This window comes from Wasmannia auropunctata, unplaced genomic scaffold (assembly GCF_000956235.1).
Source record: "Wasmannia auropunctata unplaced genomic scaffold, wasmannia.A_1.0 LD336050.1, whole genome shotgun sequence".
NCBI lineage: Eukaryota > Metazoa > Arthropoda > Insecta > Hymenoptera > Formicidae > Wasmannia > Wasmannia auropunctata.
This window is the reverse complement of record NW_012026840.1, coordinates 422,651-494,739: the sequence shown is the minus strand read 5'-3', so window position 1 is coordinate 494,739 and position 72,089 is coordinate 422,651.

The following is a 72,089-nucleotide window of genomic DNA, read 5'->3' as shown; positions in this document are numbered from 1 at the left end:
TGTCTCGTGCAATTTTGTGCCGATCGTCCCCGCGCGGATTACAGGCCGCGCTCGAGAGACCGCGGTACGCCGGTCGAGCGGAGGAGCCGCTCTAGACGGTTTAGAGGCGATAAATTATTTAGACCGACACTTGTCCCGCTTTTATTTCGTGTGTCACGAATGTCCCTGCATTGTACAATTCTGAAGGAGACAGCGACGAAAAGTAGCAGATGTCCGACTGGTAAGGGGACACTTCAGCCGGAGACAATGACCGAAGTCAAGCCGGAACGCCCGCTCGTTTACTTCTCTCCAAGGACTCTTGTATTCCTTTACTCCTAGAATCCTATCTTGCGTGGTGAAACTTACCTACTACGAGGTATAGTGTCAATCCTCGAGCATTTTATAGAAATTACTTTCTAATTAATTAAATTACTGCCTCTATTTAATGCATTTTTTCGTACACCTATAATGTAATTTAAAGAGTTAGCGTAATTCATCTTTTACAGTCAAAAATATAAAATATATACACCTTTTTATGCTCGGTTCCGGCCTATTATTCATTATTGTATTTTGTTATAAAATATATCCTTCGAATGCACATATCGACGTGCGTGCCGATAGCGATTCGTATCAGGCATTGACAGCTATTCGAAGTCCGCGTTAAAGAGGTGCGAATAGACAGCGCAGGCGAAACGAGTGGTATAAACACGGGCGAGCGGGAGGGCGAAGCAGCAGACGAGCGGAAAGCAGGAGTCGCGTAAAGAAGTTCAATGCTATCGGGCCACCGCGTTGAACGTCGCGATTCTTTTGATTATACGTTGTAATAGAGGCGCTGTGAGGTACACTCTGTTCGAGGGATGCGGCCCTTGCCCGTCCGACGACGTGACGGGGCCCACGACCGTTCCCCTTATGCGCGCGCGGCGAAAATTACGGCAATATACGCCGGTCAAACCCCGGTAAAAGGCCCCCTCCCCCTCCCCCTCCCTCCCCCTCTTCCTTTTGTGGACGGTGGCGTGGCCCGCGCGCTCAGGTAAAGACGTTCTTTACGCGTGAGCATAGGTTCTTCGTCGCAGGTTTATACTCGCTTCCTGGATAATTTGATGCTCCCTTTTACGTCGTGCGCGTACGCACGACGACTCATCGTTGTCGGTGGGCGTGCGTCAACCCCGCGAGAGGAGCCACGCGAAGGATCCCGTCGTGGCCGCGCACGTTGCACACGTGCATGCATGCATGCGTTGCACCGTGTTATGAAACGCGAACGTCAGTGGCCCCCGCGAGCTACCTTGCTAATGAGGGGTTCTCTTCTTTCCCTCCTCTTTTTCTTCTCCTCTGCTCTTTTTTCTCCCGCTTCTCCCTTTTTCTTTGTGCGGAGCGACCGCGCGACGAGTTGCGCAAAACTTCGGCGAGGATACGCGGCTGCCGCTCGCGAGGAAAGGACGCAGCGCAGCAGATAATCACGGAGAGATTGCAGATTAGAGAAATGAGAATATTATCGTATCTTATTCAGACTTAAATGTGGAAATTATTAAGATTATTGTTCTTATATAAGTATCTCATTTACAAATGTGTATTTGGACCTTCTTCGTGAAGATGAAATTTAGTATTTTACCTTCAAAAGAAAAATCACTTTAAGAACTCCCTTGGAATCTTTTAAAAATCATCTCATAAGTCTCATTTAATTTTTATTAATTTTCATTCTCGATAAATTTTATCTCGAGAATGGTTATATTCTCGTGATGTGCAATTTTTCTCATCTCGTACAATGTCACGGCAAAAGGCGGAAGACGGTATTATATTATTTCTCCTGGGAATAAAATGCTAAATATCTGTCTCCTGAATTTCGCTTCCTCGGTTTTTTTTTCGAAATAACAGAACGAATGATACTTCAAAGAATCTTCGCTACCTTTGAGACGAGTACCTTTGTTCTGGCTTAGGTATGGCCAGGGAAGGGTCGATGAAAGGATTGAAAAAGGGTCCAACAAAGGTATTGGGCGTGCACGAATCATATCCGCGTCTTCCCCTGCGAAAAGACATAATCAACATTCGCAAACATATGATCAAAATTAATACAATGTATTTCACGCTGCGGTCAACGTCCTCGCGAGAGATCGCTTTGCGTTTTTCGCCAATAAATCGAGAAATGAGAAATTTAAGTGAGAGGAGTACGACGGCAGGAAACACGAAGGATAATCCCGTTTGTCTTATTTAATTCTGATCTCACGGGCTTAGTATCCTTAATCAATGTTTGTTCAGCCACCTCATAAATCCTCGCGACTCGAGGTGCGAAAAGAAATGTTATTACACCCGATAAAGGGATAAGCTTTCTCCCCTTTTCAAGTCTTTTTCTTTCCAAGTCCCGACGATGGTTTACCCAGATGTCCGCTCGACACCTCAAGTGAGCCCTAATTAAAGAAAAGCTGCAGCGATTGCAGAAACAATTAAATTCTTACGAGGCCGGAGCACCGAGTGGAAATACGTGCCATTCGCCCTAATAGACGCCACGATGACGTGTCCCCAACTATTTCTCCTCCTCATAATTACCCGATATTACGAGGCGTATAATACCTGTATTCGTCATCGTGTGGCAAGTAACATTGTTCCGCTCATAACATTCATTATGTCGCGTACTACTATAGCAGCTGTTGAACCTCGTAGCGCATCCTGGATTTCATACGCTATTATTGTACTATACAGAGGCATTGCCACTACGAGACATAAAAAGATCCGTAGGTAAACCGAGTGGTTTTAGATCGGAATGGCTATCATGTTACGATCGTGGTAACGAGATCATCCTTGATCCACCTAGTAGATATGGAATCGGTGGCTTCCAGAAAACCCCGGAGGCACCGTCGACTCGGGTTCGCCGGGCGCAAAGGCAAATGACCCCTGCGGGATCTTCAGATTCGTGATCCAAGAGATGAGCAAATGGTCCTAATTATAATCGCATTAGGATCGCTGGCGCCAGCTTTGAAGGATATGCTAAAGATAATCTGAATTGATTCTCAACCCAAGTACGGTTGTCCATTGTATATATGAGAATGTTGTCTATATTTTTATTTTACGCTTATATATTTATACGTGTATGCCTGTGTAAAAATTAAGTATACCCTTTGAACAGAATCGAACATTTAAAATTTCATATATGTATTTCTATAATATATGCCTTAAAAAAAGTATCAAGATTTACCGATTAATCTAATTTGTGATATTACATATAGCACACTTTTAAATTTCCTCCATTATCACCTCGTCATCGCACATTGATCTCTCAATGTCACAATAGCCGACTCACACCTCGGCAGCGACCTGGCGGTGATTTTATTTCAGCCGCACAGCGAAACCTAATCCGGCGAGGTCCTCGATCGGGATCGAAGAACCCGGTCGTAGGATCCTCGTGGTCCGCCAGCCGTGCAAGAGGTGCTCCGCTTACAGGAGTAATCGAAGCGTGTCCTTCCCCATTCGTTGACGATGTTTCGCGTGCGCTTTGACCGTGACCACGAAGCGTGGCAGTCGTGCGTGTGTCACTCGATGACTCCTGGCCCTTGCCATCGTTCTCCTACCCCGCCCAGAACGTGCACGCGTTGCACTCAGGGGCCCTATCTCTCCTCCCGTCGTCCCTCAACTATGCGCGGCGTTTCCCTCCTGCGGACTTTGAGGCTTAGGGCTTACCGCGAATGCAGACCGCCAAGTTCCCCTCTGTTACCTCCTTCCTTCCCTCCCTCCCTCCGTCGCAACGTGTCTAAACGTGTCTGCATCAGTGCAACGATCAGAAGGTCTGCTGTTTATTTGCAAAAAGAATTATATTTATAAAGAAAAAAGTAAACGAGAGAAAAATTAGAATGAGTGATAATGTGTATATGAAAATTGAAAGTTGCGAAGTTGTATCATTGTTAAAATTAAACTACATTTTAAATAATATTTAAGGAGATTAAATTGCATGATTTGAAAAAAAAAATTATCTTCACTAGGCTAGCACAATGTTTTACATCGACTGTTGACTATTGGCTACTACCGTTAAACGTCAGTAGCGCTCATAGAATTAGTCGAATATTGCCTACTCTCCTACCGGACGCAGCGTGAACACGTAACGAAGTGGACAATAAATGTAGTCGCGCATAAACGATAATTCCTAATCATCCTCGACAACGGCCCCGAAGTAAGAATCCAAGCGCGGGATTATTAATTCGAGAAGTCGCGGGGGTCAAATTAAATTTGAAGCGGCGGGATGGTCTTGGCGTCCACCGTTTAATGCCCCATCCAATCTCATCTACAAAGTCGCAACGATTAACCCCGCGCGCCGACCGCGGACAGGCAGGCAGGCAGGCAGGCAGCGGCAATAGCTACCGCCGCGCCGGCTTCTCTCCTTCAGGGGTGGATGACTCCGGGGTCGACTCTCTCTCTCTCTTCTCTTTTCTTTTTACTTCTTTTTCCCCTCTTTCTCCCCTCCCGTCCTCTCTTTTTCTCTCATTCTCTTTCTCTCCGTGCATCTCAACGTGCAACTACTGTTCGCCACATGGCCTCTGTCCCTTCCTTCTCTCCGCCTCGTCTGCTCCTGATCATCATCTCCTTCCTTCTCCCTTTCTTTCCGCGCTCCGACGTTCGACCCGCTCGCCCGCTCGCTCGCGATGCCGCAATTATTGCAGTATTCTAGGCTGACGTGACACACTCGGCCCATGTGCGCGGAGGTCAGGCTTCGGGGTTAGCTGAAATTACGGCCGGCAGGCGCCTCGCCGAGGAGCGAGTTACGTGCACGCGTGCCGGAGGTCCCGTGCGCTCCCTCACCTGCACGTGTGTGCGGGCGCAAGGACGCGCATTTTCCTCGTGAGATTCGCGATAACCGATTATCTCGTGGCTCCCCTCTAAGGCTATGTCCGAAGTAAGACTTCGGACATAGCCTTAGAGGGGAGCCACGAGAATCATAGTAATAATCGAAGTAAGACTTCGATTATTACTATGATTCGCGCGAGACCGAATGGCAATACTGTTAGACTTTGTTTATTACGTAACGTAAGAAGATACGGAAGAAAAATGCAATGCAAAGGATGCTTAAGGATATCTTGGCTAATGTGCTTTTGTTTCTATCGTCACTTTTTACTTTAGCATGCAGCTGCGTGATTCAATGTTGACAGCGTTATTAGATATTCGAAGTTTTTGCCCGATAATTTTTTTTGCCTTTGAATGATTCATGAGAATATACTGTCGCCTCGCGCAATAAGAGCAGCTATATACTCTTATATACAGTTATAATTATACTCGACAAAAAGCGTAAGAAGATAAGAGAGCATCGCGTTTGAAGCACTTCTCCGTAAAACTCGCTTATCGTCATAAGGAAGGCAATCGACTACGAAGGATTAATCGAACACTTGGAAGCGCAGAATTTCGGGCCACTCTGCAACTCTCGGGGGCAACTGCGGCGGACCACGAAGAGATTAGCTTAATGCACCTCTCTCTCTCTCCTTCTCGCAGGGTCAATCGGAAAGAAACGGAATAACCTTCAAAGTGGATAAATAAAAACGTTACAATGGTAAGAAAGGGCAAGCAAAGCAACGATCCAAGAAGCATTCGCGAGTCCGAGCGCCTCTGTGCCCGAATGCGCGACACTGCGGTGAGGAGGAGAAGAGGCGGAGCGGGCGGAAGGGAGAAAGAGAAAAGGAATAAAGAGAAAGGAGTAGCAGTAGCGGGAGGAGAGCTCGGGAGAAAGGGCGGAATAAAGGGAGAGAGTGACGGAGACGGTGACACGGGACCTGCAGAGGAGAGGGAACGAGAGGCGAGAGAGGACCGTGACTCGCCCGTGACATCGCGATTACGCTCGCACACCTGTGCTCGACTCAACTTCGACTCAAGTCAAGCCACTTACTTTACCAGTCGTCACATGCGGCAAGAAGCCAGAGCCACGCGCGTCTATACTCTCTTAAGAGATACACGTAACTTCTCTTCTACCGTATCGGCAATTTTCTTTCGCGCAACGTACGTTTCCCTGACGCGTCGGTTTCCCTAGCACGCTCGCTCGCCTCGATTGACACGACACGCGGGGTTTAATGCACGTTCGCCTCTCCGTGATGAACTTTCTCCCTATGTGGCCAAGGTTAAGTGGACTTTTTTTAGCGGCACTCGGCGACCGCTAAGAAATCGCGCGTCTCCATTCGTCTTCCGCTGCTTAAGGCAATAATGGGTACAAACGACCGAGAGCCACGACTTATATCGTTGATTTACAGTTGTCAATATTTTCCTCGTCGTATTGTAAATCGTCTACGCTTCCACAGTTATAGATATTCCTTTAATATTGCACGGAGAGAATTTTTTTTTTAATTTACCCTGCAAATCATGTTAATTGTGGGACAATATAGTATTTAGGAAAATTTTACTGTGCACTACAATAAATTTGACAGTAGTAAAATACAGTAAAATTTATTGTAGTGCACAGTAAAATTTGCCTAAATACTGTATTGTCCCACAATTAACATGATTTGCAGGGTAAATTAAAAAAAAAAATCTCTCCGTGTGCTTGAGTATAATTCAAAGCAAGTGAGATTATTTTAAATAGAATACTATCGAAAGATAGCTCTTTAAAATTATACTCTAAAGATTACCTAAAAAAAGAAATAGAAGAAATCAAAAGAAAAAGTTACATCAAACGGTCAATAACCCCGTTGGTGATATAAATATAATTTATAGTACATTAATTACACATAAATTTTCGTTTATTCACACTTCGGTATACATCGCGGCATTAGCTGTTCGAGAGACACAATTCCTTATAGTTTCGCAATATCATACAGAGCTCGTAATGCGATACGTGAAACGGACTATTCAAGTCTAACTTGCGTCAATATTTCATTTGCAAACGCAAGTCTCCAAGATCACAGTCTGGAAACTTTAAATTGCTGCAAACGACCGTTTTCCATGTTGGCGTGAGAGTTGAATTTATTTTAGCCCCGATATCGATCCCGCTTTTCGAGCGTTTAGTCGAACGCTCATTACCTCGCCGCTATACATTACTTATTACGTATTCCGCTCGCATTGCCACGATATGACGACCTCGCGATCATTACATACAAACAGCCGCACGCGTCCACCCTCGCGCTTACCAGACGCGGAATAGATTTGCATTAGAAACTTTTACGCATATTGATTAAGTTCAACTCCCGTTTCTCGCCGGAGATCGGATCTCCGAGATCTTATTGCTCCTTGTTAGCGAGCTACGCCGGGCGACCATGTGATGTGCATAATCAGGCAAACGTTCACTCTCTCTCGCTCTCGCGTGGACCGATACATGCAATCTCGATCATTTCGTCGGGAACGCTTTACGGGTTCCTCACGTCGGGGCCCTCACGAGAGGGCGGGGGGAGAGGGGGAGTTTCCGTGACTTCTATATTACGCGCAAACACGACTTTCGCGAACGCCGTGATTTTGTGGAAACGTGTACTTTGTACAGGTTACAGTAGTGTAATTCGCAGTTCGGCACTTCCATATATTTTAGCAGATTGAAGATACACCTGTCGTAAGAAAGTACAAACATTTTGCAAAGCGTTTCCATAATCTCTGGAGTTTCTTTGCACTTTGTATTCAACACTGATTACCCGATATCTCCGCGGGTAAATTCCTTATAATTCGATCGCCGTTAAACGCCATAATAGAATTATAAAGTGATAACACGCGGTGCGTTTGCAGCTCATCAATTATCACAATCTGCAAAGAGTTCTGCCCCAGTGAACGTAATCGCCGGCTCTAAAACTAATTGCGATTTATGTTATCGTTAAAGTTAACGACCGCGGCGATCAAATTAATATACATAATATCGGTTTCGCGGCGCCGATCTTTTTCGCGTCGCGCGCTGCGGATAATCTCCGACGTCGTGAGTTCGCGAGCCGCGTAATAACGATTTCTCGAGATCGCGATCTTTCAGGACGGGATCGCCTCTACGACTCGCAGAAACGTCTTATTATACGTTGCCCAGCATTTTTCACGTGAAACGTTACGGAAACTGGTGGTTTTAACTTCGCCGCGTAACCTGTTTGCGGATTTATTTTTTTAATTCCGCGTAGCAGCGCGACGCGATGAATAGAGAGAGAGAGAGAGAGAGAGAGAGAGAGAGAGAGAGAGAGAGAGAGAGAGGGGAAAAAAAGAGAAGTGATAATACGGGAGGGGAGGGGAGGAGGATTCTTGGGGACGAAGCTGGCGCATGCCGCAAGTGTGCACGGCCAGCACACGTTTGATATTAGGTTACAAACGTGGCACTCTCTTCCTGCCCATCGGTTTCGCATTACCGCGCGTTATGCGACATATTGTCATGCGCCACGGAAGCCCTAGGTCCTCAAGTCACAATGAGCGTCGCATTCTTTGCGTGGCGCGTATACGTGAACCTGGAAAACGCGACGAGGGCGAGCCCGACAAATTAATCTGGCTCCCTATTACATACGTGTGTCCGTGTGTATTAGCGCGTGTTAGTGCGCGTCCCTCCTTTCTGCTTCATCGGCACGTTAATTAAGGGCGGTCCTAAAGCGGAATTAAAAAATAACGCGTCCGACGTACTCCGACGCGATGGTGCGTGACAGAGCGGCCACTTTACGGCCGCGGTGATAATTGAGAAATTTCTCTCATTACGCTGAAATTGGTAAACTGGGGAAATGTGGATGAAAGCTGAAAGCTGTTAATATTTAAAAAAAAAAACAATGCCTTTTGTGCCAGAACTCGAGATAAAAGTTACGAGATCAAAATCGCTATACTATATTGTTATAAGTTCAACTAACGCGGCGATATCGATATTGATAAAACACGTGCGGTGTTGTATAAGCTTATTATAATAATTCACCGTAATACTACGCGCTGCACCGTTTGTCATGAAGTCTCTCGCCAACACATGCTCACGTGATCGCGAAAATAATAATCATGTGGGTTCGGATGGTTTCACCATCGAAATGCACGTGCTTTATCCGGGGCTGTCTAGCGTGGAGCTGTGTGGTTAGGCCAATTTCATCAAAAAATTGACCAAATGTTACGTCAGTCTTCCTTTCAAGCGCGACCGGCGCGCGCGCGCTGCTTTATATTTCGCCGGTGTTGCTGTATTATTTCAAGCGAGTTAATGCCTGCATCCATACAATAACTGGTTCGCGCCGCGGTTACGTAATGGCAATAAGATAAGAAATCCCGTAGGGCAGTAAAACTCGTAATGCTCCCGATCGCTTTTAGTTTTCCGCGCGGGTTTCGAGCGCGGGCTCGTTACACTTCGCAAGCACGCTCGATTTCTCGCGCGGGGCTTTACATGTATTGCACGAAGGCGAAGGCGTATAGCTATACGGCCGCGGCTATCAGATCACGCTAACTGTGCCAGTTCGTATAAATGGATAATAGATAGTGGAGTGTATGCAAGAGAGTCCTAAAGCGACTCTCGAGGGGAGCGTAACGAACGGCGAGGCGAACTTATCAGTTGCGAGGTTCAAGGAAGCGGGCGTTGCCACGAAATCAATCCTATTACTTATCGGATAGAAGAAATATTGCATGCAAATTATACTTATATATATATACGCGTAACTTTCGAAAATCGAATCGCGAATTATTGGGAGTTTCGGGCAGCGATTTTGCTATTATTATTCGCGACTCGGAAAAAGTCGTAAAGTACAAGCTGTACTTATTATACCCGCCTCTTCCAAAGTGCCATTGAATTTAATTCTTATTATATCGTGCAAGCTGCTGGTGCAGCGATGCTGCGCAGTTACAGCACGGTTTGTAAGCGCACGCTTTAATTGATATTTTCTCTCCTTCTCTCCCACCCTCTCCTTCTCTTGCACGCTGTCAAAGCGCGGGTCCGTTCGACGCGCTCAATTGTCCGCGGTGAAGAGACCGGCTTGTCCAGAATCGGCTCCAATGAAGTCAATACGGACAATAGCACGATAAGTAGATAATAATGCATAATATAATAAGAGAGCACCGGTCGCGCGGTACGCTCCGTGCGTGACACAGTGTGTTGGTAGCACGCGCCACATTGAACCGCCAATTCAACTGGTTGAGCAGCCTTTAACGACTCCTTTCTACGCGAGCGGGGCTCTCGACACACAATACATGTTTCTTAAATTTTATCGTTAGTCGTTAGGCAGCAGTATTGTTGAGTTTATGTAACGCATATTTAACAGCGCTCGAATCTAAAAGGCCACGACGATGGGCTCTCATTTAAGTCGCCAGAGCTGAATTAAGCTTCAAACGTGCAGGTTTCTTTCGTTATTTCCGTAATTAAAGTATCTTCGAATCTATAGCATGGCAGAAAAGCGAGAAAAAGAAATCTCTTATCTAAGATATAAATTATATATTTAATACATGATACATGTAATTTAAAGCGAGAAAAAGAGAAACATATAATGATGTATTTCATTAAACAATGTAATTACGCTACTATATTCACATTTAGAAAAATATACCTGCACGAGAGACAGAGCGGAAAGTGATGGTAAATAACATTACTTACCTATGCACTCTCTCTCTAATATTCAATTCGATATACGAACAATTTAATGGAAGAAAAGAGCTCATTTAATTCACTTGTATGAGATAGATGTTCGGATTGATCGTTTTCCCCGTTGGGATACTCGCATCTGAAATCGCATAATGAAAACGTACAGACCTCTTTCACTCCGCGAGTGCAACGCACACGCCGGAACATTAAATTTTCATCCCATCAATTTTTCATCGGCCAGCACACGTGGGACCGCGCCGATGCGTCGATACTCCTAGTTGCATCTCTCGGGCTGACGCGTTAACGAATAAACTTTATGAGCGTTGAACGGATCATGCGCTTTTACTCGTTCGCGTTGCGTGTAACGCACAGGTCAACGATGTAACTGCGAAGGGAGCGAGGGGAAGAGAGAGAGAGAGAGAAAGAGTGAAAGCATGAGAGGATGTTTTCCTCTCGAACGCTTTTCCGCTCGTAACGCCTGCAGAGATTACACCGCGATATCGCAGTAAAGTACTGCATTATTGACGATCCCGGCGTTAAGAGCGAAGTTCGGAGGATTCGCTCGGCGCGCGTACGTGCCGGCCGGTTAAGTCACCTATGCTTTAACACCCCATAACTCATCGACCCCATGCATACGTACGTCGCTTAAATTACCGAGAGGTGAGAGCAGCGCAATATACGCTCGCGATGTGGCTCTCTCTCTCTCTCTTTCTCTCTCTTTCTTCGGTCGCCGCTCGTTCTCTCGCTCCACGCACCTTCCAGTCTTTACCCATAAACACGGCTGCGTATCGCTTTACCCATTATAGAATGCAGTTTCCGTCCCGTCGAAGCTGCGAGCAAAACAACCCTCTTTCTGGCGTCGCGAAATCTCCCTCCGCCCCTCTTTTATGGACCAGCGTCGTTCTCGTGAATAGAGCGAACGTGTAGGAATGTAAATAAACGATTCTTTAACAAATGATTGATCAGTTTGTCGAATCGTTTTCCAATCGTTCTTCCTTCGACAAGGAACTAGTTCAAATATGCGTATAGGTACGCTAAAGCTAGCCGTATTTACAAATTATTCAAATTTGCATTCTTCATGCGCGTATAATAGCGCTCGACGCGACGTGGTATTTCACTCGCGAATACGCAAGTGGGTGCATTAACCCATTCCGTTTACAGGCAAAAAAGCACGACATCGCGCCGAATAAACATTTGGAATTTCGCGAGATGCGCGGAGGTAAACACTCGTCTGGTGGCACCTGACACCTATCACTGTCTATTCAACAGTTTGACGCACAGATGCCGCGTGTTAATTCGGAGCTGAGTTTCCTCCAGGCTCCAGCAAATTGTTTGTATAAAGACGCCTGTCAGCGCGATATACGCCGAAGCACACGGCTGAATACCATAATTCAGGAGGCATATCATTGAGTATACATATGTATATATATGCGTTGCACGGATCTGTGATTTAATTTTTTTTTTGCTCTCAGATACAGTTGATTTGTACTTGCGAAAGATATTGTATAAAACAACCGGAAATGAGAAACGAAGTGTGTTGTTATCAACGCGTTAAAATACACGAGATGCGCGGGAGACGTGCAAACGACCGTTGTATTAAGTCGTCGATGTAAAAGGGAACGAAAGCTCTCGGGAGAAAATAATTGTACCAACGTAATTTTTGTCCCTTCCGCATATAATGAGGCGACGAATAATTAAATTCGAAGCCGGCCCGGGGGCGAACTCCGATGCCTGGCGACCCGGATTGTCGTCTTGTTGTCGTCTGCGCGCGGGCGAAGGGGATATCCGAGTGGTGAAAAATCGAGCTGTAAAGAAGGGACACAGCCGTGCCCATCAGAAGGTAAAGTAAAACGGGGCGGAGGGGAGGCTCGCTGTAGAAGAAGAAAGAGGAGATGAGCAAAAAACGCGGAAACGAATAGGAGAGCACCGGCATACGCGCGGACGAGAGGAAAGCGTCGAGCGGGTAAAAGCGAGAGAGTGCAATTACCCACTGGCAACGGAAAACAAACTAAAAGGGGAAAGAGGGGCAAAGGTAGAGGTGCGCGAACAAGTTGGAAGAGTGAGCGAGAGAAGGAGAGAGAGAGAGAGAGAGAGAGAGAGAGAGAGAGAGAGGGAGAAAGAGACGGGGGATCGAGAGGGAAAAAAAAGAAGGGTAAGGAGAAGAGTGGAGACGAGAGGAAAACCCGAGAAGAGAGAACGATGGAATAGGAGAAATGCCGTGACGCGTATGCCTCACTGAGCGCGAGCGAGGAGGACGAGGATGCGGCCGTAGGAGGCTGAGGAGAGCGCGGCGGTGAGGTAGGTGAGCACCGAGGGGGGGAACCGAGGGAGACGGCAAAAAGAGTCTTGAGCGCGAGGCGGACAAGGAAGGACGAGGAGAGGAGCGGAGAGATAAAGAGAGACAGAAAGACGGAGAAAGAAAAAGCGAAGAGAGGGAGGGAGAGAAGGAGATGCAGAGATTACCATATAATGGTGCCCCGAGGGCGCATAAGCTGCGCCACAACGTAATTTCTTCGTCCCTTTTCAACGAACGGTGGCAACGCGCTGCGCACACGTTCTATCCGGGCGTCCTCGTCGTTCCCGCATCAGTCGAGCTCACCTCTCTCTCCCTTTCTCTCTCTCTCTCTCTCTCTCTCTCTCTCTCTTTCTCTCGCTCTCTTTCTCTTTTTCACGATGCTCTCTTCGGTGCCCCCACCATCGTCGTCCCCGAGAACTTGTTGCGAGCCATGCGTTGCGTTGCGTTGTCAAGTCGCGGTCTCAAACGTAATCCACCTACTTATCGAGCCGAGCCGAGCCGAGCCGTGCCGCACCGCGCCGCGCCACGCCGCGCCGCGCCGCACGTCCCTACCCTAACTCCCCGTTTCACGGATCGAGATATCATTTCCTCGGCGCGAATGCGTTACCTGCGCTGCCAATCATCATTTCTCTATTACGCGCGCGCGCGCGCCCGCGCGCGATATGCATCATTCGTGTGACTGCTGTATTTGCATTCGTGCATTACGATTACGCGCACCGGTCTTTCGCTCGGTGTGTACACACGATCATTCCATAGATATCGGTTCCTGCGGATTATCGCGTCGACGCGCGATTTAATGCGTAGTATCTTACTCCGTAAAACCGAATGCTGCATATACTGCCGAGAACCTGCAGCTTATTTCGAAACTGGCGCAGGTCCAGTGCTTGGAGACGTTATGAATTTCAACGAGACGAGGATATGAACCGACGCGACGATATCGATTTTGGCAAGATTTTTAAATTTATTTAAATACAGCTTATATCGTTCCCCCGATCTGGATTTAGCGTGAAGAAGTCTCTTCTCTTCCTTATCGCGTTTATAAGTCTATTTGAAGCGTGCACAATTTTTTAAAATAATTGTAAGAAATAGATCACTATTGCAAATATTTTCTCACAGCGAAAGAAAATGTTCTTGTAACAAAAGCCATATTTAAAAACGCAATTGTTGTAAGATATCTAAAGCTTTCGATGTCTTCGACACATTTCTCCTATATTTACGTAAAGATAATAATACAGAATAAACAATACTTGTGCTAGTCGCGTATATAATTTGCTGGACGTAAAATTAAATAGTTTTCAGAAAATGTGTTTGATTCAAAATAAATTTCATCTAATCTCTCGGGAGCACTCTGTACATCGTTAAGAGGATAACCAATTTAATTTCGTACAAATCCACGCCGACGGAACCTCTTTTGTCCCGTCATCGATCCGAGGAACAATACCCGATTGAAAGTCATCGCTGCCGTTGAACCGAACGAAACTGATCGACAGAAGTACCGATCGCCCGAGGGCTGTCGTGTGGGAGTCGTCGCGCACATCGGGTGTATCTCTCGCCTTGAATTACGTCTCACATTTTGACGTCTTCAGGCAGCACGTGACTCGTATATTTACGAGCGACACAGATGCACTCGAGGGAGGCGGGGAGAAACCGGGGGCTAACGCACACGCACACGCGTATGCCCGCGTAACCGCGATAGTGGTGCGCCCAGCGCGAGCAACGCGCGTACGAGGAGGCAATGAACTTCACCTCCTCGAGTCGAAGAGACGACGACGACGACGACGACGACGACGACGAACGACGAACGACGACGATGACGACGACGACGACGACGACGACGATGCGGCCTTTACGTGTGTATAATAGCCCGTGTTTATGCCCCCTCGTTCGTACGTACGCGCTCGCGTATACGCACACGCACACCTGCGCGTCGTGCGTGTGCCACGCACACGCGCGCTTTTATTCGTTTAACCCCGCGGGCGATTCGCGCTCGCGTACGCACGCACGCGGGCCGCGAGAAGCGAAGGAGGGAAGGACAGAGAGAGAAAGAGAGAAAGAAGGAGAAGAGGAAGACGAAGATAGAAACCGACGGTATTGTCGTGTCACGATAATGTCGCTCTCGGTACAGTAGCGAGAGCCGCTTTCGATATACAGCTCTGCGGCGCGTAATTTATGCGTGCCGTAAATGCACGTTTATGACGTGCTTCGAAATTTATCATCTTGCGATTTTTTTTGCCGCGATTTTTGTCACGCGCTGTCCGATGACGATGGATTTAGAGGAGTCGTTCGCCACACGCGTTCCCCTCCCCCCCCCCGCCCCCCAACAACGATCCGATTCGTTCGACTGCACTGGTGACGATAGACCGCGCCTGTCCGTGTGACGCGGTAATAAACTCATATCAACAAGATAAACCCGCCTTTACGAGGTACCATCGTGAATTCGCCAACGGCTGCCTTGTAATACCTCGCATCATCAATGTTACTTCGATAATACGAATAATTTCCTGCAGCTGGAAAATGTCGATGTTCTCTTGAATCCTTGATTACGTCGCGCGCGCGATGCTGAAACGACTCTGTGAGTCCGCAGTAAATTCACGCACGTTGCAGTTCATTTCTACGAAGTACCCGCACGTTTCGTTTGGTATATGCAGACGCTCGTCTGGTTTGGTATTACCTACCCGCGAATATGCCAGATCGATTCCTAATTCGCAGGAAATCTCTCGCGGGAATTATAATGCAATAAATCGCGGTACTTTTAAGGAAACATGAATAATTGGTTAACTATACTCGGTGGTACATCTCTCTCAGGTATTACAAAACGCGTCACAAGACAGAGCGCGGGTCATGGTGGATGACTTTTACGAAATCCCACACGAGACTTTCGCTCATTCGTCGTAAAGAAACTACCGGGATCTACGGCTCTCGGCTACGCGACCGCTCGTAAAACGAATCAAATTTATTCCCGCCGGTCGCGCCTCGAAAGGCCATAGGTGAAGACGTATTATAATCCCTGAATCGGGCAAACAATTAAGCGTTGATGAGCCGGCCAAACGGCTAACGGGGGTCAGCTCCGTTACCGTAAAAAAAATAATAATAATAAAATAAAATAAAATCATCGCGCAAATCATCCCCCGTCGTATAACACGTCGCACGTCGCGAACGAACGGTTGCGAGCGCCCGCCGCGCGAGCACGGTCACAGTGTACCGTGCAATTTTCTTAAGTCCGGCCACTTATTCCCATTTACGTTCGCGTTTACATCATCGAAGCAGTAAAGTGTTACTGCTAGGTGCACAGGTGCGCCCTGATTTTTCTTTTTTTTTTACCCTCCATCCGTCCGTCCGTAGGTCGGTCGATCGGTCGGTCGGTCGGTCTAGTTGGCCGGTTAGCTCGGGTTGGTTGGTTGGTTGGTTGGTTGAATGCGCGGATGGTTGGTGCGGCGGCCGATTGGTGTTGGTTGGCTCGGTCATAGGCCTTTTTGCTCGTGGTTTCTACTGGCACCTAACGAGTCAGGGCCTGTCATTATCCGGCTCTTGCTACCTCCTTCAGCTCCCCGGCTCGTCCATCTCTCTACGCGCAGATTATCCTGGAAACTTATTGCGGTAAACTTACGGACAATAACGACGGAATCGAATGTATTTTCTTAGCCGCGCAACGGGCCACTGGCCTCGGGCCTCGCCTCTCTTCCTATTCCGCACCACGGAGAGTGCAACCGCGCGCTCCCGGTTTGGGATTCCCCCAACGGCGCGACGTACGGGGGAGAAGCGAACGCCGCGAGTTTTGCCGCGCGCGGCCTCCGAAGAATCGCTTTATTAGCGCGAGAGCGTTATGACGTAGTTACTCCTCGCCGCTCCGCATTCGATTGGAGACGTGCTATTAGAGGTGACTACGGCCGGGGCCCGGCTAACTGACCGGCCGGCTGGGTGCGTGAGTTAAATTGGCGTCTTAATAACTTCCCCTTCCTTGCCAGTGATATACATCAATTATCCAAATTGGAGTGTAACGCTCTCGAAATTATCTGCGCAGTCTGCAATGTCGTTATTCGATATACTGTTTCATCATTAGCCTGAGACCTACAATCTTAAAACGATATCTCGACCACTGGGTGTCTTTGGCGCTTACACACTTGGCGGATTTCTCCAGCCAACTGCGTCTTTCTTTCTCTATAATTCTCTGTTCGGTCGTTTATTTCATTAATTTTATTTTCACTTTAAGGGGCGTTATATTTTACGAATAATTAATCCTTTACTCGGCGCAACAAGAAAACCCCGTCGTTTCTATTTCACACATCTGGTCTCTATTGACGTTAATAATAACATGAGATACATGTTATTACAGTTTTGTCGCGGCTTACCTGACGTGTGTTTTTTGACAGTATAATGAACGCGTATCGGCTAGAAGATACGCGGAAATAATTACAACGTGATTCGATAAAACGTACCAATAAAAATGTCGTAATGGCGCAAGTCATCCCTAACGGGAACTAGTTTATCGAGCCATCTCCCGGCGCGACTGCATTAGTATCTGTGAAACCATTTTACAGAACTTATCGATCATGCCTGCACCAATGCAGGAGTAAGTTTGTATAATTGGCTACGCGCTCCGCACTGACGTTCCTATCGCGCGCGCGCGCGAACTTTCTTTCCTCGCGGATCTAACAAATGATTTTAATGTCGCAGCGCGTAATTGACTATTAAGCTTTCTATAATTGCTACCAGCGTGTTTGTACAGGATACAAATTGATTCGAATGAATCTTGTCGATGCGTCTCGCTTGCTAAACGATTGCGAATTTGTGTTACCTATTAACCGCGGACGCCATCAGCGAATAGAACATGCCACGAGGCGTAAATCATGCTCTCAGGTATCACTTCTAGTTATCCGCGAGGCTTACACTTTCTATTTCTCTTTAACGCTCTTCCGGATTTTGCAACGCTTTTCACGACGGAGTTCTCACTTTCGTCCCTCGCTCCACGAAAACAAAAACAAGCTCACGTGTGATTTTGTAATTTTCAAAAAAACGGGCATTGCAGCGTGTAGTATCTTTCCATTAGCGGCCTATATATGCCTCGCGCGCGGAAGCAGAGATCACACTTCTAAATGGCACACTCGCGATTTCTCGCCGGCCAATTGCTGCGCGAGCGTGTACGAGGCCACGAGGCCCGCTTCAACGGCCTGCGACGAATAGTAAATAATAGTAAATAATAGTAGCGCGGCCGGCTCGCCTCGCCAAGTCCCTCACGTGCCGGAGTCGCGCGTCACGCGTATGCAAGCCGAGTCACGTACGTACGTCAATTGCTGCTCAACACCTTTCACGCGTCATTCTATAAATTCTCATATGGTTTTCATTGAATTGGGAGATCTTTTTTATTATGCATCTTGATAAGGGAATTACGAAAAAAGTAAAAGTGGGCGTATTAAATCCTTTGTTATTCCTAATTATAAACTGTAGCACTTTGAAAAAAAGTTCACATTAAGAACGTAAATGATTTAACAAAAGAGAGGGATGAGAAGTTGCTCTACGTGAAAGTGGAATTTTTTTTCTCAATGCGGAATAATGTGGGGATCGAATCTGGAGCCCGCCAACAAGAGTCCGACCGTTTTTACTGCAGGAAGCAACATCTCGTCTCTCCTGAAACGTTAAAAGAATTCAATCCGATTCAGCCTATATATATTGGTTCTCTCTCTTTCCCATTCCCTCGTCTCTTTCCCTCACCAACCCCACGTGACTTGATGAAGTCACTCGAACGTATCCCGAAGGCACGATTAAACGGAGAGACGAGTCGTGCGGACGCTCTTTTGACTTGGGCTTTTCTCGCCATTCTCTCGGGCCGTAGCGAAATATAAAAGCCGTGGGCGACGTAAGACGCGCGCGCCACTGAAACGAGAGATCTGTCTCTGTCCTCCGCGCGGACGGATCTTGCCGGTGGTTTTTTCGATGCGTCGGTCGTGGACGGTCGCGCGACGGTACTACAGTTAAACTCCCGACGAAGACGGATGAAGTTTTAAGACGGGCGGAACACACGGAGGCGCACATATTCGCGGAATATATTTTTACGCGAGCGCGGAGAAACGCGGGGAATCCGCCGATTCCTCCGGACGCCGCGCGCACACAGGCACCGCGGCACCGCGTTCCTATACCGCGCGGTGCCGGTTTTTCCGTACGGCCGGCGCGGCGGTTTGCGCGATTATCGAGCGTGCATCCGAGAATCCTGGGCATCCGCGTGTCGCCAGCGCCATAAATATCGTCCGCGTATACGCACTCGTGGTACGATAGGCGCACCCACGTGCGCTGCGTGCATCGCGCCTCTCTCTATCCGTCCTTCCTCCTCTCGCAGTTCGTGCGGTTACGTCAAGTATTAAGAGGCCGCATCGTGTTTCCCCTCTCGCTTCCTCCTACGCCATTGGTGACGAAAGTCTCAAGGTTACTTCGTGCATCAGAGTTCGTCGACTTGCACGATTTTCGTGCGCGGACGTTCTTGGACATCGACTGAATGTAAAGCCTATGAAGGTCTTTCTAGGCTGCTGCAATAGCATCGATCTCGATATCTAGATCTTTCAAGTACAAGAATTCTTTCCTATCCATTGTATTAATCAATTTATTATTTACAAACACGATATGTTGAGGGTTTATAATAAAAGTTAATAAATTTTAAATTTTACACGACGTGTGTCTCTTGTAATTATTTTTTTTTTAATCATGGATTTTTTTTTGAATAATCGATAACACGTGTGTACTCTTATATTCCTGTCACATTCAACAAGTAGATGTGCGTTTGTAGTTATCTCATTTGTACAGATAATTTTTAAATTCGCTATCAAATCTTTGTTACGCACGTTGATATATACTATAAAAACCGAAATCCCAAAAGCGTGCGATAATCTACCGTTCGGCACCCCGCGAGGAAACTAAAGGGCGAGGAGGTCGCGCCGGATGGCTTCTAGGAAATCCCAATCGGTTTTCTAGCTGTCCATTGGAAGGCACCTCCGGGTCGATGGGTGTGTAACCTCGGCAGTAAGCGCGGTTTGATGTTCGTGCATATCCCTGTGTTTGGCGCAAGGAGGTGAGAGCGGAAGTAGCAGGGAGCGAGAGATAGATAGAGAGAAAGAAAGAGAAAGAGGGAAAGAGAAAGGGACGGAGGTGTGGTGGAGAAGAGAAAGGCGGAGGTGAGGATTGATGTAGAGGAGAAAGGGCGGAGGGACGGACGCGGATGGACGGCCGGAGGATGGTGTTCCCCGGTCCGAACGCGTGCAGGGACCCCGTTTGGTGTTGGAGTCGGTGTCCCGGAGGCTGGTGTTGGTGTTGGAGGAGGCCGATGGGGTAACCGGTTTGGCGGGTCCCGTGCAGTTGCAACGTACGTACGCACGCACGTGTACGTATCGGCCTGGCCGTCGTCGCACACACCGGCGGCACCGCGCCATACACGCACGCAACACGCACGCACGCACGCACGCGGCGCACACCTACGTGGCCCCGGGCCCCGGAGAGGATTCTCCAACCCGAACGTATTATACACCCGAGATACTGGTCTAAATATAGCGTCGCATTTACATACGAGTCCTAAAGACCAGGGCTGGATTAATGTGTAGGCGAAACGTACGGGCCGTCTCCTTCTCGGCCATGCATCACCCCGCGCGCTTTTACGGGGGAGGGAGGGCGCCACGACGATTTTCCTCAGGTTGGCGACAGGTAAACCTACTGGGATCTTGCCTAACGGTAGGGCGTCTCTCTGTCCCGTGGCAGCGGAGAAATGAGATTCCGTGTGCAAGAGTGAGCACGCCGGCGGGCGATTATGTCAGTACGACGCAGTTGCGCTTTCTCCCGCACGAACGGTCCCGTCCGTGATCCGACACGGTGGTTTCCGATATATAATACCACGATATAATAACTCGAACGATATAATAATTTTATATACGATACGGCCGCCCGACTACGCACATTTCTATTACTTCCTGCGATCAGCGGGAGTAATTACCCACCGCCGTGATTTGTTTCCGTCAATAGAATATTACTTTTCAGGATCTATTTCCCGCTTGTCGGGGGAGATATTTTTCTGGTTTATCGTAGCGAGAAAGAGAAGTCCAGGGGCTGCGGTACAATCTCTAGTTTGCGATGGCCCGTAAAAGGTCAACAAAAACGTCGGCGACGTTCGTGTTTTAGGATGACTGGCGCAGGTCACGCGGTGAATACGGATGATCCTTGGACGAACGACAGATTTCCGAGAGAGATAACTGCGAAGTCACGGCTCGACGTAGCTCTCGGAGTCCTTCGGACTCGCGCGCGTGATCCTCTGAAGCCGGCCCTGTCGAAGTCAACGCGCCAGGGTTCATTCTCTGTAGATAATCGTTGTACGCAACGAGATAACTCGAACGTGTCGTGGCGTCGCAGCTACCGAATTGGGCCTTACGACACGGCCGAATGTCGCGTAATCAAAGCGTTAGCGAGCGTTTCAAGATACGTCGTATTAATTATTGAAACTGAAAGCTTATTCAATTAATAATATTGTTGAAAATCGAAAACTGATGATCGGAAACTTTATATAATTTGTTGATATTTATATATTATTTCATGTTTTATTAAATTGTTATAAAGATAATTAATTCATTACTTATTTTGGCTCGGTTGCAGCAGCAACAGCAGCAGCAGCAGCAGCAGAGAGAGGAGCGAGTGAGGAGAGAGTTTATACGGATAATTCTAATTCTTTCTCTAGGTAAGTTTTTTGGATTTGATAAATGAACCTATTTCAAAGGTTTTTTCTTTTTTCGTAAATAAGAGAAATCAACAAAAGAAAATGAATTTCTATACTATTCTATTCGTAAAATAAATTTTTTGTGATGTTCAAAATAGCTAATTTTGGAAACCCGGCAAAGTCTTTTGATAATAGATAAATATATATTTTTTCGGAGCGTCATGGAAAAACGTGGAAAAGATCAATGAGAAGGAACGAACTTTAGCTTCTATGCATCGACTATAAATCTCCATTTTGCTACGAAGTCGTGGCTGGGCACCAGATTCTCGTAATTTTCACTGTCATTCTTCACAAAGCAAGAGTTCCAAGAGCGAGACAAAGATTCAGTTTCTTGGCTCTCGAGTTGGGAAATAAATGGTACACTTGACAGGTCCGCCCAAGAGAACCAGTAAGAGAACGAAGGGCAAGGTAGGAGAGAACGAGGGAGGAGAGGCCGAGCCACTCTCGAAACTAATTATCAACGCATCAAATATAACTTAGCTCGGCTACCGTATTCTCAAGCCGTCTCCTCCTCGGGCTCGTCTTTATTATTTCTTGTTTACTCGCTTGTTCTTATTGCTCGACCGTTCCCGTTCAAGCTCCGCCACTTTTAATTGGACGTTCGTACGTGCCACCGATGATTCGATGCCCCGCGCGACTGGCTTACACGCGACACAATTATCATAAGATCACGTATCACCGTTTTCGGGATGCATTTCGAAACGCATTTATAATTATCGGACGCTGGTCAGAAATAGATCCGTTACTCAAAAGAGATTGTGCATATCGAAAAGAAATAAAATTGACATAGACGATTCTCGCTCAAATCCTTTCTCGAAAGATTTTTTAACTCCCTTCATATAAAAAGAATATAGATACGCAATATGCACAATATACCACGAGTTATTTTTTTCTATTTGCCATAAAAGACAAGTCGTAAAACAATTTATTGTTTTTTAGTTTGTTAACATTATTTAATTTATTTTAAATTTTTGCGTCATTATTTGTTGAAAATGGCCCGAAATGTAGCGGAAATGTCCATGTATAAAATTGTATAAATTAAATAAAATTGATAATTTTTAATTAAGAATATTGCGCCTCGTGATTATCACGCATACACTCTCATGAACCTTCTTATCATTTATCTTTAACATTATTTAATACGCATTTATTTATTGTGTGCGTCCAACTGATTCTAAAATAATTTTTATTCAAATTCAATCTTATAATTAGCAAGAGCGAGACTTAATAAGCAAAAGACTTTGTCCGTCTCGCTGGCAAGTAACTCTTTCCCCTATATATGCGATTTTGTCGGGAACACAATCGATCATCGCGCGATAATCCATTTTTACGCCATCCAGTGTGCCTAGTGGGCCGTCCCTGATTCGCTGCACCGAAATCTCTTTCTGCGCCTCTTCCATGCCGAGGGCCGAAAGGTTCCGGCGGGGTCGCGACGGGATGAGTTGAGACGGCGATTTCCGCGGTAGTAAAAAGCTCTCTCGCGCATAATTTAGCGTTCTGTAGGGTAATACAACGGGCCCTTTCCACCCGAGATGGGACCCCAACGGTGCTACCCATACATACTCGATTGCACCCCGTGAAAAGCGACGCGCGGCCGGCGGGGATAAATGCTAACTCGGGATCCTGGAACGGTGCCAGGACTCCCGTTCATAAATCCGCGCACGTCTCGGCGCTAGTAGTAGTCACTGCGTCGCTCCTGCGCTATCGCGCGTACCGATCCTCCTCGTTTCTCCTCCGTTCCTCTTGCTCAAGGCGAGGCTCCTTGCTTCCTGAATTCTACCGATCGTAGGAACTTCAGTAGTGGAAGTTGAATTGCGATCAAACTTCCTTCGAAGACAACGAGAATGCGAGGAGGGTAAATTACTCCCGCGATGCCTTTTATCGTATCCGCGCTTCTTCCTCTCGGCTGGCCTTTCCCGAATTCTTTGTAATTACCAAACTTCGATTCTGACGTTCAAATCTGATTGGCTTTGCTCCAAGAGAGAGAGAGAGAGAAAGAGAGAGAGCGAACGCGATACAGAAAGTTAAAGCCGATTGTAGCGCTATACGATTGATTGGAAAGCATTGTGGCGCGTTAACGCTTTACAATGGCAGAATTAAAAAAAAACGTCCTTTTTACACAAATAGTTCTTGATTAAATACGAATAAGAAGCTCGCGCGAAAACTGAAGTTGAATGGCTCCCAGGAAATATCTTCAACAGAAGAAAACGAGAATCCGAGGTAGACACGGCGGGGAAACAATAACCGCGATTGGTTACGGCGGCTTAATTAAAAACGCATCGTGCGTTAATGCGCTTTTGATCGGTTCTCTCGGAATATACGTTCTCTCACGCGCAGCGCCGTTTCTGCGCCGTTGTTCGGACGTCACTCACAATTTTTATCGATCGCCTCAATCACGGGCCCCGGAGTACGGAAAGAAATGGCGGTCGCGCGAGTAACGAGTAATGATTCCGTCGAGTCCCGTGCGATGATGCTTGAAAGAAGAAATAAGATCAGCGAAGTGAGACGCGGGTGATTGATGTTCCGCGCCACGCTTTTCCATCCGCACCAACTGGATTACGGCCGCTACGATAGACACGTTCCTGACATGAGAAACGTTGGCAAAGGCGGCGATGTCTGTCCGCTTGGCCACGAGCCAGGTCGTATCGTGCCTCTTATCTCGAGTAGTGCCGTCTTATCGGTTTGAAAGTTTGCCCGACAGGCCTTTCGTGGAATTGCATTAAGTTCAGGCGCGAGGCTGAGGTGACAATTACTTCTATATATTTATACAATCCTAATATCTTTAATAATTGAAAAAAATCATAGGAGGAAAAGTTTTCCATTAAAAGATGGAAGAGATGCATGCTCAAATCTTAGTTTTTTGCCATAATTCATAATTAATATAACTCATTGATATTAATTTACTAATAACAAGTATTAATATAATAATTTGTCAAACAAAATTCGCGCGTGATATTACTTCGATGTACAGCAAGCTGTAGGATGTGCCTTAATCTTTCTTTGAAGCTTCTTGTGTGTTCCTTAGTTCCTGATAATCTTTCGATCGAGAATTCAATGGAATTGTGCATGAAAGTTTTATTAAATTGCATTACGGTCCCCTCTCTCGTTTGCATCTTTTCGCATCGACAGATGGACGGTTCTTAGGTAGGAAAGGTTCGTGAAACTTTTATATATACGCTTTTCAACGACAAACTTCGAGGTCTCTCGGATTCCGTTGCGCGTATAAGAAAATCGTTGGCATTTATCAAAATAGGAAATTGCGCGCACGTGTACCGACATCACGACAAACTTTTGTCGCAACTCCAAATACAGACACATTCCTTCGTTATGCGAAAGCGTCTCGGTTTTGGAAAGTTTCCTACGATCGACGAGAGGGATCATTTGCATGGAAAAGTTCTCGGGCAAAATCGACGATTACGCGTCGCGAAGGAAACGTTTTACGTCCCTCCAATGCGCAATGAAATTTAGGACAATCTAATTGGACGATCAGTTTTACAAATGGCAGTTTAATCCGCTCGTAAGTCTCTCTCCTCCGGAAACATTTCGCAGGCGATTCGTGCGCCGGGCCCCGTAGTTTCGCAAACGAGCTGCACTCCCGGGGATTTACGCCCGCGCGATAAAAACGGCCAGATAGGGAGAATTACACGGCGGTGGCATAGCCGAAAGAGCAGTTGCGTGCGGATCGCGTTCCGAATGCGTCGACCTCCTCCTCCGTCCGTCCCGCCCGCCCCGGGACGGACGGTTCTCCTGTCCCGGCTTTGAAAACACGCGATATCGCACGCGCAATTGGCCCGCTCGGGCTCGTCGGAAATTCCGGAAAACCAGACGGCATATATGCGAGACGAGACGAAAGAAATAAAACAAAAACCAAGAGGGAGGGGGGGGGAGGGAGAGGGGGGAAAAATACAGCCGGCGGAAGTTTGAGTGGTGGCGCGGTATCGCGTCGTCTATCTAAACGGACGGTTCATCCGATATTCGTATATCGATTGCGCGTGTACGCGATAAATTGATAAGTCGCGCGGCGCACGCGTGTCGCACGCGCGCACCCGCCGACGCGCGGCGATAACGCGTCACGGGGTTATAGTCCCAGATCGAATCTTGGGCACGCGATTTAATGGCAATTATACTCGGGCTGACAAATTGTAACAAACGCGCGAAACGCAACCATCGCAATCGTGTCGGTATCGCGCGCCTTGAAATTTTTCGATCGCACCGGAGCACCAGGAGCACCGGTAACTCTGGTTCTGGCTCGCGCGACCGGGCGCGCGCGCGAGAGAGAGAAAGAGAGAGACTAGGTCAAGTCTACGTGACTTGACCGCGTGAAGGACAAGTCCTACTTGTTCCGCGGTGTCTTGTGTCGCGCCGTGTCGCCGGGACAACGAAAGTTAATTTCACCGTCCGCGGTGACTTTCGGTAACAGGTTGCATCACACGAATTAGCGGCTTACGATAACGGTGGCACGCGCGAATAAATAAAAGCAGCAGGCAACCAGCATCAAAGTATAACTCATGTCATAAAAGCTGCGTATCGGAAATTGTCAATAAATCAGATTGGCGCTTTGCAATGGGATACTTCACGCACTGCGCTCTGCAAAAATTTATCTTTCAAACGTCTCTCGTGTCAGTCGTATGTAAAAAATGATACACGCTGAAAATAATTCTAAATTAAATGCATTGTTATAAATTGGACGAATTTAGTGGTGTATCTCGAAGTTCGTGTGTTAGTCGAATAAAAACCGCGCTCTCTCTCAAATGCACGAATCGATGCACGCGCGGCCAAAGTATTGTACAGGCGAATTTTTCCTCGTAAAAAAGAACTACTAGTGCAGTGATAACACTACTACATTTCAGTAGTGTTTTTACTGTACTAATAATTCTTTTTTGTTAGGATTTCATTGAATCTATCCGCAGCAGCCAGTTTTAATTGCGTCACCAATCTTGATTGTAAACGCACGTCTCTGGAAACTGCTGGAGAGACTCGCCATGTATGAAACTTTACTGTAAATACCTCAATATCAGCGAGTTTATGCCGGTAAAAGATACACTAATTGCACATTTGTATGCCAGTGCATATAAATTCCCCGTTATCGCCGATGTTGCATGTTCTCGGCGATAGAAATACCGAAATTTCTTCGCCCATTTAAGATCAGTTTAATTATTACACTACACGTTTAATCCATTTTCGCGGCAGTTGCGTAAAATGCGTTAGTTTGTTCGTCAGGCATAAACGTTTATTCGATTATCACCCTCATCTGTTTGCAAATTAACATTCGCCACATTTACGAAACGTGCATCATTATCTACATCCATTGCATACCAGCAATATATGTTGCGATAAATATATCATTAAAAAAAACCACGATGCCATCAGATGGCGATATTCGACATTCTCGTATGCCGTTTCGTACACGAGAATGGTACCAAGGAATATATAGCACCAGTGTTTAGCGTATATATAGCGTTTTCGGCGGACAATCGGTAGGTTGTAATTAGGTGTACATTTCACCACGGAGACCGATGTCCGTTTCGTAACTCGTCATGCGACACGTTACCTGACAACAGGCAGAACATGATCGCGCCAATGACTCATCCATCCATCCATCCATCCATCCCATCCATTCGCGTCCATTGAGGGAATGTCATTAATTCAGAAAATGTCAATGTTAAGCACGATTACCATGTCGAAACGTCGGGCCGCGTAAGTGAATAATTACCGGCGCCTTAATTACACGCGACGCGGGAATAAAGCGGCAATTAACGATTCGTTGCACCGAAAATGCATCCTACGAGAATGCGTCCTATCCCGGCGCTGCGTGAAACGCACACGTGACTGAATCCTACCTCGCCACTGAAAATTGGTACGTGCGTTCAAAACTGCCGCATGTGTTACACCGTGCAATTAAACAACCGTTCGCGCGAGCACGAATTTCCGCATGTTGTGCATTTCGGCCCTCCTACAGCCCAATAATAAAAGCAAAAACTTCGTTCGTGAGGCATACGTTTATTCAATTCTTTCCCTCATCCGCTTGTAAGTTAACATGCGCCACAATATACGAAATGTGTACCTACCATTACACTGCATACCGTTTGTCCAAAATATACATGTTATCAAAAAATATATTTTAAGTTTCTCAATTATAAGATTAATAGTTTCAATTATGTACAGTTTTATTAATTTTATAATTTTGTACAGTTTCGTAACTATTTTTTTCATGCAAGAATTTATTGTATTTGATTATTTGTAAGATCGCGACGCGAAAAATGTGACTTCGACAAAGATAAATCGCACAATCTCGCGACGTGAGCATCTCGATGGCGCACGAGAGTTCACCGATTTGAGAGTAGGAGATGGCGGGTGTGGAGAGGGGGCATATACAACGTGCACAACCAACAATCAAGAGAGAGAGAGAAAGAGAAAGAGAGAGAGAGAGAGAGAGAGAGAGGAGGTAGGGGCGTCTCAACCATGCGTTTGAGTTGGTTGACCTGGAGCGGGTACGTTCTTTACCTTCACCTCAACTTCGTCCTAAGAAATTGCCCTGACGCTTGCAATTTTATTCCGCGCGGGGATATTCGGTTATGCGCGGTTATTCTCCACGGTAATCCCCACGTCCGATCGGATCGCGCGAAAATTGATTACGCAGAAGACACAGAGCGGGGTATACGTGGCTACGTGACGTCGTATATCACCGCGATAAGAATAACGCGGGACACTTGGCTTTCCGCAAATTCCATCGACGTTCCATCGGGATGACTGATGAAAGTATGGCGATACGGATTTATATAGCAATATGGGCCATTCAAGGTATTGAATGAGGTGAATGATAGGTCAATCTAACACGAAGTGTTTTATAATAAAAGCACCACTTTATCAATTGTGTTTAGATAAACAGCACGATGTGAAAAATGAATTATTTGAAACAATTTCCTACCGGTCGTTTTATATGCAACAGATTCTAAGTATTGAATACCACACTCTCTTAGTATGCATTGAAAAGTACTGTTCTACACGACCGTTAAGTCTCATAAATCCGTATCGTTGCATCTGGATCAGAGGTCAGACAAGTTAGACGTTAAGAACATTTATATCCTACGTCTCGAAATTAAAAAGAGGTAGTATAAGCGTGTCGAAAGCCTACCAACGGCGATATACCGATTCGTTGAATCCCCGAGTTCACTGGCCGTGATATATGAGGGGAGGGGAAGTGCCGGTTATCACGCGCAAAAGTCCACTTGCATCGATATAATCCGCACGAGCGGAACATCTTCCGGATTCGAGGATCCTGAAGGAGCGTGTCTCCGCGCCGTGGAGGTAGGATCAGGACGAAGATCGGGACAAAGCTGGTATTAGGAGAGGTAGCAGATCGAAATAGTATAAAGTGGAGAGAGAGAGAGAGAGAGAGAGAGAGAGAGAGAGAGAGAGAGAGAAACAGAGAGAGGGTAAAGGAGAACTCTCAGAGGCTGCAATAAGAGAAAGAGAGAGAGAGAAGTGCAAGGGACGAGGAGGGAAAAAAGGTGAACGTGAATGAGCAGGAGAAAGATAGAGAGAGCCTCGAGGATTGTGCGTCTCCAATACGATGTTCAGCTTGCGGAGGATTACTACCTCTCGAAGTGGGAAAGAGAAGAATACTGAGGGAGCTCGAGGAGCGGGAGAGAGAAGGCAATAGGAGCGAAGAGACGAGGAGGAGAGGGGAAGAGAGGGAAACGTCACATCGTCAATCATGGTCCAGTTGCTCCTATGTACTACATACTCCGACTGAGCGCGGAGAGCGGGCCTGTACATGCTACTGCATTGTGGCGCACAATGTTCAATCATCTCTCCGTCGATTCCTTCGGCTTTAATTGAAGAAAGGGTCCATCGAGCGGGCGCGCGAGAGGGCGGCCGACTGGGAGAAAAAAAGTAGGAAGCGACGGCGGGGGTGTCGTTGACCCCACGGCGACGATATTGTGTACCACTTCAGTCTTTAAGGCGGGACCCCGAGAGGAACCTCGGCAAGGAACAAGGACCTCCTTAGCCACACTCAGCCTCGACGTCCTCGGGGGACATGGATCATTAGACCGGAGGGGGGACGGAACCGCGAAACACGAAATCGCGCCGAAAATCACGACCTTTTGAATCGAAAGCCACCCACACTCGCACCCGTTGTCGGAATCCCGAGCGACAGAGAATTCGAGTGGCGTCGAGTGGAGCGTATTCGAGTAAAAGAAGAAGGAACGCGAAAAACGTGAGACTCACCAATTTGTCGCAAAATGCGGCTATCGATTTCCCGGTACGTCCGAGAGGGGCCTTCGAGTGCTCCACCGCGCAAGAATGAAACCTCTCTTTGCTGAATCGCAATTATTTTGTGCATCAGAGAGGAGAAAAAAATGTATCATCCAACCGCGATCGAAATCGTGCGTAATGATTCGACTGCAAAATGCACGATGTATAAAACGTCTATCGTAAATTGAAAACAAATTTATATCAATCTAAAAAAAAATAAATTAAGTTTTTCTGGTTTTTATTTCTCATACAGTGTGACATTATAATTTGTACGTAAGAATGAAGATTTTGGAAAAGGGGGAAAGATTTCATATTAATGTTAACCCGATAATATTTCGTGAGTAAATTATGCTTTGGCACTTAACAGTGCAAGACGACGCAGCGGGAGGTCGAGCGGTTCAGAGAAACAACAAGAACGAACGGGGAAATCGTATAGCGAGAGGAGAACGCCAAATAGAGAGGAAACACGATCCCCGAAAGCCACTTATGCATCTGCGAAGTCGCTCTAAGTAGCGTCAGGTATTAAGCCCCTTCCCCCCACCCCTCCCCCCTCCGCTTCCTCGCGGATCCAAACAATGTTCTTTAGAAACGGGAGCGAGTTCACCCTCGAAGCGCGCCGAAGGCGCGGCACAGGCGTCTGTTTAGACGCGTCAGCCGAGGCACCTTCCGCGGCTCTCGACTTCCGTGGCCGTCGGTGTACGGCGAAATGGGATCCATTTCGCGATTTCCTGCGAACACGGGCCCTCAAGGAGGCGGCGTACAACACGCCGCGGCGTATAGAACACAATGCCGCCGCGCGGCTCGTCGTCGCTGACGCCCGTCGGCGCGCATCGTACATACATCGCGGCCTCCCCTCGACTCCCGAGTGGATGGATGCTGGTAAACGCGCCGTAAGTCGAGAGATACATCTCGCAGGTACACGCCCGGAGCCGTTTAGGTTACAAAACAGGGGCAGTAATTAGCTCCCGGTGGCGCCGGGGCTCATCCTGTTTCGTCTCGTCTCTCGTCTCCGCCTCGCGCCGCGCCTCCGCCTAACGCGCGGTACCGATTCTTTATTCCTCCTCCGGCTAAACGCGGCCGCGCATATTCACCGGGGAATCATTCCCTTCTTTTTACCTCTTTCCCTCGCCTTCTTCACTCCGCCGTTGCAATCCTATAACCCGCCCTCCTCGACTGCTCTAAATGCTCGAAGAGAAGCGGCGTGGACGTTTTGTATATACACTTCTCTCCGTTTATCTCGCGTAAACGCGCGGCCGGCGTAACGTTTTCTGTTTTCTTCCCGCGATGCCTCGCGATTCCTCGCGCGCGCTTCTTGCCGGACCCTCTTCGCGGATACGCAGACGGTGATATGGTTTCTGTTTGTGTCGCGGGGATGCTATAAGACATCTGCTTTCCTCGATTTCTGCAACGCCTCGCCTGTTTCGCCGAGCTCGATATTATCCCCTGCTATTTTCGCGTCTTCGCATTCGTCTTTACATATCTCGGTTGCGTGTATATCTCGTTATTATCTCGCATATTATTATTCCGACGCGGATCCGTATGAAATTTAAATTAGAGAATCCCCCTCCAACTTTCAAACGTGTCCTACATATCCCTCCTATTTATATCCCGTTTGTATACGGTAACGGAGTAACGCGCGGGAGATCGAGGGATTATAGATTATACAGTGCAGATGCCTCGAGGATTTTTTAATCGGCGGTAATGCGGTATCTACGGACTACCCACATCCTCCGGGCGAAGTATCCTTCAATCGTCAGCAATAATCGGTTTTTCCGTGCTCGCTCGAGATCCGCGGCCTTCTACACGCACGCTACCCATTAACTTCTCCGCAACCGTTCCCGTTTCTTTCCGCTAAAGTCCGTCAAGTACGATTGCCTCTCTCGCGCGCTTCTTCCTCCCTGCGTCCTCCCTCCGGCCGCGCTCAGCTCGCGCCAGTTTTATAGCGTTTCTTTGGCAGCGCTGCGAGCGGCACCCGTTTTCTGCAACGGGATGCCCGGGCAAGAGAGAACGGGGGAGAACGAGAGATGGAGACGGTAAACACAGCCACGACCGCATGAGCGCGGTCTCGCAACAAATCGCGCGAGAGAGGAGCATCCCGGTAATGCGCACCGGTGTGGATCACGAAGTCACCTTGAACCCCCCATCGAACCGATCGCCGTCGAATCCGGCGCCCATCTCGACGACTGCACACAGTGTCCTCCTCCGCGGTCCCCGTGAAATACGCCTAACTGCACCGATAATAGTGATCATTTCCATCTCGCTCGCTTATCTCTCGTATATCGTACATCTCTCCCGCTGTACACGCTGTACGACTTCGGCTGTATACGCCCGCTTCGTCTCGTCCTCGTCGTCGTCCCACCTCGAGGCTGGCCGAGAGCAAGTGAATTGCGCGCTTGCAGGCGAGGATAATCCCGGGTGCACGTTGACCCTGGATATTCACCGTCGTTGTGTGTCGTACAAATCCTGTTTCGCCGGCTGCCGCATTAGGATAATGAACCTCATTATCCGCCGCCGGGTAATACCGCGAATCATTCGGTGACTCGCGTTTAACGATCGTAACGCGGACGCGCCCGTGGAGCTGCGATAGAGCGGCGATAATTGAATCTCGCCTCGATGAGCGAGTGCCTCCACTCTCGGACGGAGAGGACAGGAGGAAAAAGAGAGGAGGTAAGAGAGACGGAGAGGAAGAAAAAGGACGTCGTGATTGTACGTGTACTTGACGTTTTTCTTTCTATCAGCGTAATTCGACGTTTCGATCGTTTTCTCGTGCAAGAAAGAGAGATATGACGCGACCGTTCGTACGGTTTAACCTTCCGTTTGTCATGATGCGCGACGCAGTTTTTCGTCCGAAGATGCTCGACCGCAGAAAGGCGTCGAGGAGATACATAAGTGGCCACTCGTCGCAAGAAACGATCCGCGCGTGTATTGGTTGCGTATACGTATACGAGTCTCTGTTGCGCGCGCGGGGCATCGACAAGTCCATCGGACTTCAACGCAATCATATATGCACGTGCGTGTACCGTTAGTCCGCTGCGCAGTACCTTAGGTATAGGCGCGTTCGATCCTCATCCGGGGAAATGGACCCACCGATAGCGCGTATCGATTTCAGAATCAGCGGTCGCCACTTGATATCTTATATAAAGAAACCGTATGCATTACCATCGGTAAAAACTGGTTTCACAGTGTACATATATAGTGGTAACGCACTGAGGCTTTTCCGTTTAGGTGGTAATCTAATCGCGAGTAATTTGTTCCGGAATGATCAATTGATCCAGATAGGTAGAAAAGTAATTGAATTTTAACACGTAATGCATCCGTCTTGTGTAATTGATTAATTTATAATATACGTACAGTTGAAATACATGTACGAACTAATAGTCGCAATGTTATTGCAATTAATTTATATATGCAAGAAATCTGCGATGTTAAATGTTAAATGACAATCGCGGAAGTATTTCCGTAACAATTTTTATTAATCGCGTGTAATGTTTACTTGATAATTTATGTAACAAGGATTTAGTTATCGTATTTCAATATGTTACTTTAGAATACCTTCGATTGTGTGTGCATGTGCATTTATATCAGAGCCTGTTACGTGTGAGACGTTAAAACCATCATCAATCATTCGATGACAAGACAACAGATCGAAAAAATAAAAATCTTAGAAAAGGAGCAAACGACACGACAGCATCGGGGATATGAGATCGCCCTGTATATACGAATCGATTTCTCGATCGTCCCAACGTCCGACCGAAAACCTCTGCTACCCGGTAGCCACGTCGCTACGGCGATAAAAGCCAGGAGATTGGACAGTGATAACGGAACGGAGGGTTCGAGCGACAGCGGAGAGAGGCTCGGAGGAGAAAGAGAAAGAGAGAGAGGTGGCAGGACGAGCGAGCGAGCTCGTGAAGGAAGAAGAAGAAAAGCAGAAGAGGGGGCGGAAGAAAAAAAGAGGAATAGCCCTACGGTCGGCGTCACGCTGTCGGGTACATCGGTTTCGCCTTCCCTCCACTGCAACCCTCGACACTCCGTCCGTACACGCTGACATATACACACGCGTATACGTGCCCAATATTGCGAAGCGCAGCGTGAAGGAACATGCTGATGTTCGTGCGTGTCAGATAATTATATGTAATTGCCGGGCAGGATAATTAGCGATCAACAATAAGCCTCTTCTCTTCCTCCCCCGTTTCTCTCTCCTTCTTTCTCTCCGTTTATCTTTCCATTTCTCTCTCTCTCTCTCTCTCTCTCTCTCTCTCTCTCTCTCTCTCTCTCTCTCTCTCTCTCTCTCTCTCTCTCTCTCTCTCTCTCTCTCTCTCTCTCTTGTATTTTGTCTCTACAAACCGTCTCACTCTATCATTCGCTTACGTCCGTCCTGCTGCCACGCCGATAGGGCTGCTATTGCCACAGTATCGTATACGTGCACACAAGATGCATGTGCGTATACGCGTACGTATCGTGTACGCGCCGCGGTTTAACGTGTGCGTAATGTGCATCTACAAGACACACGTATAGTCGTGAGCGCAATGCGTAGCGCGTCCACGTCCATGAGAGACGCGCGTCGCGTTGGCTCCTCTCTTCCTCGGCATCGAGAGGAATAGAGAGGCGTGGTGCGAGGTACGGTAGCCCACAGGGGCGATCGGGGATGTTGCTAATAATATGCTACGCGAGTTGGCGCGTTATACTCGCGCTACCAGGCAGCGCGCAGCCGGGGAGATCGAAATGGGAGCTACCGGGAGCGCGTTCGAGATAGACGAGAGGATTCATGAGGAAGGCGGAACAGAGAAGGAGAGAGAGAGAGAGAGAGAGAGAGGGGTCGCGCGCGCGAGAGATCCCCACAGCGATGCGCTTCGATCGATCGAGGACGAGCAGCACGACTTCGAGCTTTGACCGTGGGCCTCCCGATGCACGTCTCCGCCTCTGACGTACGTATAATAGGGTTCCGTTGAAGCTTCGCGAAATTGGAATCTGGCGAATGCTTGTGCGCTACTCGGCCCGTCGTCTAAGCACGCACGTGGTTGTCGATTATTGCGATGGCCATGTCGCGCCCGATGCATTTACGTGGTGCGCTTCATGTCAATGTTCTACGACATGCCATACGATTTTTATCTAATTCGGATGTTGCGTATAATTAGTTATGTTACGACAATTAAAGTTTTCCTTCTGAAAGCGTGACAAGAAAATTATTTGCATAAAAATGTTCGTAGAAATGTGCTCACAAAAATAATCGTTTTACGCTCAGGATATATCCTACGATCGGAAATCCCCGGGAAACGGGATTGCGAGATGTGGTATACGTCTAAGACAGTATACTAAGACTCCGAACTATCGAACCTTAAACAACTAATCGCAATGATAATAGATTCGCTCTAGCGAACACGCGTCCCACGTACGTTGGGAATTATCGCGCGCACGTGACTAATCTCCATCGAGATCCCGTATTGACAAATCGAGAGCCCAAGATAGTTTTTCTTTCCTCTACAATCAACGTGGCGAACCACTGGAGCGCACGACTGTGTGCACGACTGGGACACGTCATGGGAAGTGCACAGGTGCGCAACTCGATCGTCTAATTACGTGGACGGGCATTATGGCACGTCGCCGTTTAAGACGTTCCGCGTCACGATCGCTATCTCAGCGAATTGCAACTCGAATGACGTCGATATTCTCCGGAACGGCGCGCACGGCGGTGTAAAATATCGACGTTATAGTTAAAGAGAACTTATAGAAAGGATCATAAATTGAGATAGATTTGACTAAAGCCGGCAGCACGCGGGGGAAGATTTATGTAGCGCGAAAATTTAGTCTCGGATGAAGTCAAATTTCGCATGCACGGTGACAAATACGTTTTACGCTGAATTTCAAATGGATTTATCACGGATGTAGACGACATGTAGACGGTGGAGCGCGGGCGTAGCGTAAAAACGCCCGGATCTTAGGATGCATAATGCATTGTTGGTCTTTGCGAAATATGAGGAGGACTATCTCGACTGAAAGTTACTTTTAATATCCCCCTCAGGCAATATTTATGTTAGCGGGAACGGCGCGAATCTATTAAGTTTTTCTATATTGATATTTAGAAGAACATTTCTTACAGACAGATGTAAACATATTTTATATAGCGACTAAGATAAAAATGTCTTGAATTTCCGTCTCGAATTTCGCACTCGATATTCCGAGGATTATTTTGAGCCTCGACGATCAGCATGACAGAAAAGCCATGCCAGCGAAATTGACGGCATCAAGGATTCTGCGATAAAAGGATCGCGTATTCTGATCGAATTGCGACCTAGCAATTTTTTCGGTTGGATCGGCAAGAACGTGGGTGTCGACGGGAAATAGAAGACGCGGAATTAGATACGCAAAGTAATTTATGCGGAAAAGAAGAACGGAGGCGAACCGACGGTTTGTCAAACTTATCTCCCTCTCTTCTTTTTTCTTTCTCTTTCTCTCTCTCTCTTTCTCTCTCTCTCTCTCTCTCCCCCGGTTCTCTACCCGTAGGCGAAAAACAAAGTCAGGAAAGTTACGGCAAAATGCAAGCAACACGAAACGAGGGTCAAAATCCTTGCGCTTCGAAGGATGCTGCTGTAGCTGGTGCTGCCGTTGCGGAGACGCGCTAGGGGGCAGGTGGGGCAGGAGGGGCGGGAGGTAAGAGGAGGCGAGAGGGCGAACGAGAAGAAACAGAGACACCTGAGGAGAAAAGGAGAAGCGCAGAGGAGAGAAGCGGGAGAGAAAGAAAAAGAGTGCGAGAGGCGAAGGGCGTGCGAAGGGGGAAAAGCAACGCGAGAAAGAGAGAGAACGCGAGAGAAAGGGAAAGAGAGAGACTCGCCTAGCGGGACGGCGGGGGACGCGGACGGGGACGGGAAGAAGGGAAACGGGAGAGGAGAGTAAGGCTACTGCGCGTTAGCTGTGCCTGTAGTACTCTACCTCCGCGGCCTCTGCCACCTCCACCTCTCGACCGGCTCACCTGAAGACAAGTTACCCCGCAATAAAAACACCGAGAAAATTATATGCCTCCCGGCCGCGCGCGCCAGCGGTGAACGCCGAGCAAAAGGACCACTTGGCTTTCCTACTAACGCGGGGAAAAGGAGAGCAGAGGACAGCGATGCCGAGGTAACAGGCAGGCGGAGGAAGAGGCGGCGAGGAGAGCGAGAGCGATCGAGGTGGGCGCGCGGAGGGAAGGAGGCGACTCCCGCGAGGAGGGAAAAAAAGCGCGGAGGTTCGCCAGGAGAGGACGAGGGAGGAGATAAAGGGAGATTGCCAAGGGAAGAGGAGAGAAAGAGAAAGAGCGAGAGAGAGAGAGAGAGAGAGAGAGAAAGAAAGAGAGAGAGAGAGAGCGCCTTCTCCTGGGCCTAAGGCTGCCAAGAAGCCGTTGAAGAAGACTGCATAAAGAAAGACGCCGTGCATCGCCACGGAAGCCTCGATCGAGCCACTAAGGCCGTCGCCTCTAAATACAGGGTGCTCGCCGCGTAACGCGGGTTTCGAGAGCAGTTCATTGTGCCGAAGACACACACCGAGGACAGCTTGCCGAAAGACGTTCGGCGTGATTCTTATAATACTTTTTTTTTCTCTTTTGCATATTTTTTTTATTACGTCTACCATAAGAATGATAGACAGTATATCACCACGTATAGCTTCGATTAATTATAAAAAAAATTATATTATAATTACTATATAAAAATATATTTAATTTTTCTTGAGAGATCGGGAATGAGAAAATTTGAATGTATTTATCATACCGATATTTTCCGATGACGCGCGATGAATATAGAGTTTAATACATTTCTTACAGTTGACCATTTATCAACCATAAACTCGATACCCCGGTGATTCTCGAAGAGCTGGCCGTTCGTATTCCGAATAAAATTCAGGGCAGTAACAATCTTTCGTGACGAAGGGAGACGATACCGAGAGTCGGCGAGTGAGCGGAAGGAGGACGGCAACACAACAGACCAGTCCGACCAGCTGATGAGCCGGTTCTCCGATATACTTTGTTTCGCCTTATTTTCTTCCTCCGTACCCTCCTTTTTATTGCTAGGGTTCTGGTCCGAGAGGGACCTCGATCTCCCCCAGTGTATTTATACCCGACTCTCACTGGTCCCTCCTCCCGCTGTCTTTCTCTCTCTCTCTCTCTCTCTTTCTCTCGCTGCGGCGTGTACATGTATCCTCCTCCCCCCCCCCTCGCGGTTCCGAATTTAAGGGCCTCAAGTCCTTGCGCACGGGCACCGGTACCCCGCGGGAGGCTGCGTATACACGCGTCTCGGTTTAACGAGCTTTTTATATATTTTCAAGTGGACGACAATCGAGCCTCGTCGTGCGCCTCGCGCGTGACATGGAAGGAAATGTATCGCCGTGATGCGATAAAGCGTCCGTAATATTTCAGCAGCGTCTCCGCTCATAACAGCGTCGAGATATACCGGCGTGTATATATTTACGGAAATTACAAGAGTTATTCTGGCTTTATTGCATTGACAGCTTTGCTCGCGTACGTACCTGTACATACACGTGCAAACCCGTGGAACGTGTGCCGCGTGCCACATAATTCATAAGTAATATTTATTTAATTACAGAAGAGCTTATAACGTTTATATCTTCCACGCTGATTATAAAGCGACGTAAATTAAATTAAACCGCACTGACGTACGTGCGAGGTGTATGCGTTTGTTTATATTATTTACATGTATGCCACAAGCTCAAGGAAATCAAGCTGTCGTAGCGGCCGTTGGGAGAGTTGCAAAATAAACTTCATCGAGATACGTACGTACGACGAGATGGATATTATTCAAAGTTCGTTCAAAGACTGCGGTAAATGAGAGAAGGAGCTTAAAGGTTTCGTTTAAGGATGGTAAAAAAAAAATTTCCCCTCGAAACGCCACATTGATTCCGCGTCGCCGTGATGATCGATGTCCCGATATCACCGTCCAGGCAATGAGATCATTGCCTGGAATAAACGAGGCAATAATTTTATGCCACCGCGCGTGCATCGAGCAGCACCCTCGCGCTCCATCGTGCCTTGGCAGCGCGCGCGCGGTTGCGCAACGATTTATTTTCCGCTGTAATATGCAATATAGCGCGTAGCTGTAGTACAACTGGCCTTGGATGAGATAGGCATTGCACGACGGCATAATGCACGTTGGCGCGGCGCGGCCAGCTGCGTGCTCGAGAGCCCCTGCATCATCGTTGTTGTCGCCGTCGTTGGCCGGCGTCAACCTCTTCTTCGTCCTTCTTCATCGGTCCCTTCGTCTCGGACGCTACCGTTATTCCGGTGAGACGGACCGATGTCGAAACGGCCCGAATGCGATCTCGGCAGCATCACGCTCCGTTCTCTTATTAGAGATATTATCTTTATATTAATCCAATCGGACGCGAAGTATAAAACGCGGAGATGACGCTCCGGACGTACATAGATTTAAAGACGTAAACGACAACGTTTCTACGTTCTCTACGTCCAGCACCGTTATTCGGCATCTATTTTCTGGGAGGGAGAAAGAGAGATAATCGGTGTTCACGGTTCACTATATAAAAACGATAATAAATTCAAGGTCGCCGTCATACCCGCCGATTATCTACGACATTTAAAGAGAAAGCGAAAGAGGTAGAGCGACCTACAGCCTATATACCGTACCTTGATCCGATTAACTAACGTTTAAGTAACTTGGCAGTTCAATCAGGAATTACGGCAAGGGTCCGTCGTCGCGATATCAACCGCGCGGAGGAAGCAGCCAGGGAGTAATCTTCAAAGCGCGGCCGTGATGCGCGAGCCCGGATCGACACGACAATGCGATTCACCAGGTCTCTCTCTCTCTCTGCCTCCGCCACTCTGTGTACTTACCATTCGGTATCCAGAAACTACACTGTTTGCCTCGCTAATTAGACACGTATAGTACGTAGTACGCTCTGGCCATGTATATATTCGTGAGAGGCAACGTGGAAGGACCGACGGATAGATAGAGAAAGAGGGAGGTGGAGAGGGGAGAGAGAGAGGGAGAGAGGAAGAGAGACGGATCGAAACGCGATGTACGCCTCCCTAAACTGGAACATATACTGGTGTTCGAACATGTACGCTGGATATTGATCCAGGTATGTGACTACATAGATCACGTCAAACACCGTGGATAACCGCTGGGACGCTCCAAGATTACCTTGGTCCACTGCCTTACTGCTCCTGGATTGGCGAACGCACCCGCAACTCCGCGCCCGGCCCGAGCTACTCCTCGAGACCTGTTATCAAAACTGGTACATCCCGCGCGATACACGGCGATAATGCCCGGGTAGTATGCCGACGCGGCGACAAACACCGCCTCCCCGTACATATGTGCTCCGTAATAAGTCGATTTGTAATCAGTAGGGGGTCCGTGGAGACGGCGGTAATTGCGATCCGATACACGTCCTTTAGCTAATTCCGGAGTACAGGATCGGAAAATTGAGTGTGTCTCTCGCCGTATCTCTCTATCTCTCGGGCACAAATCACAGGAATATAATCGTTTAATGAATGTGCACGAGGAAAATTTATATTTTTCATTCAGAGTTTCAACACGCGGGACATCCTTTGTTCAACTTAAAGACGCGCATAGGCAAAAATTCATATTGCCTGCAGAGGTTTAAGACGGATTATTTAATACATTAATTATAATATCTCGCTAATCTGATCTATAGTGTGATCAAAGATGTATAGCGTGACAGACGGCGATAATGCCCTGTTGATCTTGTTGCCTCGACAAACATTCGCGTCGGTGTGCTATTACCAATCGATTTGCAATTAGCAGAGACGTTAGGATGATTCAGTGTGCACAGTCGCGCTAATTCTCTGTCATGTTAGGGAGCGTTCCGTATTTGTTTTGGCCAAACTACCCAAGCTCCATTATAGATTATCGACTTCTTGGCTCCTGTAAAGCTCCAGGATATCCTTGAATTACGATTGAAGTTACACAACGTTACGAGGCATTACGAGGCGATTCCCGCTACGACGGGGATCTTTGTTTCTTTCTCGCGTTAAGGACGCCCATGAAAGTTATTAGCCGTAAAAGCAGCACGTACATGTTTGCGCAATTATCTCTCTGATTCATCTCGGGTAAATCTCGGACTCTCGCGGTGCAGGCGTCAGCGACTATTATACACTTTTGGTAAATGCACGCGTGCGTTCGTGCGTACGATGCACCTCAGACCACCTGCACCTGCGTGTCATAAAGCTGACGATGAGTCTTTCTTCTTCCGTGAGAAAATGGGAAACTAGTCATCGCGCAAGTATCGTCTCACCTCGGTAATCACGAATATCCGAGGCGCATGAATGTTGCTCCTCCACAAAAGGTTGTGACGTTTATTAGAGCCTTCCGTAAATCTCCGATTGACGTCACTTCTATCGAATTCTCCACTTTCATTCCGCTCCATTCGATTCAATTCAACGTCCTTGGTCGCGATTACTCGTTTGCGATTTTTCACAAAAATTCAGTTTTTTTTTTTTCACCGCCTTTTATACGCGCGAGTTACGACGTCACGATTTGCGCGACGTCCTCTTTTACGACGCGTTTAATTATTCAACGGAAACCGTCAACATATATATACAAACTTTCGTACTAAAAGGTTCGCTTTTGACACGTGCTAACGAAACATTACCAGAGTACGGTTCGGGCGCTATTTCTTCGGGGCGCGGGCCATAAACCAAACAACTACCGTCGAAAAAAATGTGACGAACGTAAAAAAATGTATTAACACGCGCGCGGTCGTAGAACTTTACAAATATATATCTTTCGAGGGGGCATCATCCATGTGAATCGGCCGCTTGACAGGCTATCGATTTATGGAATCTCTTCTTATTTTCCACGTGCAACATTATTACGACGAAAGGTTACGCTTCGCCGATCGACGTGGAGCGAGAGAGTGTCATATGACGAAGGACATAAACGCGAAGAGACCTTCCAGTTACGAGCATAAAAAGAACATTAACGCGCCCGTAGAAATTTACAAGTATGTTCTTTGTAGGGCGCCAATAGGGCCAAAACACTTTCCTTTGTCAGTCACTCGGCTGACAGGCATCGATTTACAGGAAAAGATGGAAGGGGTTATGCCCGTTAAGCGGCCGTTAGAGCGTCAAACGATCAATTTTTTAATGCGCCTTACAAAGTTGTCCATAAAACGACCGGCTGCGTTAATGGTGTCTCAACGGGGCGCAGGTTTAAGACTTCTCGTGAGTTTACTTTCGGGCCGGGCGTAAATTCGTATTCCCGTACGGAAATCGTGTGGACATGCGCCTGGCGATCGTCTCGCGACACATTTATACGCGCGTATCTCGCGCTCGATTTACCGTCACTAATTTTAGGACTTTAATAATTCGCAGATATAATTAGGACTCAATATTGCGCATCTTTTAGAATAATTTTTTGTCAAAAAGATCTTTGCGTTATATTTTTGAAACATAATCCTCTTACGCGGGTTTCTGTTCCCGGCGAAACAGAAACGAACGTGATTCTTCTGCGTAACAACGCACCGCAATCTTTTTCCGCGTACGTATTTCCTTCTTCATTTCTCCGTTTTTTTTTGTTTTATTTTTTTTATTTTGTCCTTGTGTGGATGGCACGAGACAGAACAGGACCAGCTGACGAGGGTCTCGAACTGCGGTCTTTTTCTCGAATTTCTTCCAGTCGCGGTCGGCTTGCCCTCGCTGGAAGCTCCTTCGCCCCCGAGACGCGTGATTTATTTTCACTGGCACCGCGCGACACGTGTTGCCTCGTAACACGTGGCTATGCTTACATTTCGTATAGCTGCGTGTACGCGCTACGCACGTACGCACGCACGCACGCGTGCATCGACCGCATGTTATCTCAACGTCACGCCACGTATTGTTTTAAGGTCATCTCGCGTAGACCTGCATTGTTTGAACGCCGGGTAGCAGCTTGGGTTGTTATTCCGAGAAAGAATAACTCTTAGATGGCGAAACGGTGATACGGTTGTAAAATCGAAGTGCGCGGGAGTATAGTCGCGTGCGACGCGACGAATTTTTCCGCGAATCTCCTCCGTGCGTATATCTGATAGTCCTCACAATGCAGAAGATAAACAATATGTAGCGGCAATTCACCGCGTGAATGATAATATCGTAGATTATCTCGTTGGGTATACGACAGTATAACACGACAAAGACGCGGATCTCAAAGAGAGAAGCAAAAGAAAAAAAAACAGCGCGCGGAGTCTCTCCGTCTCCCGGCGGTGTCTTAATTAAAAAATTACATATCCTTCGAGATCGGTAATCGGTACAATTTTCCCCCGTCGAGGCATGCATAATGTCGGGCCATTACAGCTCCTTAATCGCCGGCAATCGCAGTCGCCGCGCGCGCTATCGGCGGTTAGATCGATCACCGGTCGCGCCGGCGACTTTCAGATATATCGCGTCGCATTGTATTGCATCGCATCGCGGAGACGCATTGTCTCCGCGCGCGCACGCCGCGGCTCGATGCCATTAGCGTCGTTAATCATAGAGCCTACGGGTGCATTTCGCGCGATGGGGAGAGGGGGAGAGAGATAGAGGGAGAGAAAGAGAGAGAGATGTGTGTAGAGATCCAGATATACGCGCGCGCACGGGCGCGAGTCTCGTCGGGGAATCCTTGAACGAGGCACCTTAACGATCGATCGAAAAGGCCGTTACGCGACGTGCAATTAGAGGCGAGATTACGAAAGGGAATGCCTCCCATTCATTAGAATCCTCGTTGGCCAGCGAGAGCTGTCGCTCGCTAAGAGAGTTAAGTTTGCTCGCGGGATCGACGTCGTCGTCGTCGTCGATGATCTAAACTTGGCCTTGCTTCCTCTCCCTCCACGCCGATCGCCGCTATCTCTCTTAGCGGACTCGCCGTCAAGAGACCGAACGAAAGGTAGAGAGAGAAAGAGAGGGAGAAAGAGAGGTAAGAGTTAATTCCGAGATTACAGGTTGTCCGAGTCTCGCGCTGCGGTAACCGTCGCGCAACCGCCGCACAACGCTCTCGGGACGTGCAACGTACTTTTTCCTCGATGGAGAGGCGACGAGAGGAGAGCCCACTTCTTCGATCCGCTGGTAATACAAACACGATTGACCATGACATCGTAACCTTACCCAATCCCTCTGATTGCTCGTTCCGACGGCGGCGGCGACGGCGATTAGAATCATTAGCTATCTCGTGTCATTAGCATCATTGTGCCCGCGTCGATGATGACTCTGGACGCCCTTTGCATAATGACGCGTAATTATTTATCTGGAGTGCGTTGAAAACGATAAAGAGAGAGAGAGAGAGAGAGAGAGAAAGGCGTGATCCGGATGATATTTTCTGATTTGATGATTGGTTGCGCGCACTCGTGCATTGTATCACGAATCATGGATCGAATGAAGAGCAACGATCTTATCCAACCACGAAAGTAATTCTCGCTAGATATTAATATATTTTTTGCACTCAATATAATTTTACAGTTATTTAAATATAAATTCATAGGCGGGATCAAAGTATTATCAATTATCAAACGTAGCAATGATTCCCATTTCTCTTAAAATGAATAGATTTTTTTTATATTACATCTTTCGTCCCAGAACTCTGTAAAACAATTATAAAAAATATATATATATTTTTTACTACGTTTTCAAGTTTTTATTCCAATGATGCGCATATTCGACTGTGAATACAGAACAGATGTTGTTTGGCGTGTATTGTATAAAAATGTGTATTCTTACGTATCGAAGAACAGTAGAAAAATACTACATAAATATACTATTTTGTGCTAGTTTCAAAGAAAAGTAATTTATCTCGTAGCGAAACATTTTGCAAAACGAGATGAATGCTCTTGTTCACCCTGACAGATAAATACAATCAAAAGAAGACAAGAACTATAAAATATAACGCAGGTAGATGTTATATTCTGTCCCAAGAATAGGATAATATAGGTCCGCTACAAAAGATGAAAACTATAGGAGCACCGAAGAAAAAAAATTCGTCGTGAGAAAAATCAAATAACAAGGAAAACCCATGTTATCTTCATATATTGTATTTAGAACATCATTATGCACAGCAGTGATGACAGCATTTGACGAGGGTAAACACATTTGTGTGTAAAAAAATCTGTGATTAAAATATAAATTATGGGAAGATAATCGCGCTAACGCAGGATGTGAAAAGTTTGGGACTTTAGAGAGAGACTGGCAATAAACAGGGATGTATGAAGGTAATGTCTAGAGAAGGCCAAGGCTCGAGGTTGGGTTGTAGTCATACAAATGAATTAAAATATAAATCATAGTTAATAATTTTAGTGGAGCATTCTTTTAACGGGACGTCATAGAATTTGCTGACAATCGGCTCCTCTCTTTCAAAGATTTATTTCTTAACACTTTTAACAGTGAATGGACCGGTGAAATAAATCTTCCCAGATCCATTATATTTGTATATGTAGGATCATAATTTTGTCCCATGACGTTCGCGTGGAAACTTGTGGCTTCCTTGTATCTAAGAACACCAGGTTATATATAGTTTTACATACAATGCGGCTTGAATCTAGACCGTGACGTGTCTTTTGTATTTGAAAATTATGTAATTAGATAGAATATTCGTATATCTTTCCTCTCCCTTCCTTTCTTCCCTATTGTCTTTTGAGTTATTTTATCTACACATTTCGCAGCGTACAAAATATTACATTAGTATTTTGATTAGAAATTAGAGCAATCAAAAAGAGCAAAATTTTAGCAAAGAGAGAACCGTTAAAAAATGTTTGTCCTACAAAATAAAATTTTCTTGACTCATAGAAAATTTTTATTTACATAAAATTATTTCAATTTATCACATTGTGCGTTTACATAGCAAATAAAGCGTTCAAAACGATTATCACGAATGACGAAATCGTTTGATAAACAGCAAGCGAGATAACCTAGATAATTCAGATAACTCAATTACGCATATGTGGATTATTACTATACTGTATCAGTATATTAATTTAAAGACGCAGGATTTTGTCAAATTCTCAGTGACATTAAAATTTTGTCATAACGTAACTTTTGTTGCGTTGCATAAATTTCCATGAAATTACCCCGAGTTATTACACCGCGTGTGCTTATATGGTAAATAAGGCGTTCAAAACGCTGCCTCCGTCCATCACGTTTACCGATGACGAAATATCCCCTGGATAAACGGCAGGTGAGATAACCCAGATAACCGTTACGACTATCGACGGTCCAATCTCGATCGTCCACGGACACGCGAGGGTTTCTTTGTCCCGCGTAAGATTACAATATTACGCGGCAGTGCGCAATCGAACGGCAATTTTCTGCAACGATATCCGTCGAACCAGTAAAAACTTTTATCACTCAAGTGTCTCTGTCAAAATCAAACCGCACGCTATTATTGCATGGCGCGCGCAGTGTGCCAACAATATAAAACTAAACACATCCAGTACGCGTAACGAGCTTTCCCGTTATTATTACCTCTTATTATTACCTCTGTGTCATTGACCGATTGTTCTTGCAAACTGCAGTATGCCAGCTTATTGTCTAACTACACCGAATGAGGAAATATGGTTATCCTTAAGATATTGAACGAATCAAATAAAATGTATTTATCTTTTAATCGAAGGAAGTTTTTATGATTAATCGTATAACATTATTTTGTAATTTGATTATAAAATTTTATATTGAATTTCATAAACTGACGCCATCTCTCGTATATTATATCATCGTGTATTATTCATCTTGTATCCATGAATTCTAACTACATTTGTTACATAGGGAAGTATAGCGTAATTTGGTCAACTTAACAAAAAAAAATTAACAAAAATGAGCAAAAATTAACATGTCTATTCAGCTCTATGTCTCATCAAAAGTGAGCTAATAATACAATAACAATTTAATGACATAAACGACTGTCTAGTGCGAACTGCAGCGCTCAAAAGATGTTGTTGACCGAATTACGCTATAACCAAATTACGCTACTTTATTCTACTTATATATTTGTATTATATTTGACGCGCGTCTTTGTGCCAGATTTTCTAACGGATAGCGATATTAGTCAACTAATCTATCGTTGCACAATTTTGACAACGTCGCGTAATTACGAGCGACATGATTCGTTGGCGTAAACAAAAGAAAAAGAGACCAACGTTTATTATATCGTGAGAGAAATGACGCCATCGAAACGTTGCCGCACCAGCATCGGCATTACGAGACTGCATAAGAGTCAGGCGAGCGTACTATACAAAATGAGACACTTCGCTTTTATCAACGGCCCGACGATTTTTGCTTAAAACGCTGACTCAGCGATGATTGTCGCGGGTTAACAGACCGCGACATTTTGTTACCAATGATTTTCTCTCTCTCTCTCTCTCTCTCTCTCTCTCTCTCTCTCGCACAATCCTACCGTAGCATGAATCCTCGATGCGCGTAATCGAACGCGCGCGCGATTGTATCGTCCGCACGCGCGCGAGCGACACGTTAATTGAATTAAATACGTATGCGCGCATCTCGCGAGTGCGTTACGCACGAATCGTCGATTAATGACATCTCCAGACCTATTATTCCGTGCAATTAACGTTTCAGCGGCGCAGCGGTTTACGATTATCAAAATTATATCCATATCACTGTCGAGTATCATTGTATATTAAATCATAACATGTTATATCTAAAGGACGTGAATACTTGCGTGAAATATACATACATTTGAAAAATTAATTCGGGTCGATAATACTTTTCATTATTATTAATGTTACTAGTTATGGAATGTTAACTACATTAATTGTAATTTTAATAGTAATGGAATGTGAATTCCTATGTATAAATTTACGACATTAGAAAAGTGTCTCGAGATCGAAAGTTGAATGCGGAAGCTTAAACACTTGCGAGTTTAATCTCGCGCTATAAAACATCACTAATGCAATTCGCAAACAAAAAAAAAAGAATTATATGAGTTCAATGACAAGCGTGTAAATCGCGTGTACCTGTCGCAAAACATGTGAGGCTCATTGGGGTGCAGCGCTAACGGGCGATATTAAAGCGCAATCATCGATAGAAGTGATCAAGAACGCAACGATACCTGGTCGACTTAATTATTGCCCGTGTTGGGCCGGTCGCGCGGCGCGGCGCGGCGCGGCGCAAGTAGATCGACCAGCTAATTAGCTGTAGAGCTGCAGCAGATAGACCAGAGATAGAGAGCGCGTTGCCTATGAATAACGGAAAGGAAATTAGGCGTCGGCCAATGGCGAGCGAGCGAGCGAGCGAGTCGAGCGAGCGAATCGAGCGAACGAACGGGTTGCCGGCGGGCATTATTGTGCCGGTACACTTGCAGTTTCCGCGAGTGCGGCGAGCACTCCCGTTGCTCGTTCGCTGCCGCATCGCCGCGCCGCGCCGCGGCAGCTCCAGGGCGGGGGGTCCTTTTAATTATAACCATTTTCCGCGATTACGAAAACGGAACCCGTATCTCGGCGCTTCGTTGCGTGATACGCGAGTGCCAAGCGGCTGTTAGATGAGATAATTTCTATTTTCCCACATAATCGCACCCTTGAGCGCGCTTATCGACCATCTTCCTGCCTTCCCCTATCTCTAGTTCTCTCTCTCTTTTTCTCTCGTTTCGAGCTCTTCTACGCGTAAAATGCAAGATACAGGGGCCACGGGTTGCTCCGAGACAAACGAGTCGTACCTAATTAACACGCACGCCGCATTATCTTATGATAATTATAATTTCAGATATCGTACATTTTTGACGGCTATAGCGGTACAATCGTAAACGTTTTGCCGGCCGCTCTTAATAGAACTGCCATGACTATTTCCGCTAGCGAATGAAACGCGTACCCGATTAGATCGCCGGCCAGATTATAAATGTATATTCCTTACGTAATAATTTCTAATTTATATATTTCTTAGCCACGCGTCGCATTTGCATACACATCCAATTTGTAGTCGTTTTCACTAAAAGGAAAAAGCCAATGTAAAGGAAGTCACGATGAAACGTATGAAATTCACGCGAGTGAATATTTTTCTTATTAAATTGCTCCATCGCCGACACACGCGGATTCGTCACGTGAGTCAGAATACGCTTGATTTAAAACGAAATGTGTGACAACGAGCTCTATTGTAGTCCCGTGGCTATTATAGCACGGCGACAGTATCCGCGTATACATATATCGGGGAATAGCTTTGAATATGTTTGAATCGATTTGCGGGATTGTGTTGGGAAGGATCGGCCGGGCGTATCGGCGTAGGTTCAGCTGGAACCGGGCCAGCGGCAATTCCGGATGGAAATCTCATTCCGAACATGAATATCTTCGTTGCTGAGATTGTATCGTCGTATTTACGTGGAGTAAGGTCGCGACTTAAGGATGCACGCTGCCTTATTTACGCGCCAATCAACATCCTCTTTTTTCCTCTCGTCTCAAACAAATCACGTTCGATTCCTTCTGCGACCATGGTCTTCGATCCATCGCGCAAGCATTTGCATTAATCGCTTCCTCGAGATGTTAATCCACAAGTAGAAGAACGAAGTGGCATAGATGTGGCAAAATCTTTAATACCTTTATACGTGCATGTGTGATACGAAAATATCTGCTAAGATAGAATATCTGATTATAGGTATGATGACAGTGCGGGAAGATTATAATAATTTAGACCCCGAAATTGCAAAAGATTTGCTCGAAAATTTCTAAATTGTTCTAAAATGATAACTGGCGAATAAATTGATTCGCGATTCTAAGACATGATTCCGTGAAATGACAGTTATGTCGAGGCTATACACGCATCACTAAACGTGTCGTCGTAAGTAAAAATGAGATGTTTATGAGAGCACTGCGATTCATCACTCACGGCTTTCGTGTCTACTCGTGTCGGAAAACAGGTTTTGTTGCCGAGATAAGAGGAGACCGGGGAAACTCGGTTTGATTAAAGGTCCCAAAGGACATCTCGCGCTCTCGCGTGAGATTAATGCAGCCGACATTTAGAGGATAAGGGAGATTGTATTAACAGACCAGATCGCAGAGCGATAGACCACCGTCTTAATTGTGCAATTAAAACCTCGTAAAAACGTCGTTTCATTTTGATCGAGTGGACCGAGGTCGCGCTTCAGGCTATCGCCTAATATATATGTATATTACATACATTTCGCAATTAATTCGATTTTTTGCTTCTGAACGTTCAAGACAAATCATGCTCGCGCATCTCTAATTCGATCATAAACGAACGTAACAAGGCAACTGATTTGCATTTATGGCTTCCTGCAAATATAAATCGCTTTGCAACATTTTCTTTATAATAATATACTCGTAAACAAACATCGAGCAGATTCTTTATATAATCTAACAATACAGACTCGGAAGAAAACTCGATTCGACGTGTCTACACTTCTGTGTAGACGAACGATCCTTTCCTGTAAGTGACAAAAGGATTTCGCGAAATCATGGAACTTCGTCAGGCTCCCTAGTGTGCTTTGCTTTCTGCACGGGTACGCAGGTGGAGAGAAGAAAAGAAGGGGGGGGGGATCGAAGAAAGGAGAGAGGTGCATCGATGTTGACGGACATCGATTTTAAATGCGCAGTTCCGTGTTACTCAGACTGCAGGTCTGTTCGTAACCCCTGAGGACAAAATAAAGATTAGGACTGATCGGTAGAGGGGTAGTTTAAAAACATCGTCGCCAAGAGAAGGGCCAAGGTTCAGGTTAGCTAACCAACAGGTGGCTAACCTGCCAGCGAAGCCAACCTACACAAACAATACATCTGATGCACAAATACAATCTCCCGTCTCGTATATAACTTAGGGCAGAGAGCACAGAGAGGGTGGGAGAAGAGAGGGAGGTAGTGGCGGGACGAGCGAGGGAGAGGGGAAAAGGCTCCTATATCTCAACTCACACATTCATTGGAGTACGATCTGAACACGTTTACGGGGGAGGGCAGGGGGGGCCTGGGCCGTTCGAGACTGCACGTGTTCCTAACCCCTGGCTATCGTTGGAAGGTTCTCAAATGAACTCCTTCTTGCATCACCATGCACGCCAGGCAAAATTCGTATCAGATATTGCGGTTATATACTGCCAATTTCTTTGTAAATAAACAAATAATAAAAAAAGGAAATATAAAAATTATTCTTAGATTTAATTCTACGATATATACCGAGATATATTAATTTTAAAATAATAACGTAAAATAAACATTATAAAATAATACTACGTTTTACTTATTATATTTTATGTTTGTTTTTATCTTATTATATTATCTTTATACTTCTAGCTTTAATATCCTTATAATCGATATATAAATACGCGAAATTTAAAATCACCGTATAATCTCGAATTAAATCTTATCCATTCACAGAAAGAATTCAAATTTTAATTATCGCAAATCAAAATATTGGCTTTAAGATAAAAATTATTATATGTGTATTTCTTAATCAGAATCGTATCGATAATACTTTCAGATTTTTTATCGATAGCAGCACGGTTGAAGCGAATGATAATTTCGATGCGAAAATTGTGCAGAAAGCAGCTTGAGAGTCACTGCGAGATTCTCTCTCGCCGCGGGGCACCGTCCGTGACTCATCAGGCCCCTCGGTTCCCTCTTGTACGAGAGCAAGGCCCAAAACGAACAAAACCTCATCCATAGCGAGCTAAAGGCAGTCCCTGATCGATTTACGCCCTACTCACGCTTTCGGGAAATTTACAACGGAAAACGTTGCTATCGCGCTTGCGCACGTATGTATTGGACAGCGGAGATGTCCGCTTTTTTTCTTCTTCTTCCTCACCCGACTCAGGTCGGAAGAAAAGAGCTTGTTGGGAGAAACGGGTGTGCAAACTCAATCGAGTCTTAAGGCTGCTATGAATCTTCAAGGATAATTCTCTTTTCGAAACCAATACGAATCCTTCTTATTCTCACTGGACACTGGAAAAAAAAGAACTGCGCAGTCAAAGCCAAGCGATTTTAAACAATAGTTAGACAATAGTTAGACTGGATACTGCGCAGCAGAAACTCTAGGATACCTAGGAAAAGAATAAAATCTTTTTATTTTCCTCTAGACCTGTATTTTCGAATAAGCGATAGTTTGCTACGCTTATCAGCAACTTATTATTTTCAATATTTATATTATTTAAGATAAACGAAATTTCTGAATTAATACTATATAATATTATATACGCTGGATTAATATTATATCACTAGATGTAATAATAATATAATGTACACATTTGATTTATTGTCATCAATAATAATTTTTCCATAATAAATCGAATACAAAAATTATATAAAAATTTTCAAAATTATTATTAAATTATAATCGAGAAATATATTTATATATCGCGGCATTGCTGCAATAGTGTCATATCTCGAAAATTGACAATTTTAAGTTATTCATCACCAGATAAAAGTACACGCCAAAATCCATCTTTTCCAATGAATAATTCAAAATTGTCATTTTTCGAGATATGACACTATTGCAACAATGCCGCGATATATAAATATATTGTATTTGGTATACACGAGGAATGAATCAGAATCGTGTTAATAAAATCGACATAGTTTGTAATCCCTTTAATATGATGATATAACATGTTATGTTTCCTTGTGTGGTGATAAGCGATATGTAATCAATGCGTGGATTTCATCGAATTCATGATACTTTGAAGCGACAATTTCACGTTCGACGCAGCCCTACGTTTTCTTTAACAAACCGCTACTACCTTTAACCGTTGTATCTCTTTACCATCGTGTCGTTAAATTCGATAAACATTAACCCTTTCATGGTCGACGGTACGAGCGTTTACGACTACCGTTTTATTGCGATTGTATCATTGGTAGAGCCATTTGCCGGGTCTGATTGATGATGCCATTAACAGACATCTCCTTACATTTTTCTTAATTTCAGTCACGCAGTGCTTCACGAGTATATATTCAATATGTACAATTACGTATTAGATGGATAATGACTAATGCATAAAACACAACATCGCGCATCTCCTCAGACCACGGTATGACGCATTATAATGCCGCTTCGCCTGTGCACCACGTGCAGACACCGTGGATAATCTCTCGACATATCGATGGATGAAGGATTACAGGGAGCGATTGAAATTTCCAAGGCTTCAATCCGTGGGACTTTAACGGTAGTACACTCTTGACCCGTCTACGGTCTATCTCCCTCGCTCCGTCGTCTCTCTCTCTCTCTCTCTCTCTCTCTCTCTCTCTCTCTCTCTCTCTCTCTCTCTCTCTCGAAGCGAAGCGAAGAGTATCGAATTCCCATGCACGTGCATTCGAGCAGTGTCATCACTTTCCATCTTGCCGTACCTTCCCTTTACGCTATACGTACGTCGCGCTCTCTCACTTCTGCAGGATATTGTGTTTTAATATCGCCATCACAGTCATAATCCCCCTCTCTCCCTCCGCCTCTCCCGTGTCTCGCGCGCGCACCCCCGTACAAGGCGAACGACGAATATTCGCCCGGGGCAAAGTCCTCCGCTCTCTTAGAAAACCATACACCTGTGAGATTCCCATACACTCCGCACACGGCTACCCTCGATTCCCGACCCCTCAATAATGCGAACCTTCCTTCTCTCGCCCTGGTCCCCGAACGTAACCAAAAGGCGAAGAGGGAGGAGGGGGGAGGGGAGGAGCGGGCAGACCAGCGACCGAGATGGAAAGAGGAGGGAACAAAAATCGTGGTGTAACCGTTCTCCGCAGCGTTCGCCGTAACACACTTGTCCCAAAAGGTTTGTTCTTTTATATTGCACAGGGTAGTACACCTGCGAACTTAGTAGGGGAGCTATTGATATGTAAATTTCGGTGTTAAGCTACACCTTTGCCGTTCTATGAAAATAAGAAGCTCCATGAAAGGGTGAAAGGGACAGAAAACCTATTGTATTGAGACGGTAGCCGTCACGGTAGACGAGGTCGGGTTCTGTCTACTCCATCATTATTACACGAATATATATCTGCAAGAATCCATTGCATGGATACAGAGATCGTCGCCCACAAGGGTGAACAGTGACGGTTGTTGGTAAACGGTGTCAATGACACGTGCAATTAAAAAGCAAGTCTCTTGTATATGTTTCCTATACTCGTGCGGAATATTATTCTAAAAATCTTCGATGTTAGGCACTGTGAGATATAAATCGCAAAATTAGAAATCCATGCAAATTGCATTTTTTTTTCTATTCAATGTACATTTCGCTTTACAAAAAATGGAACAGACATAATTTTTTTTAGTACGATACTCGTACTAAGAAACTTATCTCTGCTTAATGTCGTTTTTTTGTTTATTTAAGTAAATACATATAATTATTTCGGCATTTAAAAAAAGTGTGTTGTGAGTTAATCAAGTTAAACGTTATCGATGTGATAATGAGAACAAAAGAAAAGAGAACGAGTGACTCAGGTAGAGCAGTCTCGGGCTGCGTAATTATGTCACACGTCGATGGAAGAACGGAGAAAGCACATGTGACCTGTAAAGAAAGGGAAAGATAAGAAAGCGTACGCAAGAGAAGAAACGAGAGGGAAAAGAGATTGCTCTTCGCAAATAAAACATGAATCATACTGAAAGTCTTTACATGGTAACTCTATAGTTCGTTTCAACACGCCACGTGAGAAAAATGAAGGAAGTGGCACAAGATAATAAATAAAACTAAAGTATCGCAATGAAAAAGACAAATAGAAAAAAAAGCAGAAAAACTTTTTGTACTGTGTATATTGTGAATTATCGGGTTCTATTGAAACATATTCTCCGTCTTAGAAAGACGACAGTAATTAGAGAATTGATAATGGTTTTACGCTTATTTTGAAAGAAGCCATATGTCGCTGCGCTAAAAGTAATATAAGTAAAAAGTTAGTAAAAGTATTTTTTAGATAATGCAATGAAAACGATTTTAAAGTCTTTAGCTAAGTCTTCAAAAATCTTTCTAAGCCGAAAAAAAATGTTTCAATGAAAATTTACGATTCATATACCGTTTTTTTGTTTTGTTTTTTTGTTCTTTTCTTCTCAAATAATTATTTGCTTTTCTCGTTTGCAGTTTACTTTTTATTATTGTTTTCCTTCGTTTTTATTGGCTTTTTTATTCATTTTATTTATATCATACCACTCGAAGATTTTGAAACGAAGGAAAAAAATGTAAATCACTATTTGGATGCCGGCTCGTCATGCCACTTCCCCCCTCCCTCCCCACCCCCGCCCCATTTTCTGATAGTTGGTCCCGTTTGTGTTTTAGAACACGACATCGTTTTATACTATTCAAAGCTCGAAAGTGCTTACTTAGGACAACTGGGCTAATCCCGAACGTGTATGCCTGGACACACTGGATGATGTGCGCATCTCTATTCTCGATTTAGACCACACACTCCCTCGCTTCCCCCCTAACCGCTTTTCTTTATCTCTCTCTCTCTCTCTCTCTCTCTCTCTCTCTCCTTTTATTCTCGTTCCCCGCGTCCGCTGCTCGATGACCTGCCATCCATACCGGCCACTCGAGAACGATTCCTCGACGTCCAGTAGACGCTTAGATTTACTTTCTGCTACTCGCTGACAACTCGCCGTAATTATCAGCCACTTTAGATCTGGGTCACTGTTAGCCATGTGTCGGGAGCAACGAGAGCGAAGAAATGGCTCCGCTAACGATTTCGTTTTCTACGACAGCTGGAAATACTGGACGTGAGTCTAGTATAATAAGCTGCACGAGTCAAGCTTTCAGCGACTGAAGAATGATCGACTGTCGCGTGCACGCTTGTATCTTTTTCCATCCTCACGCTACCGCACAGGCAGTTCCACGTAGAAATCAAGCGGCGTAATTATGTTTTAGCGGCGTAATTATATTATTCTATAACTTTGAATCAGCATAATTTTCTACGACATGTATTTATGTATGGAAATACTCTTTCGAATCAGATATGAATCTCAGATGCGCGTGTGATACGTAGTATTAGAAAAACTACGAGCATTAATCGCAGCGCGTTATTAGCGCTATCGAGAAAATTATAAGATCATTGCAGTTTATTTGCACACTGATAAATATTCCTCGCGGCGATACCGCGATTTCACTTGGACTCGATGATCGTCTATTTTCATAAACACGCGCATTTACTTTCCTATCGGTGTATTTCCGAGATTGAGTAAGTCGTCCGCAGATCTATCGAATCTATCCATTTGGAAACGGTTGCCGCAGTAGGTAGCCAATCTACTTGTTATTCACGATTAAGCATCTATTCTCTACCTCCACTTATCTAACTGTCGCTTTCAATCTCTGTCGACGCATTCGTCGGGAGTACTGGCTGACATCGGGTTGCATACAGTAGCTAACCCCTTCGTGGTCTCTTTCTGAAGTCTATCGATCTATATCGTCCGACTCGGCCGCGCGCTATCGCGGATCGTTATCTCGAAGAGGGAGCGGACGTTTTAAACTGAGGAGAATTGAATGAGAGCTGGCGCATAGTATAAAATCGCATTTAATAGCGTTACCGTGAAGTTTAGAAAAAGCGACCATTGTGTAACAAAGTGAGATTGACCATTAAACGGGTAACAACAAATGAGTTTATAGACAGGTTTGCAGATAGCGGATTGCGGAACGTTATCTCGCTTATCTGTGAAACTCCCTGATAAATGCGCGGACACTGTGTTCGATTAATTAGAGAAAGTACGATATTGCGGTTGCATAATTTGCAAATGTTCTAAATGTTCTGAAGAGTGTAAATTGTTATTGATATATAATTTCCAATTATTAATTCCTTGTCTTTAGCATTTACACATTCATTATTTTTATATCACTATAGTACCACTAAAAATAAATATGATCAAGACGCCATGCGTGACGTGATGAAGATATAAAAAAAAAAGGAATGCAAAAGTAACGAGTTAATAAAGCAATAGCGCGTATAAATAACTGGCGTTTCCAATAAGATGTAGATTTACGTTTCTCTAAATCATCCGCGGAATGTCAAGCGTAATCAATAGACCGTATCGATTAGCGTTTAATAGCCGCTCATCCGAGGAGTCGATAACTCGATGAAGAAAATGTGGATTCAATTAACGGAGAGGCCGTCGCCGCGCCGCTGCCTCGCACCGACATAATCGCGCCGTGATTGTTCATAAACATCGGTTCGCCCGTGTCCGGTATCGAAGTTGTCAACACAGGTAGCGCGTCCAGAAGTCGCGTGGTATACGTGAGTTTGTTACGGCGCTCGAGGGTCACGGCATAACTCACTTCTATGACTATTTTATGGTTCGCCTCTAGTGAGTCATACGGGGTGAGAGAGAAAGAGAAAGAGAGACAATGCTGGAAGCCCTTCATCATGTATGGAGCCGCTCGTACGTGTGTAACGTGGCGTTTCCGTATAGAGAGCAGCGCCGGAGAGAGCGAGAGAAAGAGAAAGAGAGAAGTATCCCTCCCCCCACGTACCTGTTGAACATCCACATACAACCGACTTACGCCGCGTACTTTACGCACACGCCGGCGCTACGCGCCGAGAGTCGCATGGAAGGTGATTCACGTCAAACAAAAGGCTAAACATTGTGTGACCGCGGGTGTAACACATGTTGGGGAATTTCAGATGTGGACCGTGCACATGTACGACATCCTATAGCGAGGGATGAGAGGCGAGAGTGTAAATCGTACCAAGAAATATGTAAGAACATGTCATGACGTGCCATAACGTCATAATGTATGAATAATGCCGGAGTTGCGTTTTAAAACACGAGATTGGACATGCCACGATACGTGTGATATGTGTCATTCGGCCTACTATTTACTAAACCATATATTATTGCGCGACAGTCCGCTTTATTTAAGACATTCAATAAGCCCATACACAATGCTTTTTACAATAATTATTAAATTGTAGAGCAAAAAATATTTCCACATCAATTTGAATATTTGAAAATCTGTCTCGCGACAACGAGTGTCCTTCCTGTGCTTCATCATTGAGAACTTCACGTGTAATCATCCGTATGGAAGAAGGGCGCGCCGATTTTTACGACTTATTTACACGCGATATCGCGTCGCAGTTTACCTGGTTTTCAGGTCCGCGGCGTGTAGGTATAAACGTCGTCAATTGCTCTCCGCCGCCTCTCTCGTCCACCCGGGCGTTTCATTACGCGTAATTACCATGGTCTGCGGTCTGTCCTCTTGGCTACAGGTACAGTATCATTTTCATAATGACACCTACCCTCACCCGCATCCGCAGCTCCTTTTGCTCTTTTACGCGTTCCTCGCCTCGAGAGAGAGAAAAAAAAAGATTCTCGACGAATCCTAGGAGCGAAAGAGAGAAAGGAAAAAGAAATGACGAACAAGTGGAAAACAAGATTTGATAGGCGAGAGAGAGGCAGAAAAGAGAGAAAGAGTGGTGGGAGACGGCTCGACAAAAAATACAATCAAGCACTTTGCTGTGACCTAATTCAACGAATATAAACCGTTGAGGCCCTTGTCTGGCTAGGGCCGTAGGTTATATTGAGGGCTGACTTGCACACAAAACACAATGGACCGGCTCAACATTATTCAATCTGGAAAAAAAGCATCATCCCCCTTTGCGCGTTTCGACGAGATCAGCTTAGCGTCCGCGTGTTTTACACTTTCTTATGTTGAAAAATCATCGAACAAACCCTAACGACAATAGATGGCCTACATTCGTTATTTCAACCGTTAACGAGGAGGTTTATGGCACAAATAATTGTGACCAGCGCTCATTAAAAAAAAAAAAGAAAGCAAAATGCTTGTCACGGGAACTAGGTTAATACCGAGAAGAATAACGTCAATAACAATATTCATATATTATAATAATTATGTTTAATAATTTATATGAATGTTTTTTTTCTTCGTAAAATATTTGCCAATATATGAAATTAATACATGTGAATAAAACAATTTATGAGAATTAATTATAATATTCCTAGTATAATATTCCTTAATAATTGAAGTTTTTTTTATGCTGCATTAAACGTATCTCAGAAAACGCAATCGATACGCACTGTATCGAAAGAGTACATTTCTACAGTATATTAGCTTAAAGTCGAGATTGGATGAAGTTGCGAGTGGCTACGCCACTGGGCTCAGCTGCACTTTGCTTCCCTCGTGTTTCACTTTTTTCTCCCTTTGCTCGTTTCGTTTGTATCTCGACTCGGTCTGGTTCGCCTCGGCTCGGCAATGTTCGGACCTAGAACGGTCCTTCCTTTCTCTCCCTCTCTCTCTCTCTCTCCTTCTCTCAAGTTGTCTCCCTTTCGCAGGGCCCCTCGCCTCCTCAGCCTCTCGCCACGATCACGGGGCCCCACAGCTATCAGCCACTCGTGTTTACATCGGACCAGGTTGGTGGGGACCTCGACAAAACGACGAACAAGTTAAAGTACCCTCCCCCTCCCTCTGCCTCCCCCTCTCTCTCTCTCTCAACTCAGCGTACAGACACGTCAGTTCGATAGCCGGGGAGAAAGAGGACAGAGGACTGAGCACGAATACACGTAGAGAGTGCAGGGGTCTCCACATAGAAAAGCACGGAGCCCAGAAACGTGGGTCCACCGAGGATAGAGACTCGAACGCGCGAGTACTCGAGGATTTGTCAAAACAAAACCCCAACCTTTCGTCGAGTCACGTTCTAGGGACAGAAAGGTAGAGGAGGACGAAGATAGATAATCCTAAGGGGATGACGAGAAACTGTAACTGAGGTCTCTCATAGTGTCCACTCTCCTAACTTTAACTAAAAGTGACCTCGAAAAAGGTGACCAGCTCGGTCTTTTATACTCGGTCTTTTATACTATTTCCTACAGTACTACGTCATATACGAAAACCCAAAATCCGGTAATTACTTAAGGATCTTGAATTTTGTGTCTAAGGAATCGACATCAGACGAGGAGGAAAAGAAGTGAGCAGAAAGGGAAGAGAAGAGCGGGCTCCCTCACAGATCGGCGGATCCACTATCCAGGATTACTCGTTATCCTTGAGAAGCCTGCGCGCGGCGGCCCCCGATGCGCTCGAGGAATATAAGACAAGGGGGAGTTGGGTGCCGGGGACGTTGCTTTTTCTCCCGCCGCTTCTTTTTTTCTTCTTCATTTCTCTCCTGCCCTCTCCTCGCCCCGTCTCTTTTGGCCTCTTGACACCTGTTTCCTGAGATAGATCCGAATCCTTTTGAGGATTCAGGTAGAAATCTATGCCATTATGAAACGAGGTTTCGATGGAGCTGTCGCATTTATTTCGACTACACCGGAAATTGCATTGTTACTTTCGTACATTTAATGTAGTTCAATACATAAGACAAAAAAATAATTTACAAATTTAACATTTTTTACACGTATACAATATTTTCGCGAATAAATAAAAAACATACATTTTTAGAATCGCAACTGAAAGTTATATAATTATGCAACCGTTGCATATGTTACGCAAAGATTATCGAAAACCCGCGTGTTATTGATGGCGTCGTAGAAATCACGACAGCTTTCTCTCTCGCGGCGAAATTGCTCGTAAATCGATACTAATCGTTTCGCGATCGTCGCGATGAGAAAAAAGGCGGAACATCTGTCGCGACGGAGGACGTGGCCGATGGCGATCGCCGAGAAGAAACAAGAGACTCGCCTCGCCGTTCGTGTATGTATAATACGTGCACAGCAGCCGTCTACCGGCGCGTTAGCGCCGCGACGTGAAGGCGCTACTGACAACTCATTCTCCGGTTCAAGGAAGTGCCGGCGAAGATTGGACGGACTCGACGTGGATTAAACTGGTCTCGGGATTCACGGAACCGAATTGCACCAGCAGCGGCAACATCCGCGAACGGCTACCTATAGCGCGCGGCGTGGTCGGTTCAAGGAACCTGATCGTCGTGGCGTGCGCTCGCGCGCGCGCGCGCGCGCTAATTTCAGCGCGTCGTCTTCGGAATCGACGTAGAAGAGCGAGCGACTCTCGGCCCCGCCGATATGAGAGATTCGTTCCGTCTTAAATCGATATATTTTTATCTCGGGCTATAAGACGAAGGGCACAAGTGAAACAGGATTTTCCGGATCCCCCGTTCGTCCGCGAGTGACGCTCGTCCGCGCCACTATCAGGTTTCATCTCTCACGCGAGAGGTTGTTGTCGACGCATAATAATCCGATTTGAAACACGATCCCGATACACGATTTCACGCATTTCAGAATACAGGATTAACGTTGCCGTAATTTTAAAGTTCGCGGGCGTAGAGATCTCAAAACGTCGATCAAAATTGCTCGATCGTCAAATGCGTTTCGATATACTTACTAGGAAAGATCGGCGGAGGAAACGGAGAGGTGCGATTTATTCAAACCGGTGTCCCGGCGGGGCTCGGCGAGAGGGAGAGGGAGAGGGAGAAAGAGAGGAAAAAAAAGAACGGTTTAAATTAGTAGCATAATCGCGTCCCGGAGCGGCGACCGTAACTGCGTCACCGGCCACGCTGGGTTTGAGGATTCTGGTTGTGGACGATTTACCGCAGCTCGCCTCTCTGTCCTCCCTTTTTCTGGCTCTTCTTGTCGGCTGCCGTTTCTCGTTTGCTACCGTTCATCCATAACCACCAATGGCATCGGTCGGGTGCTATTGTGTGCTTTGTGAGCCCGAGGTAAGGAAAACGGGTGAAGAAAAGAGAAAGAGACGGCGAATTCGTACTACGTGACGAGCACTAACGCTGGACGAGTTCAAGTTCAGGGAAGCGCGGGCGTTTCGCAAAGAGAAGGCGCGGAGCTCCACGGCCAACGGGCGGTTTGATAGAGACGAAGCCCGGCGTCTCTATCGCGGCCGGTGTTGGTCTAGACAAGAAACAAGTGGATTGTAGCCGCTCCCGGTAATTTACTGAAGGCTCCGCGAAAGCAGATAATCCCTCGATAAAGTTAGCTTAAGCAGATACGATACCGGTGTGCGAGTGTGCACGCGGAAGTGGAGAGAGGCAAGTATATAAGTAAAGGCAAATAGATAGCAAGCCGAGACTGACTGTTGCGAGGAGCGCGTCCATATAATTAATGGCGTTTAATCCATCATCAATATTAATTCATTCTCTTAAATTAAAATATTTACTGGACTCCGCGGCACTGAAATACGTATTTCTGACGGGGCGCAGGACGTTGCTGTATCACGATACCCAAGACAATAATTTCCAGCGGGGAATGAGGCTCACGCACGTCTTACTAACGGCTGTTAACATTATCCGCGGCGTGCGTGCGTGCATACGTGCGCATGCATGCGTGCGCGCGCGAGCGCGCGCTGTTATCCACGCACACACGAACGCACCTTCGCTTCGCCCATAGTGTCGCACGCATCGCGCACACTTAACAGTCGTGACACACGCACGACGTGCACGGCACTCGATGAACCAAAACAAACCAGTGCCAGTGCGGGACAAGGAGACGAAGAGGAAGGGACGGGGAGAAGAAGCGCGCGGGAAGGGCGGGCGTATCGGACGAAGAGAGAAGAGCTCAGCAAACCCGCCTCCACACGCATTAACACCTTTAAAAGTAACCACGACATCGGGGGCTACACCGACGCAATGACGCTAACATGCGCACACCATCGGTGGTTCTTTCTCTCTCTCTCTCTCTCTCTCCTTCTTTTCACTTCGGCCTGTCTCGCGTCAAATTGTAAATACATCGCGGAACAAAAGCGCGCATTACGAACAGCTGAAATTGCTTTCGTACGTTGCATCATGTCGTCGATCGTGTGCGCGAGGCAGTTTCTAGCGACGTGCGTACGCCGCGCACGAAGGTTTCGTCCGTGCAACAAAAAAAAAAAAAAATACTAAACCGGGCGATTTGAATTAATTTCGCGATTAGAAGCGAGGCGCGAGAGGCCTCGAACGATAACAAGTGTTGCAGGTATCAATAAATTATCGTCGGAGGGGGCAAGCGCGCGGGCGCTACCGCACTCGCGTTACACAACCATAAATTGCAGCCTCTGAAAAGATCGCCGGTTTCCTCTCTGCTCGCGCTTATAACAGTACTCGCGCGTTTTATATTTCAATTTTATCCGCGCAGCGCCTAGCCGCACGCCTTCGGTTCTGCGCACCTGTTTTCTCTCCTTCTCTTCATAGGGACCCTGCGCGCGCGCGCGACCGGCGGAGAAAGAGTCGAGAGATTTTCCGAGAGACTTTCACCCTTTTCCTGCCCCTACCACCGGGCGCGGCGGGGCAACGTCGCTATTTAGCACCGCAAACAACGCCAACTTCGCCCCGTAGCGCATTCGGTGCGTTCAATCTCCGTGCGCACCATCGGCCAAGAACAAGTTCAGACAGGCATCGAGAGGGACGAGGAGCGAGGGTGGAAGAGGGACGGAGCAGAGAGAGAGAAAAAGAGAGAAAGTGAACGCGGGGGGGGCGGGGGAGGGGGAGAGGGTCAGGCAGGGAAGAGCGGGAGGACGGTGTCGTTGGTCGGAGCGAGAAAATAGGCGAAGCGACGGTGGAATGGAGACGGAGGGAAACGGAGAGGTCTCTCCCCTCGCTGTGCCTCGCGCGCGCGCGAGCGCGCATGCAGTTTAAGACGCACACCGTGCGCGCGGGGGACCGTGTGTTTCCACGGCACGCACACACGTGCGTGAACCAGTCTAACCACCTCATCACGAACAATCTCCTCGTGTTACTCTTTTCCTCTCTCGTTTCTATCGCGCTCCTCGTCTGGCGCAGGCCGCGTGGCAGGGCCCTCTTTGTTCAAAGGCAATCAGCAGGCCCCGATAACGGGCCTACTCTGTCGTAACCCAAGACACGAATGCACACAGACGCGTCGACGGGGAGGGGGGGGGGAGCACCGGAGCACGTATAGCGAAGAAGACGCAAGACGTGGAGAGAAGGGGCGGAGGAGGGCGAGAGCAGGGTAGTGTATACCCGTGCAGCACATCCGCGGAGCACCTCGCGAGAGATGCGTAAAAGATTCCCCGTAATAGAAAAAGGAATCGGCACGGAGACCGTTTTTGCGCGTGACGCGCGCACGGGGTTTCTTAGGATCCTCTTCCCGAGGCGCGGCTGATCGACGGTTAGTGGCTCGTGGAAACGGTAGCGCGCGGTCGTGGACGCTTCTTTTTCGCGACGAGCGTTTACGAGCGGCCGCCGCTGATACGCGGAGACAATTTGTTAGCGCGGACGGACGAGGACGACGGGGTGCCGGCCGTGGCGCGGCGCGCGGGGAGAAGCGCGGGCGAAGCAACCGCGCGTTTCCACGAAACGAATCCTGCGACCAGGGATCGCATTAGCCGTCGAATCGATAGCTCGTAATCCAATTAACGCCATATATGCGCGCGCGAGCGCGAGCACGCTGATCAAAGGATTGATCGCACAGAGCGAGCGCCGTCCCGTTATAATTGCTCCGGCTACCGGTGTTAACGACTTTGCAAATTAAGGAGGAATTCCATTTCCGATTGATGAATTCTACCGTAACGACTGGCGAGCGTTCATAAACTCTGTTGGGAGTTGCTAATACGGAATCTGAAAGGACCGACACGTGCGTCGGGGAATTATCTATTCCGCGCTATACCTCGATGTATATATGTATACCGGCCCCGATAGATTCTTCTTCCTGCACGATAACTCAGGGAGAGTGCATCAGATACGCCTTTGTAATAAACCCTTAACAAACCGTTCTCCCGTTGTACTTCCTGCAGTATCAATACTCGGCCGCATCGCCGTAATCGCCGTGTCTCGTTGTCCCGATTGCGATATGCGAAAATTAATGCAATAATTTAGAAGATTGTACTTTCGAGTCGGTAAATACGAGGATTGGGATCCATCCGCGCGCCCAGTCGTACATTAAATCGGATAATTCCTTTGCCGAGCGCATCCCGTATACACGCGATCGGATCGCGATAAATATGAAGTCTATATTATATACACATGTACATACATATATATATATATATATATATATATATATAACTGTTTAATCTCCTCAATCCATCGATATATGCATTTGTTGAAAACTCTTCTTGCTTCCTTTCGATCGAGATACGTGCTTGAAGGCCTCTATACAGAACCTCCGCGCGAGTCACGCGGCAGACAAATCGAAAGCGAGATCGCGTGTTGCAACCTCATGTCAACAAACTCGCCGCCGACGCTATTACTGCTCCGTACCCTAATTTAACGTATTAAGGCGTACGTGATCCGTAGCGAGAGCGTCTCTTCCGGGGCTCGGGTAGGCGTAGTAGGCGTCTCAAGAGAGAGATCCCGACGACGACGTATACGACGACGAAGGCGGCGAGAATGTTATCGCTCTCGCTTCGTTGGCTAATGTCACGCGTCGAAAACGATTATTCCGCGGAGGTTCAGCGCAGAAAGGGGAGGAAAAGATCCAGGTCGCGGCACGCATGAGCGCGCACGCGGCGCGGAATTATTACGAAACGTCCCGTATAGTGCTGTCAGCGTAGCGTAGGACTGCGGAGCGTGGCGTTTAGGACCTAACCGGTTGCAGTTTACATAGGTCGTCGTCGTTCTCGTGGCGGCGGCGATGCGATCGAGAACGTTATTAATGGGAAAAACTTACGAGCGTGGCCGATATTGTCGCCGCTCGACGGGCGCGACGGCGCGCGAACGGCGCCGTTTAGATTACAAAGATCGACGACGGCGAAAGGTTGCCCGTCGAGGCTTCCCACGTCCTTGACGACGTACTCTTCTTATCGTCGACAGACACGCGTCGTCCCTTCCGCAACGCGCGCGCCAGGCGTCTGGCGTTTCCCTTGATTGACGCGCGATAGCCTGTCACACGGACCTGAATGCAACACATTGCGCGGCTAGTTTCTGCATTACCCGGTCCGGTACTGAAAACCGGTGTCTAGTTGACCACGCCATGAATAAGATAATAATTCAATCGGATCGCGCGAATCATCGTGTTGGTGCCGCTGTTATTAATGCCGGTAACGGCAAGTGGTCGCGATGCAATGCATACATAAACGCGTACGTATATATAAAACGTGCAAAATAAAAATTAATTAAAACGATATACACTTTTTATAACATCGCTGTAACAACTATTAGCTAAGGTGCTGTGTGTGTAACGCAATGTAATATTTCCTGACATGTATAAGGTGTCGATCTAATTACCGACGCCGATGATAGAATATCGGATAATACGGCTTGCGCGCGGCGAAATAACAACTTTCAAGACGCATCGCGTGAGCGACTTGCACGAAAATACCGCGTACGCGATTTTCTGCTACGGGGAACCTCGGCGCTCTGCACCGCCCTCAGCCGGTTCTACGAACCCCGCGACCTCGAGAAATACCCCCGAGTGAGGTAACCGAGCAAGGGAAAGAGAGAGAGAGAGAGAAAGAGAGCTGCGTGGTGCGGTGACGGCGAAGGCGGTGGAACGACGGCGAAAGGCGCGACGGGTACAACCGCGTCTCTCCGCCGCGCCGTACGACGTCTTTACGCATTCGTAGTAACCTAGAAACGAGCCGGTGGCGCGTGCTGCGTCGTGTATACGCCGGGAAAGATTAGCGGTGTGCAGCGTGCACCGACCACGACGAGCGGCGTGCACGTACGCGCGGCGCGGCGCGGCGCGGCGCGGCGTACCGCGTACGCGTGTACGGTGCATTACTTTCGCCGTTCGGTGAACCGCATCAATGCCATCGCGAGGCACGGCTGGTTGACTGGCTGACCAACGCTCGCTGGCTGCCAGCCACGCCGCTGCACTCCCCGACGACGACGACGACGACGACGACGACGACGGCCGGGGACTGCCTGGAGAGAAACTGGTCAACTGGAACCGGAGTTGTGCTACTGCGGAGTTGGACCGGCCGAGTAGACACGGCCGAGTCGTGAAAGACGTGGGTTCGGGGGCCCGCGGGACAGCTGGGCAGATACATCGGCCCACGCTGCAAGTCGTAACGTATTGCGCTATAAAGTGCAGGACAAGCCGCTCCGGTCGGCCGATGCCTCCTTCTTTCTTCGTTTCTCGCACGCGAGCAGCCCATTTTTTCGCCCCTTCTCCCCCGCGTCCCTCGCCTTCCGCGTCCGTGGAGATGCGTAGGAAGCGAAAGGGAAAATGCTGTTGCAAAATGCGCGCAGGTAGAAGAAACTTCGGCCGAAATGGTACGGTCGACCCTGATGGAAGGGCCCGGCGGTCGTCCACTTTTTTTTTTCGTAAAAAGGATCTAAGAAATCTAAGGACGGATTAGCCACAATCGGAGTAGCACCTGATCTCAAATCGATACATATTCGTAACTTTCGAACCATTTATTCGAACTATTTATTCAACTGGAGGTAGCTCAGAAGTATACAAATTCTGCTACGAAGCTCTGCCACGAAGTTTTCAATATATGAACAAGTATAGAAAATTTTAAATCGCCGATTCATAAATATTTTTTATTTCTTCCTGAATGTTCGAAAAAAATTCAATATAAAATTAAATACTTAAAGTCCTATGATTATTAACGTACGCGCCGTTTACAATTTACTCAATAAATTATTCAATAATTTATTCAATTTAATCAAAAAGTATATATGCAATAAATGATTAACGGAATAAAACGACAATTATTTTCCGAGACAATTCGCTTCCATTATACCTATATATACAAATCATCATTTCCTGAAACTCGGCTTTAAAAGTTCACGAAGAAAAAAATCTTCAACATGATAAGGAAAGTGAACATAATCCTATAGCGATAATAACATTCTTTTAATTAAACGAAAAATCGAGATAACGCGCAATTTTCAACTATATAACGCGATGTTATTTTCTAATATCCATTTACGGATTTATCGTTCGCTCAGGATCTTCTCGTTATCGATGGGTGGCTACCGACGCTATTCCAGCTTATCGGGATGAAACTATAAATTGTCTGGTTCGCCGTCGCGCCGGCGTGGCCCTCGATGAGGCGGGAAGGGAGACGAGAAGAAGGACAAAGTGCCGGTATATTTAATGGTAGTTAACAGAGAGAGAACTGGTATTGGTACAGTTCTGTGTACGGAGAGTACTCGCGCGTATACGGCTTCGGCGTGAGTGTTGGGGTGTCGGTGGTGGGGTACGATGCAGGTGTTGGCCTTGGGCTCCCTAACACCAAGCCTACAATCTCTAAGGCTCGCCTATATATACGTGTTTCTCTCGTATACGTTCCGTATACGCACCACCATCGAGATTCCGAGTTATATACTCATATAACGCAATACCGTCAATCCGGGCCTTTGTTTAAGTGGCATTTGGTCGCGACGTGGGGACTCTCGTTTCGCAAAATCGCGAGAGAGAGACGCGTCGGCTCCGGCCGCCCCGCCGCAAGATTCAGAGAGACGCTCGATTTAACTTCCCGCCGGACAATCACGAACACGGCTTATCCTCCCCCTCCTCACGCCCACGCGATCAAGGATTTCGATGCGATTAGAATGGCCGGTGCAAGGACAGCTAACTTTCCAGCGGAGAGGTCTATCATTGAATTAATTCGTTTCACAATGGGACAAGGGTACAAGTTACAATCGCGACGATTGGCGATTCATCGATGGATCGCCAATGCAGCTACTGGAATTGCCTTCGAATGTCCTAAATCACCTCGGCCACGGCATGAAATCGCATTAGCCTTAGGTATAATTACTCGTTACATACGTTCTCCACGCTATGTTTATGAATTGTTTCATCAATATTTACGAGTTAATCGCGCCAAGAGAAATTAATATGACTCTTCAGAGCGTACATCGCTCGTAAAGGTGCCTTTTCATGCTGACGTTCGACGCTCATTTCTAGCATCAAAATTGCGCAATCATAGTTGGACACTTGCACGAAAAGCGGCAACATCAAGTTTAATGTCAATTGTATCATTTGTTTCTAAAATGTTCAAATAACAACAGCCTTTGACGCTGAAGCTGTGAAAATCCAGCTTCTTTTTTTGACACTAGCGTCGAAGTAACGTGACTTCTACCAAAAATCCAGCATGTTGATTTCTTTGCTTACGTCTTACCGCTCAAGTTTTTCTGTGTGCCATGGTCCTAACGCTAAAACGAGCGTCTCATGAATTTGCACCTTAAGTCTAATCTTCTAGTCACTCAGCTACGCGGTTCGGCCGTAAACATGGCGACCGCGGCGATGCCGAGGGACTCGCATGAATATGTACATACGCGTTATATTCCCGTGGCTTGGCACACGAACCACGAAGGCGTCGGGGATGGCGTCAGCTAGACCGCCGCGGATTTATCCCGCACCACGCCGCGCCGCGCGCCGGTGTGTAGCGAGGTCGACCATTAACGCTATCGTATATATTGTTATTATTCCGGGCGCGCTTTTATGCAAAGCAGACAGGGGACGCGCCTACAGGGTATCGCGATATAGGCGACCGATCGACGGAACAAGGCCTTGGAGAAAGTAGATACACCGCGGACCGCCATCGGCGGCACATCGTCGCGGCGAACGGCGTCAGCGGCTGGCTAGGCGCGTGCATCTCTCCGCTCGCGTAGCACGGTGTGGCTTTCCAGCATCGAGCGGGAATAAATTACCGGCGGGGTACCGTTACTGTCTCGCGCTTACCCGCCACGCCGTGTTTACTCCGCACCGGCCACGCCGAGAGATGTTCGGGATTTTCAAGATTGATGCCGCCGAGCCGAGCGCGAGCACGAAGCTAAATATTTGCTGTAATAATATCGCTATTATGGCGAAGCCGTATCAGCGCGGTATACACGGGATGTGTGATTAATATGACCGACGAGAGAGTCGGAGCACAATGAACTGTTAAGTAAGCACATTTGCGCTCGCCAAGACCGAAATGGGAATTAGAAACAAATAAATACTCGATGCTAATAAATGATTCGAGGCAAACGTACGGCGTATTTAAAATATGGGTAATAAAGATAGAATATATACATTTTACATTTACTCCATATTTAACGAAACGTCAAAAACCATGTGTAATATCTTAAATAGATTGCAACAGACATACATTGCAAAATACTTCATCATGTACATATAAAATTTAACGCTCTATGTAATTAATCGGTATGATACGAAAGGAATTTTAACGATAATTTATTGGCTGTTGATGCGTGGTACACAAGCGCTAAATGAAAGGATGTAGAAATAAATTATTGTCAATAAGCACCGGGCGCAATTTGCCTCTCCCACGCGTACACCTGGAACGGTTTATGATGACCGAAGGGCGTATTGCGTCAAGTCGTTTCATCATTCCCCGCGACTTTTCACCTTCACACGCTCACAACAATGCACTGATTTCATAGATTCCTCGCGCTGGCGTGCGCACTCACGTCAAGCATCCTCGGTTGGAATCTCAAACGATTTTTTCCCCCCGTTTCCGTCAACCTGCTGTCGTCGCGACAACATATTTCGCCGCGATTGCGACAGCGACAGATTGCGAAGGTTGACGTCTGAATGTGCGACGATCCCGATATTACTCTCGCGGCGCCCATCGAAAGGAAATTCGATGAAAAATAAAATACGGAGACATACGTCTTTATGTTTAGTGCGGAAAGGAAGAAAATATATTTTTTAAATATAAAATGTAAATCCTTATTAATATATAAAAAAAAATTCTTTGCCACATCCCGCGTGTGACTTTGATATCTGAAAAATCCGTTTGTATCTTTCTTCGCTTAATATTGATAAAAGTGAAGAGGTTTATGGTGTCATTACGAGGAAGTAAATCAAGCTACGCGAGCGAAATACCACGAAATTACTTACGATCGCGCGACTCGTGACGTCAAACACGGCCACGTGTCGAAGAAGGAGAGGTCGCATAGGTCCTGTATACGTATAGCCGATGGTTTCTAGGAAGAGATAATTTCAGGATACGAGTAACGAGATGCTTCGAAGATATATAACTGTATGCATCCAAGCTATCCCGTAACATTTGACGCGCAACACACAAACAAACCTTTACCGATACAAAAAAGTAATCAAACATCACGTAAAACGGTCCAGTTGTATTCGACGTACGCCATTATCGCACGCGACTGTGTGTTATGTAACACGAAACCAAACGACACCTGTGTCAGATTTCCAATCGGTATTAACAATTATCCCGCAATTCTCTCTTTCTCTTACACGCGGCACGAGTTTTGAATAATTCATCCTTTTCCGAAGTCGACGAGAGTTAACGGTAAACCGCGCGCTGGGTTTTGTATTACGTAAAGACGAAAAAAATATACAATTATTACACGCACTGTCTTCCCGCGTTTTCCAACGTGACGCTGAAAAATCCGATCCGAGTGATTACCGCAACGACTTACTCCGAGAAGTCGCAAATACACCGCGCGTCACCGTCGGGAATTATTGCCATTACGGCTGTTGGGATAATTATCGGTTGCGCATGTAACAACACACAGTGGAGATCGCGTAACGATACGCATCCCGTGGCAGACAGTATGCGGCAACGCGATGTTTACGCGATGTGCTTGGTGCACCTACCTAATGTCGAATCCATATTAATTTACACCATTGTTCGAGTTTCTCTCATTTTTCTACCCAACTTTCGCATGATACTTGCATCACGTAAACAAGATATTAAGTTTGTCGAGTACTTTTCTAAATTTAGCTAAGATGCTCGCTCTCTCTCTCTCTCTCTCTCTCTCGATCTTTTAAATATGCTCAATCAATTATATAATATTCTGGTGATTAGATGAACACAATATTCGCTAATTCTCGAGAATTCATCAATTTCTTACGAGCGAGAACGTTTTGTGACAATCAAGTGCGAGCCGCGAGCCGCTGTGGAACCAGCTTAAGCCTCTCTTCGTGACGACGCTCGCGGTCGAGCAGTGCGCCTCGTGACGTCAGTGGCGACCACGTGCTGAACAAGAGGGAGAGTCGGAGAGTAGAGGAGCCTCTCCGTGCCTCTCTCGTATCGTATGGAGCGTGGCCCGGGGATCAAGGACGGTTTTACTCGCGAGAAGCGGGGCCGCGTGTCCCTGCATCTCGTCGTGATGCTGCGGCGGGGAGGAAAGGAGGTACGGTGCAGGAGGCAAGAGTGGCCTGGGGGCCGGGGGGAGAGGAAGGAGTAAGAGAGAAAAGGAGAGAGGAGAGTGAGTGAGGGCAGCGCGATGGAGGGAAAGAAAGGCTTGTTGCAGCGCGAAGGAGAGAGGGACGCGGACCAAGTTATAATGCTCCGCTCGTCCACTGTCCCGAGGAGGTGAGGAGGAGGGAAGGAGGGGGGAAGGGACAGAGAGTACCCTGTCCACTTGCTCGCTTCAACCTCTTTCTCCCGTCTCTTTCTTATACTGGTCTGCTCCGCAGCGTCCCTCCGGTTCCTTCGTCCTCGTTGCACTCTGCGCGGGGAGATAAAGAGAGGGACGGAGAAGGGAAAGGGACGGCAAAAAGAAGGGGTCAGGAGGGAAGAGAAGGCGGCGGAGGTGGTGGAGGCCACGGGTAGGCAACGGGAAGGGGAGGTGAAGGGGAAGTTAGGAAAACGTGTCCCAGCCTGCACGACCCGGTACACTACCTGCCAAGAATTCTGACCATAACAAAACGATACGCACACCGTCCGGAGGATCGCCCGATGTCGTGAAAAGCGACGGCGGATCTCTAAACAACGTCA